Here is a 50,873-nt window from a genome sequence, read left to right on the forward strand (position 1 = left end):
GAAATTCATCCCCATTTCCAGCCTTAGTTGATTTGCGTTTCCAACGAATTTCAAATGTCAGTAGAATTAAAGGCAGATGATATAGCATTCAGCAGATAGCCCAATAGAGAAAGTAAAGAAGTAAACTGGTTATGCGCAGTTGAAGTGAAAAAGACATAAGCCAAAAATAAATATTTTCGTTTGTTGAGTAATCCGTCCCCAAATAAGAACTGGATGAGAGAAAGTCTTAGTATTTTGCATTGATTTACACAGTATTTTTATTCCTAAACAACTATGGAACAATCTGCTCTTACTTTTTATACATATCTAAACCGTAACTAATTTGCTTAAAACTTACTTTTTAATGGAAAACATTTCACTAGGTCTATTTTTCATAATTTTAAAAGAACATTTCCAAAACAGATCTCTACCTACACATTTTAAACAAGTACCCTACCGGTACATAATAGCTAGAAGAAACGGCGCGCAACGCACCGTACCATAACTTTCAGATGTGCGACGTTTGCTGCGGCGGAGTCAACGGTGTCCAAGCCCCCGTCGAGCCGCTTCGTGTCGGACTTTGCTGAATAGTGACAGCCGTGGCTGTTCCCGGAGATCCCGGCAGCGTGTTCCCACTGCCATGGTTCGGCTCCGGTGAATGGTTGTCGGAACAGTGGTGGTGATGGCTTACGGCACTCCCACTGCCCATCAGGGCACTTTCCGTCGAGCCAGCCGTCGGATGATGCCCGTGGTGGTATTGGATGGGAACTGGGGACGATGCAGCCAGGGGTTCGTGGGTCCGATGGTGGTGGGATACCGGAACCGGTGTGAGCTCCGTTATCTCCGTCGGATGGTTGTAGGTTCTGGTGAGAAAGATGTTTTTTAGTATTTTGGAAAAAAAACATTGCGCTAGTCTGTCATACCCAATTTCCCCTATCATAGGGATGTACTCCGCTGTCGGGTAGTGATAAGAGCTCTGGTAGACACTGTAGTCGCTGGCTCCATGCCAGGTCGTAGAGTAACCGATGTTGGTAATCGTTGGTGCATTCAGAACATTCCCGTACAGCTGATGGTTGGGTGAAACGGTGGGAGTAGGGTGGTAAATCTGTAAGTAGAATTAAGCTTAATATCTAGCGTGATATGGGATTGAAATTATGCGTACTTGATGCCCAGCTGGAGCGTAGATCTGCTGAGGACTCACATTCGGTTGATATACATCTATTTGAGCTGAAGGGGTGGCAGCCGAGCTGGACGTCGGAGTATATTGGCTGTTATGCGACGACAGGTGATGTGATGAGTAGGTTGGCGAAGATTGCGCATAATTGGGAGATCCGTTTGAAGGAGTGGGTGAAATGTTTGGAGCTATCGAATTGGGACTCCCCGGATTGGTGGTTTGACTAGTCCAATAGGAACCTGTGGCAGCTGTTGGTTGCGATTGCCATGGGCTCGAGTAGGAGGAAAAGACAGGCGATGAAACCGGTTCCAATGGTATGTATGGCGTTTGGGGAGAAGCGCTCCCACTAGTGCTGCGCGATCGCTGAGTCGTGTAGGGAGCCACTCGATTCGTACGAATTGTGCTGTGCTGATAACGTTCGGCATTCGGAAGAGGAGATTGAGCTGTAGCGTAAGATGGGTGGAAATTCAACCAACCGTAGGTTGAGTTTTCCCTGGAATATACCGAATCGGGACGTTCCTTTGCATCGAGGAAAGCCTTAGCAAAAGGATTATATTTGATTTTGAGTGAAGTTACTTCCTCGTTTTGATAAGCCGTTACAGCGATGAACTGTGTCTCCGGAAAAGGATAAGTGTGGACATTCCTCTGCTCTCGCTGCTCGGACACAACTTGGACTAGATGTACTCGTGGTTCGTACTTATGCAGCGAGTTTAACATAATTTGACCGTTGCCGTTGGTTTTGTTTGTTAGTTTAACCTTCGCGAACGAGATTGGCTCCTTCATCCAGTGCTGACCAAAGTTAGGAGACTCCGGATGGACGTAAACTGGGTTTGGAGGAGGGGCTTCCGCTTTTCCACCAGCAACCTGGAAAATAATTGAAACAAAAACCCTGATTAATCCACCTAGCTCTCATGCAAAAAATACTAAAAAAAATGAATGTGTGATTTTTAACGTGTTTTGTGCATAACAAATAGTGTTTTGGTCATAGTTTCTGATCCCATAGTTCGATCTGGCCTATTTTCAATAACAAATAATGGGACAGGATTTCCCGCCAGATGAAACCTGTTACGAGTAAAAAAACTTTGTTGTACGAGAAAGTCAAAAAAATATTTATAGCGACGGTTATTTGACGAACATTTTTAGCCAAATCAGGGCGTATTCACATAACAATGCAGTCGATTTTTACGCGGGGGATACGTTCCGTGTAAATCCCAAAAACCGCGTTCAAAACAATTTTATCGAAAATAATGGGTCGGCGCACTGCCGATCATAATTTCATCACGCTGACGGCTAGCTGCGATAAAAGAAACATTGTTTTTCGATAAAGTCACCAATAAACCAGATTTATGTTCAAGTATTATCGAAACGGTTTAACCCTTTCAGGCCCACGGGGTCATATATGACCCCAGCAGAAAAATGGATGTATTTAATCACACGATGGATAAAAGTGAACACTCTCTTCAGCAAAATGCTTGAAATTAATTCCACTATCAGAGAATGGGCAATCAAGGCCCAACGACAACCTAGAACGTCATGAACACGGTGAAGTTACGAAAGAGAAAATTTCAGGTGTATTGGCATTGTTTTAAAAAAAAAGGTTTTTATTCAAACGTATCCGTAGAGTTACCATTTTTCAACTTCCTTGGACCACAGAGAACAGACATGGATGCTCGAACAAAATTTCGTTAAAAACGTCTGTAAAGATTTAAATCGCACCTCAGCGCCGCCAACGCAGGCTGCCCGACATAAAAACTCAATCTCACTAAGTGATGGCGTTGGCATACACTACATAAGCAATGTAGTGCTGCCACCTAGGAGCGAGCCTTGGAGCGATTCAGAATGAACACTAGCGCTAAAAAGTAAAATACGGCAAATTTTAACCATATTTATCAGCACACTAGCACCGCGCAACGGGGGCATAACGACATACTTCAAAATGACCAGTACAAACTTTTACACAAGCACGCGAATGAAGATGAACGTCTGTTCTCTGTGCTTGGACGTCCTAGGCCATCCAAACATTCCTTTAGTTTAGGACTTGAAATCTACAGCTGCAAGAAATTCGTTTTTCAGTACTGAAGGCTTCAATATGCATTCAACTATATCCATTACCCCTCCCCGGAGGTCAAAGGATATCCTAGAATAGTTTTGAGATATTCCAGGCAATCCAAACTGTCATTGAGTTCGGGACTTGAGATCTACAACTGCTTAAAAGCTCTTTTTGGTACTCAAAACTTCAATATCCGTTCAATTATATCCATTACACCTCCCGGGAGGTCAACGGATATGGTAAGATAGTTATGAGATATTCTGGGAAATCCAAACTGTCCTTTAGTTCAGGACTTGAGATCTACAGCTACTTAGAAGCTTTTTTCGGTACTCAAAGTCTCAACATCCGTTCAATTATATTCATTGCACCTCCCAGGGGGTCAAAGGATATGGTAAGATAGTTATGATATATTCTGGGCAATCCAAACTGTCATTGAGTTCGGGACTTGAGTTCTACAGCTGCTTAGGAGCTTTATTCGATACTCAGAGCTTCAAAGTCCGTTCAATTATATCCATTGCACCTTCCGGGAGGTCAACGGATATCGTAAGATAATTCAAGTATGATAGTTATGAGATATTCTGGGCTGTCATTGAGTTCGGGACTTGAGTTCTACAGCTGCTCACAAGCTCTTTTCCAAACTCAAACCTTCAATATTCGTTCAATTATATCCATTACACCTCCCTTATGGTCAACGGGTATGGTAAGATAGTTATGAGATATTCTGGGCAATCCAAACTGTCATTGAGTTTGGGACTTGAGTTCTACAGCTGCTTAGAAGCTCTTTTCTATACTCAGAGCTTCAATATTCGTTCAATTATATCCATCACACCTCCCGGGAGGTCAACGGATATCGTAAATTGGTTTTGAGATATTCTAGACAATCCAAACTGCTTTGAGATCGGGATTTGTAATTATCACATACATATAGTAACTTTGAGAAAATTTGAAATGTTGGTGCCGATATATTGGAGCGTTGAGTGTCGGATACCCAAAGTAACCATTAGCACTATATTTTGCCTTTTCGGCATATAACCCAGGTTTTAAAAGCATCGTGAGTAGGCTGTGCGCGTGAACGGTCGTTTTTTCACCTCATGTCAAAATTTTACAATTTTTTCCACAAGTTGTGGTTTCCATTTTTTTATTGTCGTTCCGGTTCCACAAGATTCTCTCTATAGTGGCAATTTCATCAAAAAAGCTCAACGGTGGTTGGAACAAGAATTAAGCATCCGTCGAAGGAGAAGGCACTAACACCTTTATCGCCAACGACATGGTCGAGCTAGAGTGGACTACGGGAACTACTATTCGTTTGGACTTCAATTTGGAGCTAGTACTCTGGCGGTCGCAATTGTAAGGAAGAGATCAAGATATGCTCGCTGAGTTAGTGCCCCGGGCAAAGGATAAGTATGGTTCCATTCAAGGTAAGACCAATGAGCTATATGTGCTGACAAGGTAAGACCAATGAGCTATATGTGCTGCTTGTATTGATTCATACAGTGAGCCGTTTTATAGTATGATCGCTCAGGAGCTATAAATTAAATATATAAAATATATATAAAAGTCGTGACTATTCATTCTAAAAATTCAAGTATAATACAAAAATCCCCCTTGTGTTGCAACGCGAGAACGCAACTGGCATCCCGGACAATTTGTAACTTGACAATGCAATGTCAGATGGATTGCTGCCGGTCTACATCGTATGCGACACTTGAATGTCATCGTCGTGACGAGGCATGTTATGAAATAACGTGGGGCATTCCTAATTAGTTAGACTTTATATTATTATTTGAAAGTTATTGCTACTGTGCAACCTAAAGTGAAATTTAAAAGGTAGTGAATTATTATCTAACGCGTAATATGCATTTATATCAACGATCCTATATATAGTATAATACTGTTTACTCTCCCATCAGGCAATAAGCCCACTCGCAGTATATATAGTTTTCGCAGTGCTAGTTAGTTGAGACAAAGTACATCTGAAGTAAGCTGTGTAAATCATTAGATCTAGAACGATTTCTTACATCTATATCTAGTTCACAGTATCCTACAAGGCATACGTAACAGTTGGTTCTGGACTCATAAAACTAAAAAGGTCACTGAAATGTAAGTTCCCCCAAAATAAATTAAGTATACTGTCTCATACCCCTTGTATTTTTCTAGTTTTGAAACGTTTAATAAACTGCTATCAGACCTCAGAACCTTTTTCTTGTCCGGAGTCAACAATCTTCAAAAATTTCATGGCGAACTGTACACCCGAGCCAATCAAGTCTGGATGCGCTGCTTGCACCAGGCCCCACACGGCTGATGATTTCGTGTGTTGCGATAAGTGCAACAAATGGTGGCACTTTTCATGTGCTGGAGTCACAGCATCTGTAGCAAGTCGTGATTGGGTTTGTCCGCGATGTCTTCCGGACGCGAACATCGTAGAATCAGTGGCATCATCTGCAGGGTCCACAACGCCTAGCCAGCGACGCCGCCGGGAAGAACATCTTGCACTCCTAGCGGAGCAACAACAACTAGAGAGGCATCAGATGCTAAGGGAACACGAAATGCAGCGGAAACATTTTGAGCAAAAACGCCATTTGCTGTCTGTACATGAAGCTGATGAAAGTCGGAGCGTTCGCAGTCGCCGTAGTGGTAGTAACACGCGTACCGGGCAATGGGTTCGCGAGCATGCGAGCACTGGTGAACCTGTAATCGAGGATGAGGGCGCAGTGGGAGGTATTCCCCAGCAGGACGCTCAATCGTTGCAGGTGCAAGAAACCCAATCGCAGACATGGCAGGACCCGGTGGAATCGAAGCTTGTTCAGGACTTGCAAACAAAACTGAAGCAGAACCAGGAAAATTCTCGGAAGCAGATCGAAGCTCTACAAAATCAGCTAGAAAATCTGCAGATCGAACTACATAAGGTATCCGAAGGTCACAAGACTCCACTAACGGCGGGAAGAGGCACTATTCCGAAAAATTATCAAGAGTCATCGCACAATATTCCAGCAGCGAAGCAGAAATCTAACCTGAAGGAAACAGGTCTGGCCCGATCCGAAAAACGAGGTGTGAAACCAGATGCTATTGAACAACATAAAACCGGTGGTGCTTCATGTTTTGCTATTACCGGGGCAGCAGGTGTACACTATAGGCAACATCTTATGAAAACAACAGATATCACTGGACATCAGAGGTTCGAGGTGCCTCCTGCTAAAGAGCATGAGAACAACAAGAGTTTCCCGTCGAACATGAATCAGCAGTACGTGCCCAGTGTTGCCCCCTCAATGACACCAAACCTGGGAACTTCGGTCAAGATTGCACCGACTCATGAGCAGTTAGCAGCCAGACAGGTCCTTCCTCGCGACTTGCCAGTGTTCTCTGGGGACCCAGCCGACTGGCCTGTTTTCATTAGCAACTATAATTACACCTCGGAAGCTTGTGGGTATAGCGAAGGAGAAAACATGATTCGCTTACAACGCTGTCTGAGAGGTGCTGCCTGGGAGTCAGTAAGAAGCAGGCTGATTCTTCCAGCATCCGTCCCTCACGTGATAGAGTCACTGCGGAGGCGCTTCGGTCGTGCTGATTTGCTGATTGACTCATTGATCGAAAAGGTCAGAACATCACCAACCCTGAAAGCCGATAAACTTGATACATTAATCGAGTTTGGAACAACGGTCCAAGGGCTATGCGACCATATTATCGCAGCAGAAATGCTTGAACACTTGGAGAATCCGACTCTACTTAAGGATTTAGTAAATAAGCTGCCCGTGGATTATAAAATGAAATGGGCGAGTTATCGTAGACACGCCGACGAAGTCAACCTAGAAACATTCAGCCTGTTTATGGAACGGATCGTAGAAGACGCCTACAGCGTATCAACGTTTTCGCCAAATGAGCGTCCATTGAGACGGGAGAAGCAATACACCGATCGAAGTCTCATACACAATGCAGCCGAAGGAAACGCTCAGGAACGAGAACAGCAAAGCGACCCTCTATACTCAAAGAACATCATATGCTCATTCTGTCGTCAAACAGGGCATCGCACACGGGAATGTAGAGTCTTTCGGAATTTGACAGTGGATGAACGATGGAAACAGATTCACGAACATGGATTGTGCCGCACCTGTCTGTTTGGACACGGGCGTAGAACCTGCCGCAGCACAAATCGTTGCGGCGTAGATGGTTGCCAGTTCCGCCATCATCCCCTTCTACACTCACCCGCAGCTGTAGTGCAGAACAAAGAGGAAGTCGAGCATCACGTACATCAGTTCGAGTTTAGGGAACTTCTCTTCCGCATTATTCCAGTAACTCTCTATGGTCGATCAGGGAGTATCGATACATACGCCTTCTTAGACGAAGGATCTTCTCTGACAATGATAGAAGACAGTCTGGCAGATAAATTGGGTGCTGAAGGGTACGAATATCCACTATGCTTGAAATGGACCGGCAACGTTACCCGCGAAGAGAAGCAATCACGAAGGATCGCATTTGAGATATCGGGGTTGAAGAAGGGTAAACGGTTTTGGATGAGTGATGTTGGAACTATTCCCTCTCTAGACCTACCTACGCAAACGCTGCCGATACATGTAATGAAACAACACTACTCCCATCTCCGGGGAGTTCCAATAGCGGAATACAGTAACGCAACTCCACGATTGCTGATTGGCATTGATCACCTCAAGCTAGCTCTACCATTGAAAGTGCGTGAGGGAGGAGAAGGGCATCCAGTGGCAGTAAAAACACGCTTGGGTTGGTGTATCTATGGTGGCGAAAGAAGAAGGCCTCAAGAAAACGTATACCACCATGTCTGTGAGTGCGGCGACCAAAGTAAAATGGAAGAAACAATCGACGCATATTTCACAATGGAAGAGATAGGCACCTGTTCACCAGCGAATAGTCTTTCGAAAGAAGAGCGACGAGCTCTGGACATACTGGAACGAACCACCGTACCACTGGGCGAACGGTATGAATCAGGCCTCCTGTGGAGGTATGACGAGTTCGAGTTACCAAACAGTTACCCCATGGCTTTCAGGAGATTGCAGTGTTTGCAACGTAGGATGAGTAAAGATCCTACCTTAAAGGACGCACTTGAAAGACAAATTCAGGAGTACGTGGACAAAGGATACGCCCACAGAGCAACAGTAGAAGAACTAGCATCAGTAGACCCTCGGCGTATGTGGTTTCTACCTCTGGGAGCAGTAGTTAACCCAAAGAAACCCTCAAAGATTAGATTAATATGGGACGCATCAGCTAAAGTCGACGGAGTATCACTGAATAGCATGCTGTTGAAAGGCCCCGACCAACTTTCGTCTCTGCCAGCAGTAGTGTTTAGATTTCGGCAGCTTCAAATAGCTGTAGTCGGTGACATTAAAGAAATGTTTCACCAGATATCCATAATCCAATCTGATCGTTATGCGCAGTGTTTCCTGTGGTCACCCGATTCCTCACATGAACCTGACATAATGGTAATGGATGTAGCGACCTTCGGTTCAACAAGCTCGCCAGCGACAGCACAGTTTGTCAAGAACGAAAATGCCAAGAGATTTATTGAATACTTTCCGAGAGCCGTCGAAGGAATCCTTCACAACCATTACGTGGACGATTACCTTGACAGCTTTCTAACTGCAGAACAGGCTCAAGGAGTAGCTGCTGAGGTTCGGGAAGTACACAAACGAGGTGGATTTGAAATTCGCAATTGGTGCTCAAACAGTACGGCGGTTCTGGAACATCTGGGCGAAAGGCAAAACCGAACAGTTAAAAGCTTGAACCTAGAAAACAATATAACATCTGAACGCGTTTTGGGGATGCTTTGGAGAAGTGAAGAAGACATAATCTACTTCGAAACGGCTATGCGGGAAAATATTAAAAAACTCATCGAGGAAAAGGCAAGGCCAACCAAGCGACAGATTTTGCAATGCGTAATGACGCTTTTTGACCCCCTGGGTCTTCTATCGCCGTACCTGATATTCGGTAGAATTCTTATCCAAGACGTATGGCGTGCTAGGATCGGATGGGACGAACAAGTCGATGACAATATTTTCAAGGATTGGCTGAAATGGATTGGTGTAATTCACGACATAGAGCGAATCAGCATTCCAAGATGCTATTTTCGACATCCAGACACCAACAGTTTAGCGAACATTCAACTTCATATATTCGTTGATGCTAGTCCATTAGCCTTTTCCTGCGCCTGCTACTTCCGTATCGTCAATGCCTCGGGAGAAATCGAAGTTGCTTTGGTAGCTGGCAAAGCAAAAGTAGCCCCGCTCAAGCCAATGAGCATCCCTAGGCTAGAACTTCAGGCTTGTGTCCTGGGAACGCGTATGATGAAACTAGTAGAGGAAGGTCATACACTTCCAATTGCTCAACGCTTTCTTTGGACTGACTCAAGTACGGCTTACTCTTGGATTCATAAAGATCCACACCAATATCGTCCGTTTGTTTCTCATCGCGTGGGAGAAATTCTAGAGACTACGAAACGTGAAGACTGGAGATGGACGCGATCTAAAACAAACTCAGCAGACGAAGCAACAAAATGGGGTGTGGGGCCATACTTCAACAAGAACAGCAGCTGGTTCAGTGGCCCGAAGTTTCTTCAATTTCCTGAAACACACTGGGAAACTTCTTTGCCTCCAGAGAATGACAACGAGGAAGAATTGAAAGCATGCCATCTTCATCATGAGTTGCTTCCATCAGAAGCGGTAATTGACGTGAAACGTTTTTCATCATGGAACAAACTGTTGCGGGCAACTGCGTACGTACACAGGTTTCTCATAAATACGCGCAGAATACCGGCGGATCGACTCAGTTATCATCTAACTCAAAATGAACTAAAGAAAGCTGAAATCACATTATTCAAGCAAGCACAACGAGATGTTTATGCAGAGGAAATAGGCATCATGACTGTCACACAAACAACTGATCGAACGATGTCTAAATCAGTGAGAAAAACAAGCTCACTGTATCAGTTGAACCCAAAAATCGATAAAAATGGAGTGCTTCGCGTCGACGGTAGAATAGGAGCTGCTAAACATGCCACATATAGCGTCAAAAATCCAATAATACTTCCCAGAAAACATCAAATCACACAGCTTATTATAGAAAACATGCATAGAAGATTTCAGCATTGCAATCATGAAACTGTTGTGAACGAAGCACGGCAGAAGTACTGTATACCACAACTGCGAAGAGAAGTAAGGAATGTGGTGAGTCGCTGCCAGTTGTGCAAGGTCCGGAAAGCGAGACCGATCTACCCACAAATGGCCTCTCTTCCTGAAGCTCGATTATCACCATTCATTCGTCCGTTTACGTATACAGGTGTGGATTATTTTGGTCCTTTGCTTGTGAAAGTTGGCCGAAGTAGCGTTAAACGCTGGGTTGCTCTATATACATGTTTGACTATACGTGCAATTCACGTGGAAGTCGTCCACAGCCTTACTACGGAAGCGTTTATACTGAGTATGCGTAGATTTGTTGGCCGACGTGGGGCTCCTCTCGAAATCCACAGCGACAATGCGACCAATTTTCACGGAGCGGAGCGTATTCTACGGAACCAGATCTACTTGGGTCTGGCTGCAACATTCACCAACGCTTCAACAACTTGGCGCTTCATTCCCCCCGGAGCGCCTCATATGGGAGGGTGTTGGGAGCGTATGGTGAGATCAGTAAAGTCTGCTTTGCGTGCTGCGTACGGCGAAGAGAGAGTGGATGATGAAGCCCTCCAAACCCTTCTGGTGGAAGCTGAATCGTTGGTCAACTGTCGACCCCTAACTTATTTACCTTTGGAGTCATCAGAGCAAGAAGCATTGACCCCAAACCATTTCTTGCTCGGTAGTTCATCGGGAGTTCGACCTCCATCAGTACAACAAATCAGCGGTGTACAAGAACTTCGGCGTTCCTGGATTACCTTACAACGGCAACTTGACAGATTCTGGAAACGTTGGGTTCTGGAATACCTACCAACACTAACTAAACGAACGAAATGGTTTGGCAAGACGAAAAATATCGAACCTGGGGATATAGTATTGATCATTGACGACACGAGGCGAAATAAATGGAACAGAGGGCGAGTTTTGGAAGTGATCGTCGCAAAAGATGGTGTTGTCAGGCAAGCATTAGTACAGACTTCTGGCGGAACTCTACGACGTCCAGCATCTAAACTAGCAGTCTTAGAAATATCGGAGAACAATGAAACCTCAACCGAGGGTTCCATCGGGGGGAGGATGTTGCAACGCGAGAACGCAACTGGCATCCCGGACAATTTGTAACTTGACAATGCAATGTCAGATGGATTGCTGCCGGTCTACATCGTATGCGACACTTGAATGTCATCGTCGTGACGAGGCATGTTATGAAATAACGTGGGGCATTCCTAATTAGTTAGACTTTATATTATTATTTGAAAGTTATTGCTACTGTGCAACCTAAAGTGAAATTTAAAAGGTAGTGAATTATTATCTAACGCGTAATATGCATTTATATCAACGATCCTATATATAGTATAATACTGTTTACTCTCCCATCAGGCAATAAGCCCACTCGCAGTATATATAGTTTTCGCAGTGCTAGTTAGTTGAGACAAAGTACATCTGAAGTAAGCTGTGTAAATCATTAGATCTAGAACGATTTCTTACATCTATATCTAGTTCACAGTATCCTACAAGGCATACGTAACAGTTGGTTCTGGACTCATAAAACTAAAAAGGTCACTGAAATGTAAGTTCCCCCAAAATAAATTAAGTATACTGTCTCATACCCCTTGTATTTTTCTAGTTTTGAAACGTTTAATAAACTGCTATCAGACCTCAGAACCTTTTTCTTGTCCGGAGTCAACAGTCCGCTGATTTTTTGTGTATCCAACATTTTACGTGCGGTAATGGCTGCCACAATTTTACTCATGTTCTGGTAGGGTGTAATCGATTTGACGTTTGGCTTGTGTCGTCTGACATCGTAGCGATCATCATCATCATGAATTAATCATAATGATGATGGAAACTTATCGTTTTTGTGTTAGAAGACACAACCCAAACTTCAAACTGTTTCCACCCCACCAAAAACTGAGCTTGATTGTGGCGGCCATTAGCGCTCGTAAAATGCTGGATTCCAGTGTGAACTGAACTGTCAGTCAATCATTCAGTGATATTTTTGTTGTTTGTTGTTTAATATACACAGAAAATCTGTATTATTCTGCTATATGCGGTGAAAAGAAGTTGCAAAAATCAGTGTTTGCGTAACTAAGATATTAAATGCCCTACGTTAAGAATGATTTTGTTCTTATTAATTAGGTATTAACTATGACACGATGTGGTTGTTGGGAGCAAGCGGAATCCAAATGTGCATCTTTGTAAATTGTTTTTAATTTTATCTTTCATTCAGTTGTGTTTAACGCTAGAGATTACAGGTATATTCTGCTAATATGTTTTGTTTGGAACTGGAAAATAACTCCATACTGGTTTTCATTTCAAGCTCTTTATTCAAGAACTTTACTCCCGAATACCAAGTATGTAGTATCATATGAACTCGCGTTAGTGAGAAGCTTTAAGGCAACTTTATGGCAACATTTAGGCAAAACATAAAATATGTTCTCAATATTCATTATACTCATTATGTTGCAAATGGTAATTTATTTCTTGTAATTATTTCTTCCATCATTATATTCAATATTTTCAATAGATTCATTATATTCAACTAATTCATTTAATCCACATAATAATAATATTCATATAATCAATTAAACGTATTAATATTATTTTTTATTTCAAACTCATAAAATTAAGCACCCTAGACCGGAACGAACACCAGAGATTTTTATGAACCGAAGACTTCTTCAATAGAAGTGCTTATGGAAAATACTGTCGAAAAATACGAAAAATAAAAACCCTGTCTATACTTCATCATTTCCTTTCATAGTATCATACTCATATATTAAATATTTATATGTAATTTCATTCATATATTCGCATTTATTTTATACTATTTTGATACTAAAATAACATCATGCACAGTCCTGTCCACATGAAAGGTAGCAAGTAACACGAAGAGTGGCGACGATTAACCGTTATTTTTAGTCATTGTTTATGGACATAGCTTTTCTCATAATACATTATTATATATTTTTTATATAGTTAATCATTTAAAATTCTATTATATTTCACCACGAATTAAAATAAAAGTTTTACAGTTATGACCAGATTACGCAATGCTTATCTACCCCGATTTCACCACGTACAATATTATGAACACTTTAAAGTGTCCGGAGCAATGGGACCTCCCTCTACATTTAAATCATTTATCTTCGTGTTCACCGTAATTTGACATTTGAATGTATGCAGTTTTATTATTTTTCTATTCATAATATTCGTATTATCAGTTAACTGGACATATCCTGGACTATAACGAGAATGGACGCATAAACTGACTGACGATGTTGGCAAGAAATTTGGATAAACTATTTATTATATTTATCGGATTCCCTCTAATCATGTTCAATACGGTCGATTCTCCATTTTGACCCACAGTCAAGGAAAGAAGTATTGTCGGCAAGGATGTTCTTCATAGTTTAGTAGTTCGCGTTCGATCGTTTAGTAGTTTGTCAGTGGCTCATTCCGGGGGCTGAATTTCGAAGTGTGTTGTATGGTGGACTTCTGGTGCGAAGGTTTTTCTGCAACTCTGTTTAATGATTTGTTATTTCCGCTAGTAACGGAGTTGTGGCTATAGTTTCAGTGACTTAGACTAATTTATAACGAAATTCAAATAATTTAGTTTAAGTTACTGCAACTAGCTCCGTTATTGGTTGAATTCTGACAGCGAATCATTGGGTAGAGTAGTAGACGATTTTTTTGCGCTAGAGGTTCACCGTACGACACATTTTGGGGTTCAGCTTTTGGAGTGGGTTATTGGCGGACTGCTGAATGATCGAATGCGGATTGCTGGATGGTCGATAACATCCTTGCTTGTCGGACGAAAAACTTCGATTTTGGACAGCAATAGACCTTTTTAAGAAAGTATTGTTTTCCTCATTGTGATATTTTCATGAATTTAATTGATGGGCATTTTAGGTCTCTGCTCCCAAGCTATTGTATGTATTCTAAATATTTACTACTATTGTTTTATACTCATCACAATGCTTCTCATCATGTACTTATTTCATTTTATTGATAATACATATGATATATTATACATACCTATAATCACTTTTCAGTGGGTTGACGACCGCTTATGGCATCATGGATATTTCTTCCGATACAGACCCAAGGCTCAGTGATTGCGGCATATTTCAACTTCTCCACCGTATTATGTTATGCTTACAGGAAGTAGTTATTTATAAAATAAATTAATGATGAAGTTGATGTTTCAGAGTTACGTATTGGAACACAGTAGCCTTCCTGGATGGTCTGCCATATTACTATTTCATGTATTCTCTACACATGCCTAAATTTCCCTTACAATATTACTAATTTGATTGTAAATATATGAAATGGGGTTGGGAGGGTGCATCAGGGCATCAATTAAGTTACAACTGGACAATGAAGTGGTAGCCAATCGGAGTCAAGGAAGTGAAGTATTAGTCGCTCGCGTCTATTACTTTTTTCTCCAACAGTTGTTAACTAGTTGACGCGCCCTTCTTCAAACAAACCATCCCGTGGAAAACTTGACAAGTATTGCAAATTTCATTATTCTTTTTGTTGGATCATTCTGCTGGAAGGAGATTCTCATTTTCCCGTGGGTTTCGTGTAAGTGTCTCTGCTTACAGGTCCACCACCCCCATTTTTGGCCCTTCATACAGCAATATGTTGAATTCAAAATCATATTGAAATTTGGCCTTACTGTCAAGTGGAACCGCATGCAGAGCAAGACTCTAGCCAGGATGGTGGCTAACTACATACATACATACATAACCCAGGTTTTAAAAGCCAGTATAAAGCGTGTTTGGACTGTGACAGTGTTATAGTCGCACGTGCGGATTTTTTAAATGCTTACATTTAGCAGGAAAATGAACTGCTGTGCCTGTAGATAGGAAATTCTGAACTCAAGGACGGTTCGGATAACCCAGGATGTCCCAAAATCAACTTACCATGTCTTCTGGTCTCCTGGAATATATTATGGACATGTTTGAATACATATCCAAGTTTCTTGTGACGAGAAAAGCTAGTGTCGTAGCTGTAGGTCACAAGTTCAAGAACTCAAGGACAGTTTCGATGACCGAAGATATCCCAAAACCATCTAACCATGTTTCCTGATATTCACAATTATATTATGGACATTGTTGAATACATATCCATGCTTAAACCAACGAAAAAAGCTAAAGTGGGGGTTGGAGTATGTTATGGATATAGTTGAATACATATCCAAGCTTCTAGTGGCAAAAAAATCTAGTGTCGTGGCTGTAGATCGCAGGTTCTGAACTCAAGGACAGTTTGGTTGACCCAGGATATCCCAAAACTATCTGACCGTGTCTTTTGATCTTTAAGAATATGTTATGGACATGGTTGAATACATACCCAGCCTTAGAGTGACGAAAAAAGCTCGCATTGCAGCTGTAGATCGCAAATTCCGGACTCAAGTACAGTTTGGATGATCTAGTACAACCCGAAAAAATATTTTTCAACTTGTTTTGTCAGTTCTCCATTATTAATCACGAAAACAAATGGAACATGTCAAATTTACTGCGTAATATCGCTTAGAAAAATTTGGGCCTGAAGGATTAAATAAAGATCTCTAAATAGTGATTCAAAATTATTTTTGTTAGAAGAAATAAATAGCCATAATTGTTGATAGCTGATATGTTGACATACTTGTTGCCTTGTTAGTAAATATGTAAGTTGATTGGATTTTAACTCCATTATATTAGCTCAATCCCCTAAAGTATTTACGTCTGCTATACATTTTTTTTAAAAAACATCTCTCATAAGTTTTGCAAATATTGATAGTTAATTTTATTTTTTTATCCACACTTCTTTTTTCAATTAAAAATTTTGATTCTTTTATGGAAAACTCCTCTATTATTACATCTTTTACTGACTATCAACATGACACTCAGTATGACACTCAGCATTCCCCAATTACGCTAGGAATAACATCAGTCGTCCTTCGCGATATCAGGCCATTAGGCCGAAGGCTATTGAGCCAGATGGTTATAAGGCCTAATGTATTTTTATTTTTTTCCAGCTTCATTTTTTTTCTTCTTTTCTCTTTTATCCTTCTTCCAGTTTTTTCTTCATCCTTCTTCCTTCCTCATTATCTTTTTCTTTTTCCTTTTAACATCTCCATATTTTTTTTCATTTTCCTTTTTGCCTTTCTCGTACAACTAAGTTGTACCGAAAGGATATCATTTCAATCCGAAAACGAACTTTTTATAGAAGCCTCTGAAGCCCATAGTATTATATACCAATCGACTCAGCTCGACGAGCTGAGCACATGTCTGTCTGTCCGTGTGTATGTATGTGTGTATGTGTGTGTATGTGTGTGCACAAAAGCTATAAAAAACATTAGACAACTTTTCGTACAGTAATCCTTAACCGATTTTCTCGCAACAAGTTTCATTCGACAGGGGACAAAGCCTTGTTGATCACTATTGAATTTTATAACGATCGGTCATTGCGTTTAAAAGTTATGAAGAAAATGGTACATCGGACCATATAAACCCCATATAAGGTTGGTGTCTTAACTAAATGCGAGAAAGGCACCACCAACGCTAGGTGGATTAATCCGGGTTTTCTTTCCATGTTCAATCTTCCTTCTATCTTCCTCCTTCTTCTTTCTGCCTCCTGTCTTCTTCATTCTACTTTCTGCTTTTCGCCTTCTTTTTTCTGCTCTCTTTTTCCCTTTGCTTTCTGTCTTCTGCTTTTTGCCGTCTTTCTTCTATCTATTTTCTTTCGTTTCGTTCCTTCCTTCCTTCTCCTTTATTCTTCTTTTTAATAATTTCCACTTTCTTCTGCTTTTTTTCTTCCTTCGTCTTTCTTCCTTTCTTCTCCGTTTTCCTTCCATTCTCTTCCACCATCATTTTTCTTTCTTCCTTCCTTCTTCTCTCTCCTTTTCCCTACTCCCTTCTTTCTTCTGTCTGTTTTCTCCTTCTACCTTCTTCCTTCGTCATTTTTTCTTCTTTCTTCTTCCTTTTTTTCCTTTTTTGTTCTTCCTTCTTCCGTTTTCCTTTTTCTTTTTTCCCTCCGTTTTTTCTCCTTTTTTCTTCTTCCCTTTTTCTTCTTTCTTCTTCCCTCTTCCTTCTTCCTTATTCCTTCTTCCTTCATTCTTCTTCCTTCTTCCTTATTCCTTTTTCCTTTTCACTTCTTTCTTATTCCTTCTTCAATCTTTCTTCTTCATTCTTCATTCTTTCTTTTTCCTTTATCCTTTTTCCTTCTCTTTTTCTTTTTTCCTTCTTTCTTCTTCCTTCTTCCTTTTCCTTTTTCCTTTGTCCTTGGTTGGTTGGTTGGTTGTAGCAACTTTACTGTAACGAGACGAGCCAGCCTTGAGCTAAAAGTCTCGCTAATAAAAAATAAAACTTTACTGTAACTGAATCTGATCACATATGAGTTGCAGTAACCGATGTGGAACATGTGTGCTGCTAGGATTCCTCTTTCTTCCTTATTCCATCTTCTTCCTTTCTCCTTCTTACTTCTTCCTTCTTCCATCGTCCTTCTTTCTTCTTCCTTCTTCCTTCTTCCTTCTTTCTTCTTCCTTCTTCCTTCTTCCTTCTTCCTTCTTCCTTCTTCCTTTTTCTTCCTTATTCCAGCTTCTTCCTTTCTTCTTCATTAAAGAAGAAAAATAAGGCAGAATCAAGCGGCTTAAACAATATGTTTGCATTGATTTATGGTTTATACAATTACAAACAGGGTTGAATTAACCATACGCGATAGTTGATTCAACTCTCGTAAATATTTGTTTCAACCATGCATTCCAACTGTCACTGTCAAACAATACATCAGAAAGCAACAATACTCAGGTTGGTTTTACTTTCAAAAATTCTGCGTAACTACTTAATTGACAATACGACGATATCAACAAGATAGGAAAAAGTGATAGAAACAGAATCGAACTTGTGACGTGGGGAGTGACAATCATCTACCTTAACTCTGCTGCACGCTTACTTTATGGGGCCCTCCTTAGCCGTGCGGTAAGATGCGCGGCTACAAAGCAAGACCATGCTGAGGGTGGCTGGGTTCGATTCCCGGTGCCGGTCTAGACAATTTTCGGATTGGAAATTGTCTCGACTTCCCTGGGCATAAAAGTATCATCGTGTTAGCCTCATGATATACGAATGCAGAAATGGTAACTTGGCTTAGAAACCTCGCTGTTAATAACTGTGGAAGTGCTGAATGAACACTAAGCTGCGAGGCGGCAATGTCCCAGTGGGGGATGTAATGCCAATGAAGACGCTTACTTTATGTGAACAGGATGTTTTATGTTGATTAGTTTATACAGTTTTTCCTCATTATGAAATGTTTGTTAGAAGAACAAAATTATTAATGTTTCATTCATGCGATGCAGGATTCACTTTCAAATCAGTAAATCTCGAAAACCGCGTAAAAAATGTGTAAAAAGCGACCCTGGCGTATTATTGCTTTTTTAATAACTTGAATATTTATCGCCTGAATAACCGATCATACTGAGAGCATCTTAATAATATCCCCTATCTTGATAAAATGTTGAACAAACATAAGCAAATCGGCAAATCTATTTTTGGCGCCATATCCAAAACGTAAGCATGGTTGACTTCTTTCGATATCATCGAAAGGATGTGCAAAGTCAATAATGATGACACAAAATTGAACTAAAATGAATTCGCAAAAACATTTTTTTTTTTCATTTCTTGACAAAACATGTTCTTGTAAGCTTCGATGGCGTAGAAGCTCCAAAGAACAATATATACGGCAAAAAATATTATTTGCCCCGGTATACCTTAGGCTTTTCAGTCCACCGTCCTAATTAACACTTTGCACTTTGTTTTTCCCAGCTTTGCAGCGTGCATTAATTAGCTCTGTGTAAATAGTTTGCCACGTTACGGAATAAACAAGTACCGGTCATTCGATCACGCCGCCTCTATATCACTGCCACGTCCATAGCACTAACTATTTGTGATTAGTTGATGTTCATTCTTTCGAAAACTCCCAAGGTCCGCTGTGCAACTAACTGCGCGGCCTCAAACATGGCAACCGTGTTTGAGCAAAAAGAAACGCCCTGCCCTTCTGAGGAATATTTGCATTCATCCGAGCAGCAGATCAAACGATCATGATGATGCACTCTCGTTCGAAACCTCAAAATGCATTCTTCTCCATTTCCATTATGTACATAGATGGTTGGTGAGCGCTATTGCTGGTAGCGGCAGTCTTACCCATTCACCGTTGACGTATTTCCAGCGATGCGAGTCAACCTGAGAAAACTCCAGCAGCACCGTGTACATGGCGGTGGGATCCAAACCGGTGGCGGTCACCTTTACCACGGGAAACATCCGTCTGTAGCGAACGAGAAATGTGCAAAAAAGGAAGAGAAATTAGTTATGCCTATTGCTAGCAGTCATGCGCTTGCAATACGAGCGAGCATTTCCCAAGAAATCACCATTCCCTGACTATCTGATCATTTGTATTTGGCAACAAATATTTAACAAATGACAAACTAGCATCCCTCTAACTAGTTCCGTTTCGCTGATTAAATAAGTATCATCTAATAGTGCACAAGCTCAGGTATTCAACGACAATCAAACTATCAAAATAGCTGGAAAATGCTCGACGATTGCATTGCTGCTTTGGGTAGATCACCATTATCGAGAAAGATGTAATGCAAGCAAAAAAAAATAACTTCAACATCTTCGCGTCCAACCTTGTCTTCAATTTTCTTCGATCAAGCAACACCTACCGCCCATTTTTGGTGACAATCATCTCGTTGGTGAGGTTTTGAAACCGCAGCCACAGATCACGATCATCCAGCGTGACCGAAAGGTTTTGCTCTCTACCGCCGGCCCCACCACCACCACCGCCGCCGCCGCCACCACTTCGTCCTCCACCGTGGCCACCGAGCAGGCTTCCTCCGCTACCACCGCCGCCCGATTGTGTCATAGTTCCATTGGACGGCGCACCCACCGACGAACCGCCGTTACTCGATGCCGTCATCAGGGGGTCAATGGCGGATAGAATGTGGGACGTTGCCATCTCATCCACCGAGCGCATTCTGGGGGTAAAGCAAAAGAACGAACAAATTGTTCGGTAAATAAATATCCTGTGAATTATTGCTGGGTGAATTATTTGACGCAATAAGCGCTATATGCTTTGAATATAGAAAATGAATTCGAAAAGTGCAACCTTGTAGACAAGGCTGATCGCAAGTTGCGTAATACTGTGTTCATATGATGAAGATAATAACATGTTATTCGAATTATCGACTAGAGGAATGCCTCCAAAGTTACCGAATAAGTTATTTGAGGCCAGACTGAACGGCGGGCTGGCAAAAGATAAATACATCCACGATGTCTTGCATTTGCTTGAAATCTGTCAAACTGAAATGCCAAACTGAATCGATTAGTGGGGTTACTAGGGTAAGGGAGGTATTTTGGACCGCTTTAGGAGATGGCCGAACAATTTTTCGAATAAAAGTTAGATTTTGTAATAATGCTTGATCATTTCCCTATGAAACTACAAAGTTGTGAATGCTAGGTAGGATTTGTAGGTAAAAATGATGTAAATCCCACCGAAAGAACCAAACTATCATAAATTCTGAAGATATGTAAGATTTAATTTTGGACCGCCTGTTTTTATTTTGGACCACCTATTGAACATATTTTGGACCACTAAAATAATGTTGTATTGCTCGCAAAGTTATGTTACTATTAGATTAAATTAGTGATCTCCAGCATTTTCGGCTTTTTCATTCTGAAATTCCTTGTTAAGCAATACATTTTTACAAGCACTCAAAAGCTTAGAACAATATCTGCAAGCTAAGGGTATTGAAACTAATATCAATTTCAGTACCACTCGGTACAGCATCATGAAAGCAAAACAAACGTGCGGCCCATGGCCGTGATGTATGCACCTGGTCACTCCTACCCTGCCACATTTTTATGTAGATCTGTTCCATTTGCGCCATTGATAGTAGTGGGTTGCCCGGTTCTTTCTTGCTCCTTGGACATTCTTTTTAAAAACGAAACATAATCGTAGAACGCGGAACTCTGTTGCATTGGCAAGCAGCACGGATGGAGAGCTCTAGCAAAGATTGGTTCTTGTCATAGAGCTTTCTTAACTGTTCTGCCCACAATAGCATATTTGTCCCATATGGATAGGAATTCTAGTAAAGATGGGACTGATATGCGATCATAGGCAGTATTTTCGTATGGAAATAATTTAAAAAAAACAGTTACATGTTGGGTTAATAGACATTTTTTAATGTTTTTCATTTTTCTACATCAATGAACGGTAATTTATAAATGCTATATGAACAGTAATTTATGAATGATTTGATACTAGAGCAACAAATGGTTGGTAAAAACAAAAGTTTAAGAGATCTAGAACTTAAAAAGAAGATATGTCGAAAATATGTTCGGCTCAATGAAAAATGAACCTATTTTGGACATGCCTAAGAATACTGTTTTTAAACTTACAATGTTTTGCTCGAGATAGGAAACTGCTCCTATTAGGTTGTAATAATTCAACAACATCATTCACATGTTTTAAATCTATGTACAAATAAACTTACAGCTTTTGAAAGTTGACTTAAATTTTACAATGTCGTCTTTGTTTTGGTCTAATCCAGCTAGAATGGGTAAATGCGTGCAAATATTCTTAATAATTGCAATATTTCATAAGAAACAAATGTAGGAAATACCGTCTGGATAGTTTATTTTTGCAATAACATTTAAATGTTGCATGTTTTATTTAGTTTTGTGTGATATAAATACAAAATTCTGCTGGGTGGTCCAAAATATGAGCCCGGTCCAAAATACAGCCGTTACCCTATTCCTGTTTTTCATCTTATGGTTCCTATGTTCATCATATTACAAATAAACGAATGAAATGCTTATAAGTATGTTTCTCATATTTGTGCACGCACCTGAAGTAATTTTCTTCTGCACACAACGCCTTCCTTTTAAATTCCATTCCAAACAACAACAAGCGATTTTTATACTTTTCGACTAACGATTGAGAGGGACCATGCGTCTCCATATGACATCTTACACAGTTCACAGCTAGGAAACATTTTTTACAAGTGAAAGCTCACGTTACACTAGGGTGGCTTTTTACGCGCTTTATTTTCGCTTGTTTGTGGACTTCAGTTTTAATGAGACATTGTGTTATTCCCTTGTAAAAATCCACACAAAAAATCTAAGAAAAATTAAGCGGTGTTTGAAAAATTGTAGAAATTGAGGTGGGCCGAGAAATTGATGGAATTTATCGCAGTGTTATCAATTATTTAATAGGTGTTGATGATATTTTCTGCGATCATGTTCTTCAAAACACCAATTTTGGAAATTAATTTTCGGCTCATTTTATTTTTATATATTATCAATGTCTGTAAAATCATGTATGATATGCAAAGACTTAAATTTGAGGCACGAGTTCGTGATGTCACGGCAGCTCGTTCGGACCTATCGCGAAGTCCAGCTTCTGTTCCGGGCTGCAGACCTGACACGACGGCCCACTTTCAAAACAGGAAGTTGCATGAGTATGTATCTTGGGTGGCAAGAGAATGTTTCCCATCCGAAAACATCCTAGACTGGACCGAGAATGGAACTCGCCATCTCCGGATTGGAAATCCTATGCTTTTACTCTCAAGGCTAATCGGAGACCCCACAGGAGGTTTGAATAAAGGAACGAATAAAGGATCACGATTGAAAGCTTGGAACATGGAATTGCAATTCGCCAGGTTGCAACGGTTGCGACAGATAACACAGCTCCATAATATTTTGTCACCAATACCAAACAATGTGTCCTGGTTAAAAAAAGTGCTTGTCACAAAAACCACTTGAAAAAAAAAATTGGGTAAGAATTAAGTGGAACCAGTGGGGCCCTCCTTAGCCGTGCGGTAAGATGCGCGGCTACAAAGCAAGACCATGCTGAGGGTGGCTGGGTTAGATTCCCGGTGCCGGTCTAGGCAATTTTCGGATTGGAAATTGACTCGACTTCCCTGGGCATAAAAGTATCATCGTGTTAGCCTCATGATATACGAATGCGAAAATGGTAACTTGGCTTAGAAACCTCGCAGTTAATAACTGTGGAAGTGCTTAATGAACACTAAGCTGCGAGGCGGCTCTGTCCCAGTGTGGGGATGTAATGCCAATAAGAAGAAGAAGAAGAAGAAGAAGAAGTGGAAACAAGTTCTCACCAAACGAAGCGGACCACGATTATTAGTGAAATTTGTTTAATGCACTGGACCCGCAGACGCAATACTTGAAGATCGAATATTTTCCATTACGCAGCAGACTATACAATAGTGCTATTCCCCTGGAAAATTACCGAAACTCTTATCCTGGCGAAGTATTGATGTTTCAAGATTAGTGAAAGTTGAAGATCATTGGAAGGTGCGAACATAGGTAACAATTGTCCACACCGAATGAGACAAGTTTTATAAGGAGACATGAAATCATTTAATGTTATCTTTAGCATAGCTCCATCCCTACAGCACATGATGCTATTTTGACGTAAACTACGTCTAAGGGGAAGACTCAGATACAGGGTGTAAAACCGAAATTTCCAAATTCGAAACCGTCACGAAATTAGGATAGATTTCAAACGCTAATAGCGTCTTTATCTTTCGATGGATTTTCGACATTTGATTATCAATCGATTCAGAAACTCTCCAGCAATTTGCCAATTATATTGATACTATTGATTATCAACGTTAAACTATTGAAAATGTTGTTTCTTTCCAAACCGGGTGAAAAATTCAATTCCGTTCATAAATCCCCAACACGGACATCAGATTGCAGTAAGGTACGGGCCTTTTGATCCACTGCTTCGTTTTCCCTGTGTATAAAAGCCCCGTGTTTCGCGTGCGCGCGTCATTTTCATTCTGGATGTCACGGCGAGCGGACCAGGGCGTCCAGAAGCGGTCCCAGTGACAACGGCTGTCTCAGCGGATGAAATTTTTTCGGTCGGTGGTGGTGGCGGTCGTGGAATCAGCAGCACATCATTTTCATCCGTGTCCCATCTTCGGCGGATCTGGCAATCGACGGCGTTCGTTAGCCGAATCATCGGATGGCGGTCGCGCAGCCCAGTGGCTGCTGTTAATAAGGCACAAAAGTGGCAATTAATCGGTTCTTTTCAGGACCATCAGTATATTTGGGTGGAAGGTTAAGTTGGAATAATTTTCTTAAAGTGCAACCGTTAGGAGCTGGAAAATTCTTCGGTCAAATTTTCTAGCGTAATTCGGAGTTATATGATTTTAGTGATTGAGAATGTTGATATTAGACGAACTTTCTTCATAGAACAAAGCATAATTGTTTTGGCATCGGTAGCGGAATCATAGCATTAGTGCCGGTCCGAGCATAGGCTGTCATCGGAAGATTGCTACAGCAATTTATTCACTAATGTGGCGTTTGCAACGATTTGGATGTTGTCGGCACAACATGAAATTTTCCCGCGAGACTCTAATTTTTTTTTTCCTGTTGATGATTAAAAAAGAAATCGGTTCCGAGATGAACTTTATTCAAAGCGCAACGCTAACGTCGGTAGTTTAATCCAAAGCAAGTATCGGAAGGAGACGATGCAAACAATTGATTCGCATTATGAATGAAGAAAATTGTATGGCCTTAGTATTGGTGATTGCTACAGATTTTTTGACTTAAACTTCGTCTAAGGGGAAGACTCAGATACAGGGTTTAAAACGGAAATTTCCAAATTCGAGACCGTCACAAAAATTAGGATAGATTTCAATCGCTAATAGCGTCTTTATCTTTCGATGGATTTTCGACATTTGCTTATCAATCGATTCGGAAAACCTTCAGCAATTTGCCAATTCTATTGATACTATAGATTATCATTAATGCTTAATTTTTTTTCTTACAACAAATATGATTTTGAAAAAGTATCACCGGCGCGTGCTTACTCGAATTCTACATGCTGATACATTTACAGTTACATCAAACAACTGAAAACCGAAATACGCCACTCCAAAATTACAAGGTGACAATGTTAGAAAAAGACAAAAGATAGGAAAAATAACACGGTGTGTAGTGCCTCCCCGAGTCACCTTAAGGGAAGATCCTTTAATTACGGAACGCAAAAATTAGGCATTTTCAAACCTCCCTCCCCCCCTATGTCACACTTTTTGTATGAAGCATCTAAAAAATATGTATGGGTTGTCACACTTCGCCCAAACCCCCCCCCCCTCCTCCCCCATCTAAGCGTTACGTAATTTGTGAACGCTCCCAAGAGCCACTTTCATTGATGGTAGCCGATCGTTAGTACTTCATATCAAATATGATATCATTTCATAGCATATCAAAGAATATTGTGACCAAATTTAATAAAATTTGGTCAACAAAAACCCCCTGACAATAATACAACAAAACCAGCCAAAGCCGTCATTCCTCCTATTTCAGACAAGAAAATTTAGCGCTGCTAATGTTGATGACGACGACCGCGCGACCCACACCATCGACGGGAATAAAATTTCCTGTAGGAGCTCCGCCGATGCCGAAGGTGGTACCACGGTCTGCTCTCCGCGACTTCTCGAACGAAATGGCTCGCGCGCGTGGAAGAGCTGCTTTCTTGTAATCAATAAAGTTGAGCCTGTAGCCACGCCCCTTTGGGGTGTGTGACGGTTACACAATATTTGCAGCTATACCGGCAACAAAGAGGCGGGACTAATGGGTCATCTTTATTGATTATAAGAAAACTGCTCTCCCGCGCGCGCGTGACATTTCAGCACCTAAAAACTCATGGATGAGTTGAATCATCGTATGTTTTCTGTATGTATGTAGAATCACGAGCGCGCGTCAAACGGAGAAGCTGCAAAATGTTTTCGCATGGATGACTACCTACCAAAATTATAAGTCGTTCTCTGAATCGTGCTCTCGTGATTCTACTACCGACGGAAAACAATCTGCCATCGCCAAGCAATTAAGTTTTACTTTGATCAAAATTCATCTCGCCTCATGTTGTGACATAAAAGCTACTTTCATTGATGGTAGCCAATCGTTAGTAGGGGAAATTACGGCTTTGGCAGGTTTTGTTCTATTATTGTCAGTGGGTTTTCTGTAACTAATTATGCTCAAATTTGGCCAAAACATTCTTTGCATATCAAAAAATATTGTGGCCAAATTTCATAAAATTTGGCCAACAAAAACCCCCTGACAATAGAACAAAACCTGCCAAAGCCGTCATTCCCCCTACTTCATACAAGAAAATTTAAACTGAGCGCTGCTAATGTTAATGACGACGACCACGCGACCCACACCATCGCCGGGAATAAAATTTCCGGTAGGTGCTCCGCCGATGCCAAAGGTGGTACCACGGTCTGCTCTTCGCACATCTCAAACGAAATGGCTCGCGCGCGAAAGAGCTGCTTTCTTGTAATCAATAAAGTTGATCCTGTAGCTACGCCCCTTTGGGGGGTTTGTGACGTTTACACAACATTTTCATTCATACCGGACAACATAGAGGCGGGACTAATGCGCCTTCTTCATTGATTAAAAGAAAGTTGCTTTACCGCGCGCGCGAGCCATTTCATTCGAGATGTCGTGGAGAGCGGTTCTGTCATCGGCAGAGTTGCCGAGCGAATTCCAGCTCGTGTCGTGGATCATGTGGTCGTCGTCGACATATTTGGAATTAATCGGTTCTTCTCAGGGCCACCATTCTACACAAAGGAAGATTGAGGCGAGGCGAATTTTATTCAAAGTGAAAATTAACCGCTTGGCGACGCCATAAAGTTGCCTGCCGTCCGTAGCAGAATCACGAGCGCACATCGGAGGGAGATGGCTTCAGTGGCAGTGAAATTCTTTCAAGATCCTTATTCGGTTTTGTTATTTCAGCAGCATCGTAGGTGCTGCAAATATGTATTCGAATGGATGGCGTCAGTTATGGCCAAGTGAATTTTTCTATCAAGATTATGATTTTTCAGAATCACCATTTTACACAAAATAATTAATTTGCCAGCATTTTGACGTAAACTACGTCTAAGGGGAAGCCTCGGATACAGGGTGCCAAATGAAAATTTCCAAATTGGGAGCCGTCACGAAATCATGTAAGATTTCAAAAGTTAATAGCGACTATATCTTTCGATACATTTTCGAGATATTATTATTATCAATAGTTTCGGAAACTTTCCACCAATACGTTAATTGTATCAAAACTATTGATTATCAACGTTGGAATATTGAAAATTTTAATTCTTTCGCGCTTGGTCAAAATTTCAGAACTAACCGTTCATGCATCCCCAACACGGACATCAGATTGATGTAACGCACGCACCTTTTGGCTCACCGCTTCATTTTTCCTGTGCATAGTCGTGTCCTGTCGTCGACGTGTCTTGTCTACCCGTCGACGGGTAGTTGTTGCAGGAAATTATTCACAAAGATGACGTATGTAGCAAATAAGCGGAAAATCATTAAGTGGCTGTCGTCGGTGACAGCAGAATTGTGTAAATGCAATTTTCTCCTCATTTTAACTCGCTGTCGACAAACCTGTTCTACTAAAAATTTAAACAAATTCTATTGAACACTGCCGATGCTGATGACAACCGCACGATGATTTCAAGCAAAACCGCAAACGCGCGCGTGAGAGCAGCTTTTTAAATTGACTTGAGACGATGGCTGCGCCGGTAGTGGTCCCACTAGCATCTGTATGGTCGTCGGTGGTGATTGAGAAAAATGTTTGTTCTGAAAACAGTTGAAAATAATTTTTGGTTGAAATTCGCTATTGTGTCATGTATTCAACCTAATGTTCATATGATATTACGATTCTCATTGCACTAAGAGGTTTTACGTAGTTTACGTCGAGCGGTCGTGTCTTGTACACAACCCTTCTGATTTTTTTTCCTTATCGTTTTTACCATGTCCAGCAGTATTCGGCTCGGGAACTACAATGTTTTTGCGACGTGTTTTTTGGACCCGATTTTAGTATTGGGGAGCTGTATAGCGCTTCATTATTATTATATAAAAACTGCGCACGATTTTCAAGATTTGATTGATAGGGATACGGCAGGTATTTTACGCTGCGTTTTAATTTCCGTCATAGTTTCAGAAACCAATGAAAGAGACACTTTTTTGCTATAACTCAGAGGTTCAAAACATAGGTTCAGGAGAAATGTAATACTAAAATGAAATTACAGCAAATGGACGTTGCTTTCATTGCTTCTAGCGCATATGACGGCAATTAGACCATAGATCGAAATACCTGCCCCTTGTTGTACGGATTGTGAGAGTAATTCTACTTCGATGATCGGCCATTTTTTGTCTGAATGTATGAATCAAATAAAAAGTCTGAATGTATAGGAGTCAAATATTATTGGGCTAAATTTTGAAATAGTAATTCTGTAAGTCGTTGATAATGCTTGTTATTGTGATTGGACAATGACAACTCACAACCCAGATTGGGTTTTATACACTATCGTAATTGTGTACGACCCTAATTGCTAATATTTAATCCGTTCAATCTTCGTGGGTTAAAATATGGGTATCTCTGATATGACTAGTCTATGATATCGAGCCGCACTTATCTGAAATACCGTTGTTGAGAAGTATGTGTGATGTTAAAACAATTAGTTACTGTAGATTCGGTTGTTGATGCACCGCGGATTGAATTCGGAGCTTCCACCGCGGCAAGGTAGTCGCTCCATGATGTACCGTACAGTATTTTTCTACTCGATTAAGGACGATACCAATATGATGAAAATTTGGTGACAATTTAACATTAACATTCGAATCTATTCTTCCAATATCCTCTATCTGTTCGTGGTTTGTTTGTATATAATATTCAATGTAGGTATATATTCTTTTCTACTAGCTACTTCTCAAGAGCAAGATCAATTGTGATTATAAATTGGATTATGTCTGTGACCCGGATCGGATAGAGATACACACAATAGTTATTTTGTTTGTTTCCTCCACAACTTTCAAATAATTCTAATCTATCTAGGAAATTAAAATTAAAAAAAAAGGTTTCAGATATGATGACAACTAGCTTTCAGAATTTGTGCTATTCGGAATTTTGATATGTTAAACTACGATCTATTAATGACAAATATTAAAATTTTACCAATATTGACAAAAAAATCCTATAGCCTTTACGTATACTTAGTATACGCGAAAGGCAAAAAGCTACAGGTGTATTCAAAAATCAATCATTGCTCTCTGTTAAAATGTAGGATTCTTTTTGAGCTATAATGAGGAATCAAGATATATTCAGGTTGTTGTTAACATCTCGTGGATAAAGGGCGGGCTCTTCTCCCCATCTATTGGGTCAATCTAGGAAACGAGGGCTAGATAATATTATTGTATGTACGAACTTCCTTCTGGAGATTCCCACCCTACCCATTTTTGGCCCTTCATACAGGAGTTTGATGAACTACAAACAATAATATAATCGTGATCAAATCGTTTGTCAGATATGGCCAGTGCTATCGGCAGGTGCCTTGCTACAATAGATGATAGTATCATCATCAATACCAAACAATGTGTCCCTAGTATATTTTGGTTTGCTGAATCCGAATCTTACTTGAGATTTGCTCTAACACGTACAGATTTTGAGATACACCTTGATAAATGTCGTAAAATCAATGATTTTGAACTTCTTTTGTGAGGAAAATGGAAAATTAGCGAGACCCTTGGAACCACCCGGCCTACCCTTTCTTATAATTCAAAGAAGTTCACACCACATTTTGGCAGGACTCAAGGTTGGCCCGAGTCTGTGGTAATAACGACATGGTGATTATAGAAGATCTTTCCACATCGACCAGTGTCCAAAGTCACTTTGGTCTTTCGTGATGGATATTCTGAAAATCAAAATTATTCTTGATGTCTGGAATAAACGCAGCGCTGACATCGCATCTGACCAACACCTTCTAATTGGCGAGGTCCGATTACGCATTGCCTGGATTCAGCGGCAAGAGAAGAGACTCGGATGGCGGTACAACACACGCCGACTAGAAGAACCAGCAGTGAAGAACTTGAAACTCGGGGCAGCGGGTACTCCGGAAGGTGACAGCGTAGAACAGCAGCGGATGGGCATCAGCGATGCCAGATCTACGGATATTTCCGTAGACTTACGGAACACACTTACTTACGTGGGGACATTTTTGAAAAAAAAAATCTATCGGCTTAATTTAATTCCAACTATGAATATATACCGCATAGGTGAAAAAATAGACCATACACACAAAAATCTCAAATTGGATTTATCCATAGAAAAAATGACGTATGATGACCAAATCAATTCAAAAACATTCCAATCTCTTTGACCAATGAGATGATTAGATTTCTTCAACGTAAGGATAAACGCATTTTAGAAAGATATTTAAATACAAATATATTATCTTCCAAACTTAGAAGTGGATTGTTAAAAGGGAGCGGTGGGCAATTTTCCTTACAATTTAAATAGAACAAATTTCTTCTGTGTTGGTGTCTTTGTCCGAAGAGGATTATTTTCAAAAAAAAAAACAGTATCTTCTACGCTGATACTCTTCCCTCACTTCCCTCTCCGAGCTAAACACAGCCTAACGTCCAGTACAGAATCACATTGAAAATAATTCCTGTGTATCATCCATGAAGCTGGTTGCAATTAGCCTTGCGCCCAATTTATTCAGTGAAATCGAACATCCTATTTAAATTCTTGAAGGACAGTCTTGTGTTCTAATCCTGGGGCTAAGTTTAAACAGCCGTGTGTGCAATCTTTGTGGAATTTAGGAATCACCCTTAACCAGTTAGAGGAGGTAGGCCGGCTACCCAATATTTGGTCCTTCGAACGGCACAGTACTCCAGTAATCCGGCTCGAAGGACCATTATGTTGGGTTACACGACCCTCTTCAACATAGAGAGAAATAGAGTGCACTTCCATAAAAGTGATTGATTTTAGGAGCTCAAACAAACCCAGTTCTTGACTGCACAATTCATAACACAACTAGCACATTTATCAAACACGTTATTACTTATTCCTCATTGCTTAAAACACCATATATATTTACAGGCATGAACATATAACATTGACACATTAAATTCGTCTTAGCTATACTTCAACTTTCCTCCATGATAATCCAGAGCTAACTAATTTATACTGGCGTAGTTCAACTGGGGCACGCGACTCACCAAATTAAATATTCTCCCTCAAATTCGTTTATTCATGCCAAAATTGTTCTAAATGATAATTCGCCTACTTTTATAAATCCCGGGGCAACTTCCAAAAGAATTCTTGGTGGAATTTTTTGAAGGGACTTGTGGAGAAATCTATGCTTTTTTTAGGCAATTCCTTAAGACATTTCATCGTAAATTCCTTCGAAAAACACTTCAGGCATTCATCCGGAAGCTCCTTAAGGAATTCTTTCACAGACTTCTTCGGAAACTCCTTTGGCAAGTCTCTCAGAAATTCCTTTAGGAATACTTTTTAAAAATCCGCTTGGGTTTTCCTTCGGAAAATATTTCAAAGAATCTTTTATAAGTTCCTCCAAAAATCCGTAAAAGTAATTTCTTTGGACATTCCTCCAGGTATACCTTTGCAAATTTCACCAGAAGTTTCTTCGAAAGTTTCTACGAAAAATCCTCTGAAAATTCTAGGCAAGCCACATAAAATTCCCTATGGTTTTCCAAAAAATGCTGGAGGCAGTTCTGAAGTAAGTTCTAAGGGAAATTGCAAAATAATTATTAGAACTAGAGAAATCTTCTAAAAAAAGTCTGGATTTATTTTTGGAGTAATTTCCTGAGTATTTTTCAAAGAAATCCCTGGACGGAATTCCGAAAGAACTCTTGCATGAATGTCCAAATAAATTTAAGAATGCTGAAGATTCTTTTACAAAATCCATCAAAAATTCCTTTAAAAATTCCTTTTGCAATTCGTTTAGATGTTACTAGAGTTTCGTCCCATAATTTTCTGGAGGAAGTTCAAAATGAAGTATTGGATAAATTTCCGAAGAAATGTTATTTTCGATGAGGTGATTTCCTTAGAAATTAATGAAAATATTTCTGAATGAATTCCTCTAGGAATTTCTCAAAACATTACTAGAGGAATTTTTGGAGGAATCCATTACGAATCCTTAGTAGAATTTGTTAAGGAATTTCCGGAAGAATTCCTTACGGAACTTTTCTATTTCCGAAGGAATTTGTGGGAAGTTTTTGAAATTCGAAAGAAACTCCTTTAAGAGTTTCCGAAGAAATTTCTGAATTAATTTGTGAAGAACTTTGTAAACGTAGTCCTATTGGAATTTGAAAATTAATTCTTGGAATAATTTTTAATGAAATACCTAGAGGACTTCCGAAGAAATTCCTTAAACAAAATGAAATTTTTGGATGACTCACCGAAATAATTCCTGGAGATATTTCCCATAGAATTAAGACTTTCCAATGAATTTCTAAATAAATTTATGGAATAACAACAGGATAAATATCCCAAGAATTTTTTTCGAAGAATTTCTGGAAGAGCTCCTCAACCAATTAGAAATATGGTAATGCATGGATTGTAATCACGATTTTTTTAGCGGTTTTCTTGGTTTGCTATCCTAATATCAGTGTCAAAATAGGGTTTTATTTTACTTCTGTACTGAACCTTATAGTCCGGATGCCAATTGTGAATGAACTAATTACGTCAAAATTTTTGGTGAAGTAATATTACCACAACTATGGCACCGCCAGTGCTAATTTATAAGCCTAAACCTAAACTGAAAAAAGAGCTGCATGAATTTGAGGAAACTAAACTATCAGTGAAATAATCCATCTGGATTCTCTACAACAGGTGCAATCAATAGAAAGGATCCAGATTTTTTTTAACTGTGCAATCCATAAAATTAATCTGATTATATATTGAAATTTTCAATGGAGTTAAAAAAAAAGTGCGAACATGGTAGTCTTAGCGTTGGAAACAGTTACTGTTAAAAATATGTATAGCGAGCAGGCTTGTAAAATGTCATCTGCATGTCATTTGACTAATTTGTTCATACCTTTCTTTAGAAGCAAAATTTCTTCCATAATTTTGAATGTACTCATAACGCTTGAGTAGGGTTATATTTTTGTCCAAGGGTACATTGCTCTAAGTATAACATCAAAGGCTGGAGAGTGAAAACTCTCCAAAATGTCACGTGTCATTTAACATAATGTCATTTGAATGACATTTTGCCTCCCACGCCCCAGATTACATATTTACAGCAAAGTCTCGTTAGACAAAGTTGTAGGCCCATTTAACCGCTATAAGTTCGTCATACAACATGAATTGATAGCTACCTTCTGAAAAAAGTTCTGGGAAAATTATACAAACGAATGCAAATGACATTTCACAACACTGATAGCGAGTGTGGAAAACCGCATTTAACCTATGAACCTCTTTTTTTTTTTTAGTTTTCCATGAAAGTTCGGATCTAACAAGGCAAGTAACTAAAAATGTTTCTATGCGTCGAGCGCCAAAATAGGGCCAGCCAAAATTTTTGAGTGAATCTACGGAATCGATGTTGAAGCAGTTTGGCATCGCTGATGGCCATCAAGAATGCCTTTATCAAACCAAGCGAGAACAACCTGGTTGGGCTGCGCAGTCAGTGGAAAGAGTGGATTACAGTCTCGTCAAAGGTTTTCGAGTAAGAAGTTAAACGCTCTAGAGTAGGAAGTTATTCGTATCCTCTATAATATGTTACGACGCTTGGTGGAGCAATTAATGAATAGCGAAAGACGCGACAGGTCAGTGTGTGACAGTGAAATAGAATTTGCCGTTTACTATATAAGCAGATATTCAATAGCTTTGGAACTATCAAAGTAGGCTTGAAGCGAGCCACAAGTGACAGTCAAATCGATAATAATCAAAATAGTCGGGGCAATTGGTTGACAGTCACATGTAGTGAACCAAAAAGTTATTATTATTGAGTTTGCAACCCTAGGCTGGCTCACCTCTAAAGGTAAAAGGTTTTCCTGTAGATTTCCGCTTGCCTTTTAACAGAATAAACTCCACACTTAGTTACTCACCAAACCAACTTCTCCAAGGTTCGAGAGTGCGACGCATTGCCCGTGTCAAATCCGAAGCCTCATCATTACAGAAGATTAAAGCAGCCATTCAAAGCGTGAGGGCTGCGAAAAGTTAGTTAAGTTAAATTCAAAGCGTGAAATTCAACAAGGCTTCAAGGGTTGATCGCATAAAGGCAGAGATGTTTAAAGTTGACCCCAAGCTATCTGCGTAAATGTTGCGCATCAACTATCCTGCAAAATCCGAGACTGGATGCAGTGCGTCTTAGTAAAGGTTTCGCAAATCGGGATCTGACTGTGTGCGACAACTGGCGAGCCATAATTTTACTGTGCATCAAAGTGGATGTTTACATTTTCGTGAAATACAAAAATAAATTGTAGCGAGAGGGTTTGACGACTCTTTGTTTTTTTTTTAGTTTTTATTTTACAGTCGACTCTCTACATCTCGATGTTCTATATCTTGATATATCTCCCTATGTCGATGGTTTCCTCAGTCCCTTCAATCTACATACATTTGGGCTTTTTATATCTCGATATCCTCCCTATCTCGATATCTCTCTATCTCGATGGGTTCTGGTCATATTTTGTTCAGGATTTACTCTCCTTATGTCGATATGTTCAAATTTTTAGGCTACTAGACTATCTTTGGGCTTCAACAAACACATCAACAACCGGAAATGACTTTTTTTGTTGTTGTCGTTTTTCATAGTAACGAGCATTTTTGAATCTCGTACCCAGTTCAATTTTCCTCCATTTGCTCGATCTCTCCCTATCTCGATGGTCCCTTCAATATCGAGATGTGGAGAGGCGACTGTATTTATCCAAAGTTCGAACAAACTTAAAAATTAGACATGTCGGGCAAATCGTTCCAGAGATACAATTTTCTAAAATTAAAAAGTTATTGATTTGCCATACAAACACCATGGCCAACCATGCTGCTCCATGCTCGTGTGATGCATATCTGGTTAGTGTTTGTATGACGAATCAGTAGGTAACTATGTTCAGTAAGATGGAAATGGGAATAGTTTCCCTAGATCGTGAGGCTCCCTATTTTTAATTTCGTGACTATGTATAATAAATACAGTCAAGTAGCCCGATTCCGCCGAACAAGTTTGCCCGATGAAGAGGGAGACCGACTCATGACCCATTAAAAAAGAGAAATTTCCATCGACAGATTTTTTTTTCTTTTTTTTTTGTACGAAGTTCAGTATGTCTGTATTATTCTGATTATAGTTATAACTCATATTTATACGCTAAGAAGCTTAGAATCTTCTTATTGAATACGTGTAAATATTATAATTTTTCAAACAGGTCACTTATGAAAAAATAAATGCCTAATCCGAGAATATCCTTCTCGATAACCAATCTGTTAGAAATATCGCATTGTAATTTCTTCAACCGATGCACTGTTTGATGAAAGTTTCTTTTGTTGAAAAACATAAAATGATCTGAAAGCACAACTACGCAAGCACAACAACAAAAAATATATTCAAGCTTATCTCTCAAATGCTGTTTACGATTCGTAGATCTGCTTTCTTGTCTGCGACAAAACTATATGGTCATTCGTATATCGTGACTATAAAAAAAACATTCAATTTACATTTAGACATTTTAATCTGTTCTCAAACAATAGTTAAATCTTTTTTATTTACACCTTTAAGTAATATTCATGTTTCAAACCAACAAAAGTTTTTAATTTCATGGAGAACGCGTATTGAATCATATTTCCTTGGTAATGATGATTCTCATGAAATTCAAGAATGTTTTCTTTTCAGCAATTGTTTCATTATTGACCAGTTTATTTATCTGGACAAGCGACAGTATACGATTTCCTTTTATTAGAAAATTAGAAAATTCTGCAACGTTCAGAATGATTACTTTAATCATTCCCTGAATGAAAATCGAATATCGGTTCTTCATTTTAGGACCCAATTGGAAGAGTGGAGAAGTGAAAGATGTAGTGAGTATGGAAAATATACAAAATGGTAGCAATATAAAAAAAAAACCAAACAATTTACTTGTCATAAGACGAGTTTGTAAAATCCCATTTAATTCCACCACTTAATTGTACCTTGACAGATACGTATTTCGACCTCAACAGTAAGGTCGTCCTCAGTGTCTCGTACTTGACTCGACTCGAGTTTTTTTTTATTAAAGTTTTAATTATTATTAAAGTTGTATCTCTGATTGTACTCTAGAGCGCTTTATAATGCTGCATAATTCCCTTGTATTCGTACAATGACCTGCATAATAAAAAGCCCACTTGTCGTTTTTCATGCAAAATGGTAACTTTTGCATATCAATCAATTTTGTTGGAAATTTGATTAGAGCTTAGATATAACATGAATTTTACCACACCCAAGTTAGTGATGAACTTATAAAATCGTAAGAAATCACTTTAATAAATATTTGAAAAAAAAAACACACACCTAAGTTTCGACCATATTGATTCACAGGGTAAAACAATATTGCGGTATAAAATTAAGTACTTTTGGAATTGAAAAATCGAAAACAACTCAAAACTACTGAATCCGGCGCTCTTCCAGAGTATCTTCGACATGACAGGTCGAAACCGAAAAAAAAACAATTGCTTCAATCCGGCGATCTTTTAATATGCCTTCGAAATAACAAGTTGGAACTGAAGACGAACAATACATTCAATCCGACTTTCTTCCAGACCGTCCAGTTTCACATGTCGAAACTGTCGATAAACAATGCATTTAATCTCCTTAATCGCAATGGTCTTCCAGAGCGCTTTCGACATGACATTTTGAAACCGAAGAAAATAAATGCATTCAATCTCATGCTCTTCCAGTTTCGACATCACAAGTCGAAACCGTTGATAAACAAAGTATTCAATCCGGCGCTCTTCCAGCCAGCCTTCAATATCACATGTCGAAACCGAAGAAAACAAAAAAACAATCCGGTCATGATGCGTTAGTTTACACAAACAGTACTTCCAAAAAAATATCATAAGACAGTTGATACGTCACATTTGCGTTATTGTATTGCACTTTAAAAGTGTATCCGAACTTATTAACGGGGTATTTTCCATTACAATCATTTACCTCCACAATAAAGACAGCTTTTGTCATAAAATATAGTAATCCAACGTGATAAAGTTTGGGCACCGCAGGCATCTTCATCGGCGAGCACAGTGGTAGTGAGTACTACTAAGTACTAACAGAACAGCACACGCACTGCAAGCAGTCGTATTTTTAACACTCAGTTGCCTGATACTCCACCTTGATCCTGAAACTATGGCTTTCCGAACTTTATTACTGACTGGATGCTCGAACTTTCCCAAGAGAATCTCAGAAAGCCTCATAATTGAAACTTGAACGAAAAACAAGCAACGAAAACGTTAAAACCCTGATTATTTTCCTATCAGCATCCGCCAGTAATGTGTCTCTTTCTCCTATGCACGAAAACAAGTGAAAGTTAATCTCCAAATTTGTAAAGTTTTTTTTAATGATCGCTACTACGCATTCCAACAAATATTTTTTCGACACAAAAAGGGATCATTTCTGCAACAGTAAGTATGTACATATGCTCAAAGAAGAAGTAATTAATTCTCAGCTTATTCAATGGTTCAAATGTTCAAAGCTAAGTCAAACTTCGTTGTGGGATTTAGTCTACCCTGACAAGGAGTCCCTGCCAATGTCATCTAAAATTGGCAAAAACCCTAGCATTCAGTGGAACTGAAAGGATGAAAAAATTTTGACATCTCTTTGTATGATGTGAACGACGAAGGTTATTCAACTACAATGATCTTGGCATTTATCAACACTAGAATAAAAAAAATATCCTAAATTACTGCTAGACATGTCATAAAACTATTTAAAACTCAAAACGTTAGTCAAAGTGATAATATAAGTTTTCTCTCACCCAACTTATCGGATCTGTCTCAAATTTGGATGGAAACATCTAATTACTCACTAGCTAACATAAGATAAGTTTCATTCAAATTTTCCAAAATCCATTCAGATTTAAATCGATTAGTCACATTTTTATTTTCGAAATATCCAAAATTCCTACGGCGCCTCGCTTCCACGCAATCATTCACCAAACCGCAATAGCTGACGCGCACACAATAAACACCTAATTAACACCAACGTGGCATGTAGTTTTACCACTTAGCAACAATTCCCGAAATTGATACCATTCTGATAGGCAGATAATAAGTGTTTCTGTCACGAAAACTGACGCTGATCGATGGCCGGTGATCGCCGACACTGTTTCGGCATCAGCTGACTGAAACCGAATATCGTGGGTTCTCCTCCGGTATGACCTTTATGCGCATCAGCAAAAAAAAACGGTTCGAGATCTCCTTCATAGAGATATAATCCATTTATGACCTCCTGCGGAAATGTCTTAATCAATAGCGACCGAATTGATTGTGGATCACTGTGGAGTAGAGACGAACCGTTCGAGATGAGTTCGTCAACGGCTTCATCCACCGACCGTCGGCGACTACCAAAGAGCAGCGCACACCAGAAGCTGTCGTAGCTCGATTGTCCATAGGTGTTTTATTGGAGGGAACAACTTTGCCGCCGATGGGAGATTTATTTAACCATTTATTGGACTAAACGAGTATGGTAGCAAGCCGGGTTCGCCGCTTCTTGTTCGTCATTATCGTTGCCGGTGGAATCCGTCCGTACGAGAGGGCAGAAATGAAAGGTTTCCAGCAAATAAATTATGGGAAAAGAAGCAAATTCTGACCCGCTGGAGGGACGATCGATGGATATCTGGGATCTGTTGCATGTTGAGGGCAACAGTATCAATATTTTATTTTTTATTGCTCTTTTATTGGAAAATATCATTTAATTTTTATTGTTTTACGACCCAACAGGCTATCGCATTGTTCAGAACTAATTTGGCTCGCATTCACCGACTTTCATTGGATGGCAAGTGGCTGTTCGAATGTTTAATAACATCCAGAAGTGTGGAAGCGATGCTGTCAATGCTCGTTTTAATCTGCCCTTAATCATTCGGATGTGCGGATATATTGCCGAATAATTTTCATTCCAACCAGCAATCTGAACATTAGGTCAGTTTATTATATTGATGAGTGCATGCATGGAGCCATGCTCACATTTCTCCCGATGTTGATTGTAATTAATTTCGAAACACAGCAACATTTCTTGAATCGAAAGTCTGCGATTGCAAAAAAAAAAACACCAAACGCCTGTCCATGAATATTACTTTTTCAGCCCGAACGAACTGCTCGAAGAAGACAGACTCAACGATCATTGCATGAGTCGTCTCTTGTCGTTCAGTCTCGTCACATCTAAAGTTTCAAACTTCCACGCGGTGGATTAAACTGGTTTCTCACATTGAAAGGGACCACAATACAAACGACTTGGCATGAGTAGCAGCTCACCGTAGATTCGTGCTTGAGACGCAATTTGACTTGGATTGATTGAGCAAACAAAAAAAATGCTCACTAATTGTACACGTCATACAACGCTTTGTAACGCTTTTTGGCTGTCGTAGCTAGTCCATTTCATGAATATAACGCCACGTGCAACCAAAGTCCATTTAATAAATATAACGCCATTCTCATAGTACACCTAATAGAACAGTGCAAATATCTATTTTCATTTGATTATCACTTCTGTTATGATTGTTGTTAATATGAGACGAAAAAAAACTTGGTTCAATACCCAAAGAGGGACGTTTATTTAGGCATGTTATAAGTAGAACACCACTCAGGAAATAACCTCTAAAGAGATCTGCTTTCTATCTTTCATCTACTCAGCGACTGATCAAAATTGTATTGCCTTCACCTTTTTATTAGGAAATTTCACCCAATTTTCGTTAAAAGTGAATTCCCCACATATCTGGGCATATCTGATTTTGTGAACAAACATTTCCCTATAAAACCACTGTATGTATCTGGCAACATTAGCTTTCCTCTATCTGATTAAGGAAATTGTATTGAAGAAAAAGGTTTACATCGTAAAGAGTCGATGAAACAATGTCCCGAATTGTCTCGAATTGAATAAAATTTCCTTCGAAAAAAAAGACGGCAATACCATTCTAATCAGTCGCTGAGTAGATAAAAATTAAAGTTTAGTTTCCATGAGTCACTCAAGGCTCCTCCACTGCCACAAAGTAACGATTATCTTTTTAAACATGTCAAATCATAATATTCCAAAGATTTTTGGTTGGGGTGAGATCGCGAAACATGCTCGTCAATCCATAACTTTAAATTTGTTGGTTTTCAAATACCATAGTCTCATGACACGGCCTCATATACCCAATCTATAGTAAAGGTCACAGAAGATCAGCAGGGGGCAGCAGGGACTATGTCCAAGGGCTTGACGATCCCTCCCCAGGCCATCTGCGAGTTGTGGCGCCTGCCTAGGATGTGGTGGGGTTTGACAGTGGGCCCTGTTAAACCTCTATAAAAAGCTGCATGAATCCGCAAGTAGGCTCCGCCAAAGCGACCGTGTGCCGCTCAAAGCGCACAAGCCCAAGTCCTGGTGTTAGATGGGACGCTAAACAGCCCTGACACGACGGCCCTCCGACGAGACAGGAGGTTTGCGCAGGCCCAATAAGCCGCCTTTAAAAACAACTATTACGAACGACATAGAAGATAATACGACTCGATACAATCGGCAACGACCTAGGCGACGAATAAAGGATCACGATTGGAAGCTTGGAACATGGAACTGCAAGTTGCTAGCCTTCGCAGGTTGCGACAGGATAATCTACGATGAATTACATCCCCGCAACTTCGATGTCGTAGCGCTGCAGGAAATCTGCTGGACAGGACAGAAAGTGTGGAAAAGCGGGCATCGAGCGGCTACCTTCTACCAAAGCTGTGGCACCACCAACGAGCTGGGAACCGGCTTCATAGTGCTGGGAAAGATGCGCCAACGCATGATTGGATGGCAGCCAATCAACGCAAGGATGTGCAAGCTGAGGATAAAAGGCCGTTTCTTCAACTATAGCATCATCAACGTGCACTGCCCACACGAAGGGAGATCCGACGACGAGAAAGAAGCGTTCTATGCGCAGCTGGAGCAGACATACGATGGATGCCCACTGCGGGACGTCAAAATCGTCATCGGTGACATGAACGCTCAGGTAGGAAGGGAGGAAATGTATAGACCGGTCATCGGACCGGATAGTCTGCATACCGTATCGAACGACAACGGCCAACGATGCATAAACTTTGCAGCCTCCCGCGGAATGGTAGTCCGAAGCACTTTCTTCCCCGCAAGAATATCCACAAGGCCACATGGAAATCACCTAATCAAGTAACGGAAAACCAAATCGACCACGTTCTAATCGACGGCAAATTCTTCTCCGACATCACGAACGTACGCACTTACCGCAGTGCGAATATTGAATCCGACCACTACCTAGTTGCAGTATGTCTGCGCTCAAAACTCTCGACGGTGATCAACACGCGTCGGAGTCGTCCGCCGCGGCTAAACATTGGGCGGCTACAAGATGGTAGACTAGCCCAAGACTACGCGCAGCAGCTGGAAGTGGCACTCCCAACGGAAGAGCAGCTAGGCGCAGCATCTCTTGAAGATGGCTGGAGAGATATTCGATCCGCCATTGGAAGCACCGCAACCGCTGCACTAGGCACGGTGGCTCCGGATCAGAGAAACGACTGGTATGATGGCGAATGTTAGCAGTTAGTTGAGGAGAAGAATGCAGCATGGGCGAGATTGCTGCAACACCGCACGAGGGCGAACGAGGCACGATACAAACGGGCGCGGAACAGACAAAACTCGATTTTCCGGAGGAAAAAGCGCCAGCAGGAAGATCGAGACCGTGAAGAGACGGAGGAACTGTACCGCGCTAATAACGCACGAAAGTTCTATGAGATGTTGAACCGTTCACGTAAGGGCCACGTGCCACAGCCCGATATGTGTAAGGACATAAACGGGAACCTTCTTACAAACGAGCGTGAGGTGATCCAAAGGTGGCAGCAGCACTACGAAGAGCACCTGAATGGCGATATGGCAGACAACGGTGGCGGTATGGTAATGAACCTAGGAGCACGCGCGCAGGACATGCGACTTCCGGCTCCGAATCTTCAGGAGATCCAGGAGGAGATCGGCCGGCTGAAAAACAACAAAGCCCCTGGAGTTGACCAACTACCAGGAGAGCTGTTTAAACACGGTGGTGAGGCACTAGCTAGAGCGCTGCACTGGGTGATTACCAAGGTTTGGGAGGATGAGGTTCTGCCGCAGGAGTGGATGGAAGGTGTCGTGTGTCCCATCTACAAAAAGGGCGGTAAGCTGGATTGTAGCAACTACCGCGCAATCACATTGCTGAACGCCGCCTACAAGGTACTCTCCCAAATTTTATGCCGCCGACTAACACCAATTTCAAGAGAGTTCGTGGGGCAGTACCAGGCGGGATTTATGGGCGAACGCTCTACCACAGACCAGGTGTTCGCCATACGTCAGGTATTGCAGAAATGCCGCGAATACAACGTGCCCACACATCATCTATTTATCGACTTCAAAGCCGCATATGATACAATCGATCGGGACCAGCTATGGCAGCTAATGCACGAAAACGGATTTCCGGATAAACTGATAAGGTTGATCAAGGCGACGATGGATCGGGTGATGTGCGTAGTTCGAGTTTCAGGGGCATTCTCGAGTCCCTTCGAAACGCGTAGAGGGTTACGGCAAGGTGATGGTCTTTCGTGTCTGCTATTCAACATCGCTTTGGAGGGAGTAATACGAAAGGCAGGGATTGACACGAGTGGTACGATTTTCACGAAGTCCGTCCAGTTATTTGGTTTCGCCGACGACATTGATATCATGGCACGTAACTTTGAGAGGATGGAGGAAGCCTACATCAGACTGAAAAGTACATGATAGGAAGAGGCTCAAGAGAGGTCAATGTAAGCCACCCACCACGAGTTTCTATCGGTGGTGACGAAATCGAGGTGGTAGAGGAATTTGTGTACTTGGGCTCACTGGTGACCGCCGATAACGACACCAGCAGAGAAATTCGAGGCGCATAATGGCTGGAAATCGTACGTACTTTGACTCCGTAAGACGCTCCGATCGAATAGAGTTCGCCGCCGTACCAAACTGACTATCTACAAAACGCTTATAAGACCGGTAGTTCTCTACGGACACGAGACCTGGACGATGCTCGTGGAGGACCAACGCGCACTGGGAGTTTTTGAAAGGAAAGTGTTGCGTACCATCTATGGTGGGGTGCAGATGGTGGACGGTACGTGGAGGAGGCGAATGAACCACGAGTTGCATCAGCTGTTGGGAGAACCATCCATCGTTCACACCGCGAAAATCGGAAGACTGCGGTGGGCCGGGCACGTAGCCAGAATGTCGGACAGTAATCCGGTGAAAATGGTTCTCGACAACGATCCGACAAGAACAAGAAGGCGAGGTGCACAGCGGGCAAGGTGGATCGATCAGGTGGAGGACGATTTGCGGACCCTCCGCAGACTGCGTGGTTGGCGAAGTGCAGCCATGGACCGAGCTGAATGGAGAAGTCTTTTATGTGCAGCACAGGCCACTACGGCCTTAGTCTGAAAATAAATAAATAAACAGAATATCATGCTTCTGAAGTTGACATACAATTGTCTGTCTCGTATTATGGTTAACATACTGAGATCGCTTTAGGAGTGCATCGTCGGCGAATCCCAGGCAGCCTGCAGATGATCCTTGATTAATTCCGGTAGTACAACTTGCAGACGCATTGATTTCAAAACAGCATATGACTCAGTGAAAATAAATTAGCTGTGGCAGATAATGTCTAAACATGGTTTTCCGATGACACTGATTTGACTTATTCGTTCAACGCTCGATGATCCAAAATCGAGTATTCGGATTGCAGACGAAGCGATTGAGACCGTGGATGGATTGAAGCAGGATGATACACATTAGAAATTATTGCTCAACATTGCACTCAAGGGGGCGATTATGAGATCTGGCGAGCAGAGGAACAGGACTATCGGTCGCATATGCCTTTGGGCTTTGGGGACGACATCGACCTCAATGGAATCGTTCGCAGGGCAGTAGTGGAGGCTATTGTCCCACTGAAGAGGGAAATTGCGAGGATAGGCTTAATCATTAACTTTACCAAAGACAAAGTACATAGTTGTAGACATAGAGGGGAAACTAATGGCGTTAGTGCTGAGGTAGTACTTGATGGAGAGGTTTTGACAATGACGTCTCCCGTGAAGTGAAAAGAAGATTCGCTGCTGCGAATAGGGTCTTCAATGAATTATGAAACCAGCTTAGGTACCGCATCATACAGAAGGAACCGAACTTGATCTGAATAAACTCTGATTTTACTAGTAGCCTTTTACGAACATAAAGCGTTAAAAGTGGTGGACCATAAAGTTTTCAGGATTTTCGAGCAAAAAGTGCTGCTACAATACTCTGTGGGATATTAGAAAATGGTGTGTAGCCCAGACGCATGAATCAAGAGCTGTATCAAGCGTACAAAGAAGAAAATATTGTGAATCATACCGTGTTGACTCAAATTCCGAACATGACTCACATTTCGAACCCTCGCGTTTATAAGACCATTTGAACCTAATTCGCGAGATTCTTTTCGTGTGATCGTAATTTAATTCACAATTTTGATCTTCAGTACGAAAAAGCATTGATAATCAAGCTTTAGAGCGCATAAACGCCAATTTTCGTAATATGAGTCATGGTCGGGATTTGAGTGAAACGGCAAACTTTATTGGGCTGATCACTTAGTGCGAATGAGCTTGAGCTTGATTGACTGCTCGTAGTTGCTACTCCATTATGACCAGATCAGCTGTTCTTGCACAGGGAACCAACAGATGTTAGCTTGGGACTAGCACACATCTTCAATGTACAAGTACTGGTGATCTCATTTGTTAGGTCATACTGGCGCCTGCCACGTCAGAATGCAAGTCAATGTAGGGAAGGGGGTGGAAATGATGATGCAATCACTCGCCCACTGCAAGCCGAATATACCTCTGCACTTGCCACGAGTTCATGCGGAATTTATTGGAATTTCTGGTTTAGGTTGGAGAGGCAGAGGTCCGTCTTGGTTAACGAGCTGCCAATGTGATAGATAGGAGAAGGCAACTGATGGAATTTCTAATTGGATGTAGGAAACGAGCCTCTTAGTTCATTTCCAATTCTAGCAGCTACTGCTATAGAATAGTCAAGTTAAAGGTATAGGATAGTAATGGAAACGGGTATGGAAGTCCATTTCCAGTTCTAGCGATTGCTAGAACATGAGAAATATAGATAAAGATACAAAGTAGGATAATGGGACGGACCTGGGATTGAACCCACGACCTCCTGCGTATGAGGCAGAAGCAGTAGCCATATGACTACCAAGCCCGTCTAAATAAAACCTGCCTGGTACTGCCCCACAAACTCCCTTGCAATTGGTGCTAGTCGACGGCATTAAATTTGGGAGAGTACCTTGTAGGCGGCGTTCAGCAATGCGATTGTGCGGTAGTTGCTACAATCCAGCTTATCGCCCTTTTTGTGGATGAGACACACGACACCTTCCATCCACTCCTGCGACAAAACTTCCTCCTCCCAAATCTTAGTAACCCAGTGCAGCGCTCTAGCCAGTACCTCACCACCGTGTTTAAATAGCTCTCCTGGTAGTTGGTCAACCCCAGAGGCTTTGTTGTTCTTCAGTTGGCCAATCTCTTCCTGGATTTCTTGGAGATGCGGAGCCGGTAAAATTATGTCCTGCGCGCCTTCTCCCAGGTCAATCACCATACCGCCATCTTCGTCTGCCACATCGCCATTCAGGTGTTCTACGTAGTGCTGCCGCCACCTTTGGATCACTTCAGGCTCGTTCGTAAGAGGGTTCCCGTTTATGTCCTTACACATATCAGGTTGTGGCACGTGGCCCTTACGTGAACCGTTTAACTTCTCATACACCTTTTGTGTGTTATTAGCGCGGTACAGTTGCTCCGTCTCTTCACGCTCTCGATCTTCCTGCTGACGCTTTTTCCTCCGGAAAATCGAGTTTTGTCTGTTGGCTGCCACCCAATCACACGATGGCGCATCTTACCCAGCACTATGAAGCCGGTTCCTAGCTCGTTGGTTGTGCCACAGCTTTGGTAGAAGGTAGCCGCTCGATGCCCGATTTTCCACACTTTCTGTCCTGTCCAGCAAATCTCCTGCAGCGCCACGACGTCGAAGTTCCGGGGATGTAATTCATCGTAGATCATCCTGTCGCAACCTGCGAAACCTAGCGACTTGCAATTCCATGCTCCAAGCTTCCAATCGTGATCCTTTATTCGTCGCCTATGTCGTTGCATTATCTCTTATATTGTTCGTAATTATTGGTTTTCCAGGCGGCAAACCTCCTGTCTCTTCGGAGGGCCGTCGTTTCAGGGCTGTTTAGCGTCCCACCTAACACTAGGACTTGGGCTTGGGCTCGTTTCATAAATATGGATTTCCCCAAAAGGACGCTTACAATAAATGTGCACAATCACTTATATAAGCTATAAAAAGTCTTGATCGAAATGAACTCGGCATATTTTCCTAATCTTAGCTCTGGTGGTGGATGCTTTTTCATGCCATGAAAGGCTGGTGGATTATTCACTATAAATCGTTAGTAAAAGCCGTAAGGTTGGCAATCTGGTGGGCAATTATAATGTGCTGCTATAAATATAATCGAAAGGTGTTATTTAACAACGAGTACTCGTAATATTGTCCCACAAAGCTTTGATTAATCGCGTCGCTATACTAATATATCACAGAGAAACAGACGTCTCTCTCAAAACATGTCCCATCGTTCATCTTTTTTAACGGTGGATTCAATTTTTCATAGACGGAAAAATAAAAAAAATAAACCTCTGGAAATTTCAGAGGGAATTGTTTAAAAAATCCTTCGTAAAATTCTCAAGAAACTTCTCCAAAAAATCTTCATTCAATTTTATCTGGAATTAATTCCGAAATTACAACTGCTTTTTAACGTAAAATTCTTTCGGATCGACACTGATGACCTCTTGAACAATTAGTGGCACGTTATGTCAGGACATAACGAATAATAAGGTATATACATAGATGCACATACAAATATTTTTGGTTTATATCGTTGCATGGTTTTTAATTTCGATAATTAGAGTTTTTTGATTTGGAGAACCTATTTATACCCGCTCCAGAATAATGTGGTAAAGCAGAAGCACCTAAAATATGGAAATGAGTGCTGGGCATAGGTTTGAAAAAATCGATTAAGTTGATACCTTTGCTGTTGACATCGTTCGAGCTTGAATTCTAGCATCATTTATGGACATGGAAAACCAGCTGCAAAATAATTGCGCATATTCGATAAACATTGACAACATTGCGTTGATACCGTTGATAAGGGCAAATCACGGAAGTCGTCGTTGATTCTTTAAACCATTCGATTTCAACTCCAGAACAGTTTGGCGATCTTACAACATGGATTTAAGACATAACTGGAGCACAAGTACTCGAAAGACATAACTGGGTAGATAAGGCGGCTGGAGACATCATGAAAGTCGTAGTTGATTCCGTAGACCATTGAATTCAAACTCCAGGACAATTCGGAGATCCTAGAACATCATAGTTTATTATCATATGTGTTTTCTGTATAATTTTCATGGAATTTAAGAAGATCACTGAAGACAACATGCTTTATTTTTTCTGTAGCTTCATATACCCTGTACTAGATGGTGGTCATCAAGCATCGAATAATCACTGTAGGAATGCTCAAAATCTGTTCTCATGCTCCAGGTGATGTCTTTCATATGTAATTTTAATATTTCCATACCCCTAGGCACAATATTTTATTATGCTGAAACTAGAAGAGACAGCTAAGAGATTGGTGGGAAAACTGTAAAAATCAGTAGGAAATCCACTGATTAGACAATTTGATTCAAACTCCAGAGCAATAAGAAGATCTTACAATATCTCATTTGCCTGGATATCTGAAGTACAAGCCATATGAACATATAGTTACAACGATTTTCTGAACGAATGAATTCTAGTGTTAAAGATGCAGTGATGAATATCTCTACAAAACTACAAAAACAAGCATTGGCACAGGTTTCCCCGTCGAATGCGGCTTACGAGCAAATCGTTTAAAGATAAGTTTCTAAACTCTGGGCCACCTATCATAAAATTGATTTTGGAGTGAACATAGAGCCTTTTTGTTACGCCTTGGTGTGCGATAAAGGCAAAATTAATTCTATTCTGGAAGCTCTGTTTTTTGAGTTATTGCTAAGCGTGAAAGCATATCATTGAATATTTCCGACGAGAAGAGTTTTGTCAGTTATATATCGAATAATTCCCCGATATATAAATGACAAAACTCTTCTCGTCGCACACAAACTTCTTGACACTTAAATTTCATAAATATAATAACCAAAAATGAATCGACGTGTAGTAAAAATTCCATTTTTCTTTAAATAATACAGAGACGGTGCAGACAGGTTCGATTTTGACCTTTGCAGTAACTATAAATTGCTTCAATTTAGTATACAAAGTAAAACCCATAGAAAACTTTCCCACGGCTAATTACCATTCCACCTCCAAATGAAACCATCCTCAATTCACAATGAAAGTGCGAACCGATCGCTCCGGCGTTGGTTAGTGTTTTCATGATGATTTTAAAATTCAATAAATTAACTATACGCGAAAACGCAAATATGATGGGTACTCACTGTGACTAGTTAGCTGGCCCGGGTGAATCGACCTAGGTGTCGCAGATCACACTTTCCTTCTAACAACTGTTTCTTCTGCTGCTGCAAGTGCTGATAGTGTGAGGCGTTGGGAAGGGCGGACTCTATCCGAGCCAACCAAGTTGTTAATAAATCTTTTGTACAGGAGCAGATTATTTATCACAATTATGAGAATTAACTCCTATTTAAGAACCGTTTGGCGCACACACTCAAAACGAGCCCCCTGTTTCCTTTGGTGTGAACTATTATCCTACTCCAGTAGACCTGCAACTTCCTCCTGACTGCCGACAATTTCACGTTCACACTTTTTGTGTCACTTCCGGTGTTGCTGCCACTTATGTGTCATACGGTTTAATCGTTGTTAACCTAACGATCGGTTGTTAAGAATCGATCATGACCTCTCACGCGCACTTTGTCGTACGCATGCTAGAATCCGCACCAGCGTCTTAATTTTTGATGTTATAAATTAATTAACAATCACTTGGGTACTGGTCTGTCTGCCCACACTTACACTTGACATATGTCACTTTTCGAACCTCAAACAAATTGCCCCTTGTTAAAATCTTTTACACAAATATGGACAATTTTAATAATAATCCTGATAATAACACTATGAACATACACTAATTAATTAGTATAGGTTCGTCAAATGTTTCATAAATAATCAACAACACAAATCACTTTCGGTCGCGGTTTACTGGAAACGCTGCACCTTCTGAACAATCCGAAAAGATTCAAGACCGCTTTTCTTAATAGCCGTGTATCACTTGTTTCGCATCATACCAACATCCAAAAAAGAGGTGTGACTTTCAATCCTTCATGTACAATCTCGTATGTAGGTGGAAAGGTAATTAATTCACTTCACATTCGATTCGCGGCACCAAGAAACAAAATGAACTACCGTCGCTGCAGCTTGCGCACGCCAACTTCAGACTCGATCAACGATCTATCGAAGGCACCTAATCCCGTGGGTGTCCGAGAAGGGAATCCACAACCACCCTTGCGCGATGGTAGACGTCAAGTGCCTCGAGATGAGAAGCTGCTGATGGAACGGAGTGCGAGTCCGAGCCCGACGTGTTCGATCTTCCATCTCGTCCATCGCAGAGAAACCGGTTGGGCGCGAAAAGGTAGATAGCAAGAGGTGTATTATTTCTGTTTTCGTTTTGTGCTGGACTATCGCGGACACTAGCCGGCCATCATACCGATGGCGTTCAAGAGAAGGAGTACAAGTGCGGATAGTGGGAAAGGGATGGTAATAGGCGGTACAGAAGTGGCACACATAGATAAGCCAATATTATCAATGTAGGGATTCGTGAACAAGATTTCCATAATTTGGTTTTTCCAATTTATGACGTTGCAAGTAAATTTCAGCCACATATTAATATCACACATTTCGGGACCGATTTGCGATTTGGGCGTAACTTATTTTGTAAACAAAGATTGGAAGGCGAATTCCCACTAAAACAAGCATTTCATGAGACGACAGAATAAGCTTTCCTTTACCAGATAAGGGAATTAGTTTGGGATTAAAACGCTTGCATTCTCCGGAATCTATGATGCAATGTTTGTTTACAAAATAAGTTACGCCCAAATCGCAAAGCAGTCCCGATTTATTAGATTCACGGATCTAGTAAAATCTTTTTTATTATTCCTTGACATGATTTATAAAAATATAACGTAACACGCCTGTGTTACGCACACAAAGTGAAATTATAGACACTTCCGATTTATTATTATTTATTCAGACCAAGGCCGGAGTGGCCTATTTAATAGATAAAAGTGGTCTCCATTCAGCTCGATCCATGGCTGCACGTCAACAATCACGCAGTCTACGTAGGGTCCACAAATCGTCTTCCACCTGATCGATCCACTTTGCTCGCCGCGCACCATGCTTTCTGTTCCCCTTCGGTATCGCTATCGAGAACCTTCTATTGCAGATTATTGCTCTAAA

General features: G+C 40.8%; 1 protein-coding gene across 1 annotated transcript; it reads right to left on the reverse strand.

Annotated features, from left to right (window-relative positions):
* Nucleotides 1–241: 241 nt before the first annotated feature.
* LOC134223948 (T-related protein) lies at nt 242–49,947 on the reverse strand. Its single transcript, XM_062703173.1, has 6 exons — nt 48,905–49,947; nt 20,034–20,345; nt 19,513–19,633; nt 1,142–2,017; nt 903–1,084; nt 242–842 (listed from the first exon to the last, which is right to left on the reverse strand). The coding sequence occupies exons 2-6, from the start codon at nt 20,342–20,344 to the stop codon at nt 488–490; spliced, it is 1,845 nt and encodes a 614-aa protein (XP_062559157.1). The 5' UTR covers nt 20,345; nt 48,905–49,947; the 3' UTR covers nt 242–487.
* Nucleotides 49,948–50,873: the final 926 nt, after the last annotated feature.

The sequence above is a fragment of the Armigeres subalbatus genome, chromosome 3, assembly GCF_024139115.2.
Source record: "Armigeres subalbatus isolate Guangzhou_Male chromosome 3, GZ_Asu_2, whole genome shotgun sequence".
In the NCBI taxonomy this organism is placed as follows: Eukaryota; Metazoa; Arthropoda; class Insecta; order Diptera; family Culicidae; genus Armigeres; species Armigeres subalbatus.

What these genes read in the sequence shown, in the direction of transcription:
- LOC134223948 (XM_062703173.1), bottom strand. Translation starts at nt 20,344, where the DNA reads ATGCGCTCGGTGGATGAGATGGCAACGTCCCACATTCTATCCGCCATT. An exon ending in ATTGTCACCAAAAATGGGCG is followed by an intron (nt 19,634 to 20,033) that starts GTAGGTGTTGCT and finishes CGTTCGCTACAG; the next exon opens with ACGGATGTTTCCCGTGGTAA. An exon ending in ACGCTCCAGCTGGGCATCAA is followed by an intron (nt 1,085 to 1,141) that starts GTACGCATAATT and finishes TTCTACTTACAG; the next exon opens with ATTTACCACCCTACTCCCAC.